This window comes from Dendrobates tinctorius, unplaced genomic scaffold, assembly GCF_039654945.1.
Source record: "Dendrobates tinctorius isolate UK_male_01 unplaced genomic scaffold, ASM3965494v1 ptg000231l, whole genome shotgun sequence".
NCBI classification, from domain to species: domain Eukaryota; kingdom Metazoa; phylum Chordata; class Amphibia; order Anura; family Dendrobatidae; genus Dendrobates; species Dendrobates tinctorius.
The window spans coordinates 18482354-18541302 of record NW_027361898.1 but is presented as its reverse complement, the minus strand read 5'-3'; the positions used below and the strand labels follow the sequence as shown (position 1 = coordinate 18541302).

The 58949-nt window shown below is 44.2% G+C and overlaps 1 protein-coding gene and 1 long non-coding RNA gene across 2 annotated transcripts; one reads left to right on the top strand and one right to left on the bottom strand.

Moving 5' to 3' along the window:
• The first annotated feature begins 14726 nt into the window (after positions 1–14726).
• Positions 14727–22164, top strand: LOC141059914 (uncharacterized). Its single transcript, XR_012222628.1, has 3 exons — positions 14727–17487; positions 18720–18823; positions 20681–22164. It is a non-coding gene; the product is annotated as an uncharacterized lncRNA (long non-coding RNA).
• LOC141059913 (diacylglycerol O-acyltransferase 2-like) lies at positions 18005–45979 on the bottom strand. The gene is made up of 9 exons (XM_073556118.1): positions 45699–45979; positions 29956–30084; positions 28060–28167; positions 24412–24482; positions 23936–24140; positions 22585–22759; positions 22278–22480; positions 20779–20952; positions 18005–20520 (listed from the first exon to the last, which is right to left on the bottom strand). The coding sequence occupies exons 1-8, from the start codon at positions 45736–45738 to the stop codon at positions 20798–20800; spliced, it is 1086 nt and encodes a 361-aa protein (XP_073412219.1). The 5' UTR covers positions 45739–45979; the 3' UTR covers positions 18005–20520; positions 20779–20797.
• Between the last annotated feature and the right edge of the window lie 12970 nt (positions 45980–58949).

Here is a 58949-nt window from a genome sequence, read left to right as displayed (position 1 = left end):
AAATGCCTAATACCACAAATCTCATTTTGAAGGAGCTGGGCAAATCTGATGGGAAAATGTTAAAAGTGGCAACATTTTTGCTCAACCTCAAGATGCACAACATTTTTGAGACTTATCAAAGTGTTTTACACCTGATTTCTGGCAAAAACACTTTAATGAAACAGGGTTTATATACAGTACCTATGGTTCACCACTTTATCTGCAGGTAAATTTTTTGGAGGTGACAAGTTCTCTATAAATATTAGTCCCCTGTTACACATAACAAAGATACTGACCCCAATCCAATAAGAGATTCTTCCAATTATCTTTTATGAACTGCTTATATAGTACCATCTTATTCTGCAACACTTTACAGACATCATCATCACTGTCCCCATTTTGGGCTCACAATCTAAATTCCTTATCCATTCCTGTCTATGAGTGTTTAGTTGCTAGATTTGTACGCTGTTCATAAAGTTAAAAAAAAACTCCCAGAGGCTCACACAGGGAGAGCATGTGACTGTTTTTCCTGTTTTCCTGTGTCTGTGTATGAGAGAAGCAGCCTGCTGTAGATGCTGCATAGATAGAGACACACAAATGATTTATTCCTGATCTATTAAGTTTATCATATATTGTTCCTGTTTGGTCCTGAATAAAGAAGCTCTGTTGTCACATGCTTGGAAAGTATCCTGAATAATCCGCTGCCAACGCTACTATTCTCAGATGGAGTAGAGTGATATTTGCACTAGGGTCTGGGCGATACTGCAACCTCTCCATTAGGTTTGGCAACTTGACTTTTTATTTTTTATTGACAGCTTATCCAAAAATCATGGACAGATAACATTTTTTATACATACACTTTGGCAAGCCATAAGAAGCAATTAAGATTTTAAGTGACATAATTAACATGGAATTCTAAAGCAAAGCCATCAGCTGCATTCACTATGACCTGTAACATGATGATAATTACAGCCAGAATTTTCTGGCCAGTTTATGATTCTGCTCCGCTGCCACCTGTAGTCAGACTGTACTGACCTCCTGTTAGTTTTACAGTGTGTTTAAGTGCTCTGCATTTTTTGTGTTTTTTTTTCTTCTTTTGTCAAACCCAGCTGTTATCACTGTGCTGTAAAGATTCCCATGGTGATGGAGAAGAAATTTGTTATCCCGGACTATGGCAGTAACAAGATAAATTGTCCCTGAGCTCTGGAATGTCCCCGCCTGAGGAATTCTGTACTTTTGTGGGATAACTTTGGGAGATGTAGGGAGGGAATATGCTTTGTTTCCATATTGTTGCTGACTGGAGTGTATTTTCAGAGAAAAACACAAATGGATCTTATTGACAGAAACCACGGAGAAGTTGCCAGAAAAGGAGAAGGAGCCACAAAGCTTTTCAAACAAGATAATTGCACTTTAACTGAGATCCCAAACTCTTGGTGTACAACTATTGTTTATAGTAGGGAAACAAAAATATGTCGAAAAATAGAAGTGACATCACATGCTCTATATCACAGATTAAATTATTTTTGATACAGACCAAAATATACTGTGTTATATGTAATGTGCCATATTAGAGTGAACTGTAATGTTAGCTCACACCTTTTTTGTGTAATTGTTTCTTTATTAGGTTTTCATAATATATATAACAAAGGACTCTGCTAATACAAGAGGTATTTCATTAATTGGAACAAATAAAAAAAAAATCAGCAATGAGAAATAATTGGCGCTGCTAAGCAAAATAATACATTTTTTTTTACTCACTTATGTAGCACCATTAATTCCATTACTTGAGTGATGTCTGTACATGAAAAATGGCGAAAAACATTGAAAAATTTGGTGGAAAACTTAATGTGTGAGAACATGGACCTTTTATAATCTCGGCAATAGGCTATGACTTCACTTTTGTAAAAGCTTGAAACCTTTTACACTTTCAGGCTATGTTCCCATAGGTAATTTCCCCATCGAAATCTGCAATGGTATTTATAGCTGTATAATTGGTTCAGTTAAGCGCGCACTTGACTCCGCATTCTAAAGGATGAAATTCATGGTAACATCCACAAGATAAATTGTCAGGCTGCAGATTTCTGATCAATTTACGCTGAACGTATTCTCCACCCTGGGTGTATTATTTTTATTAAAATCTCATAGTAACTGTAAAACCCAGCCGATTTAAAGGGGTTGTCCAGGCTTTTCACATAATCTCAGTACATATCTGGGCTGCAGAATTATGACAATTAGTAATTTACTTTCTGTCACTAGTTTGCACGGTTTTCTAGATATTCTGAACAAAACGTCCAAGGGGGGGGTGTTATGGCATTGAAATGAGAACTAGTCGTAACCTCCTACTCTACTCCAAACATGCCCTCTATAGCAACAACCCCACCCTCCATAGCTACAGGCCCTCCCCGTCCACATGAAGAAGCCCTTATTACACAGTAACAAATCCTCCCCCTCTAGCAGCATCACTGCAGAGAACAGCTGCTCCTCCCCCAGACACACGCTGAACAGTGATCTATGGAAAGTGAATCTAGTGAGGAAGGAAAATCGTCCTGTATTCTGGGCCACTCCATGATTACAATACATAACTCATTATCAGTAATTCCTTCCCTCACTGTCCCAGGCTGCTGGCAGCAGTGAGAACAGACTGTGTGATGGCCAGTGATGGGGGTCTGAAGCTTCTAATCTGCACAGGGGATGGCAGTCACTGATGTAATCTGTTGTGTGACAAAGCCTCTGCTGTGTGAATGAGACAGCTATGTGTCACTGACGTCTTCACACAGCAGCAGATTTGGTGCAGTGTATGTGTGAGCACTGTGTCTCTAATGACACAAATACTGATGGGAGCAGCCTGTCCAATCAGCAGTTGTAACAGTGTGAAGTGTTGGGGGGTGTATGTATGGAGATATATATGAGACTAAGGATTCTGATACTAAAAATAAAGGGCTTGCTTGTGTTGTTGATAGAAAAGTTATGGAAGAGGGAGAGGGAAAAACGAAAAACAGAAAATTGCCCGGAGGTGATGGGAAAATACATAAATAAATTGCAGCTTGTCTTTCCCAGTACTGGCAGAGGTGAATGGTCCACGTGCACCGGTTATGTATTTCTGCTAGAAACATTATAAAGTGATAGGATATAGGTACACACCTTAAACAGGCTGGAGGTATGCCAGGGTCAGAAAGGAATATTGAAAAGCTAGGAAGGAATGAAGGAAGGGCTCCTCAACAACACAAACAAGCCCTTTATTTATAGTATCAGAATCCTTAGTTTCATATATATCTCCATACATACACCCCCCAACACTTCACACTGTTACAACTGCTGATTGGACAGGCTGCTCCCATCAGTATTTGTGTCATTAGAGACACAGTGCTCACACATACACTGCACCAAATTTGCTGCTGTGTGAAGACATCAGTGACACAGAGCTGTCTCATTCACACAGCAGAGGCTTTGTCACACAACAGATTACATCAGTGACTGCCATCCCCTGTGCAGATTAGAAGCTGCAGACCCCCATCACTGACCATCACACAGTCTGTTCTCACTGCTGCCAGCAGCCTGGGACAGTGAGGGAAGGAATTACTGGTAATGAGTTATGTATTGTAATCATGGAGTGGCCCAGAATACAGGACGATTTTCACTACTCACTAGTTTCACTTTCCATAGATCACTGTTCAGCGTGTGTCTGGGGGAGGAGCAGCTGCTCTCTGCATTGAGGCTGCTATAGGGGGAGGATTTGTTACTGTGTGATAAGGGCTTCTTCATGTGGTCGGGGAGGGCCTGTAGCTATGGAGGGTGGGGTTGTTGCTATAGAGGGCATGTTTGGAGTAGAGTAGGAGGTTACAACTAGTTCTCATTTCAATGCCATAACACCCCCCCTGGACGTTCTGTTCAGAATATCTAGAAAACCGTGCAAACTAGTGACAGAAAGTAAATTACTTATTGTCATAATTCTGCATCCCAGATATGTACTGAGATTATATGAAAAGCCCGGACAACCCCTTTAATGATAAGAAAATTCATATGGAATAGCCCCTTCACTAGCACCTTGTGGGAAGGTATCCTCATAGTTCTATGGACAGCAGCTATGAGGACTGCAAAAAAAAAACCCAGCACACAGCACTTTGTAAGGCTGGGAATATACCCAGTGTTTGATTTTTGCATATATTTTATTTCCATGTATCTTCTATTAGCGAGCTGGGGGAAAACTGTGATCATATGAAGAGATGGACTTATGTCCCCTATGGACTTAACTTTTAAAGCTGAACCGAAAATGGTGTACCTATAGCCCCTACTTGAGCAGCCTGATAATTGTAAACTAGAATGTAATAATTATTTTCAATGCATTTATTGTGTTGGGTAAAATAGAATATAAATATTTGTGTAGATGAGTTGTCAGCATATGAATAACAGTGAAAATAATACACATGATTAATACCAATGGCGCATTCTGTGCAAAGCGTAAAGAAACTCAAAATATATCCAAAGGTCAAGAGGAACAATGAAAGGGACGTGGACAGTTTCTGCTGTAAGCCATATCTTTCAAGAGTCCGAAACTTGTCTTTCTATAGCAAGTTAGTGGTTAAGACCCCTGCTGTAATTAGCAAAGCAGATGAGGGGAAACAAAAGCCTCTACAATAACGTTGTGTCCGGGAATTCACAAACATGAATTCATTCCTTTCACTGTGCTGCGATTGTTCTCAGATCCCCTCTGAATACCGACAATTGGGAAGAATTGTAAAATGAGCTCAGCTGTGGCCTGGATAAAGCTGATGCAGACAAAGCAGAGAGATCACAGAACAGTCAATACATGAAGCACAGGTGGGCAGATGGGGAACAAGTATAAATGTGATCACAAGCAGTTTTCTTAGACAAGTGAACAGACATGACACATATAACCATGGCGCTAGTATTATTGGTATACAGCCACTGAAGTAGGAATGTGAAACAATATATAAGCTGTGAAATAAATGTTCCATGTCTATTAATTGGCCTCCCCGTCACTCGGCTATCCCCTCTCCAGTCCATACTCAATGCAGCAGCCAGGATCGTCCATCTGGGTAATCGGTACTCGGACGCGTCCGCTCTTCGCCAGTCCTTACATTGGCTGCCCATTCATTATAGGATCCAATTCAAAGTACTTGTTCTCACCCACAAAGCTCTCCACAGTGCGGCACCCCCTTACATCTCTTCTCTCATTTCTGTCTATCGGCCTAGCCGATCGCTGCGCTCTGCAAACGACTTTCGACTAACCTCTGCACTAATCCGTACCTCCCACTCCCGACTCCAAGACTTCTCCCGTGCTGCTCCTATCCTCTGGAATGCTCTACCCCAAGAAATCAGGACTATCCACAATTTGCATAGTTTTAGGCGCTCCCTCAAAACACACCTGTTCAGAGCGGCCTATCACATTCACTAATCAAAGTCATTCTCTGTGTAAGTGTGCGTGCGTAGCCCATTCACTATCTCCATCCATCCTTCACTCCTGCAAGATGGCTGGGCCTTCATTGTAAATACACCATTGTAAATACACACCTGTACTCTGTATCTCCCTCACCTCATTGTAGATTGTACGCTCTCACGAGCAGGGTCGTCTTATTTCGTCTTATTTTGCTTTAATTATTGTATTGTTAGCGTTGTTACTTATGACTTGTGTTTTGAAACTGTTAAACTGTAAAGCGCTGCGGAATATGTTGGCGCTATATAAATAAAGATTATTATTATTATTATTATTATTATTATTATTATGTCTTTAACAGAACTCTTCCATTATTGTCACAATGTGGCAGTTTGAAGTAAGGGTGAGGGGCCAAAAACTGTCCATGTAACCCTATCTATACCTGTCCCAGTGGTACTCTTGAAGGTAGAGAGGCCTGGGTCTTTGACTTTACTGTGCTCCTGCTATACCCTAATTTGTCCCGTACCCCAACCCATGAGGCATCAGACAGAAATGTAAGGGAAACAAGACACAAAGACAAGACAGAAACAGTTAACTGAATTCCACTATCATACAAAACACTCACCAAAAATAGGGAGGAAGGTAGGGAAAGGGAGGAATAAACAAACTAAATAGGAATAAGGACAAGTGGATAAACTCTCACAAACCTACTGCACACAGAACTCTACAATAACTACTACCAACTCCAACAACACAGCTCAACACTTTGCAGGAAGAAGATTCTTTCACTGGCAAGTAAGAAATGCCCAGAGCTAGTATATATAGGGAGAGGAGATGATGTCAGCAACTGCAGCTGAGAGCAGCTACTTGTATGTTCCCAGTCAGTATGTCAATAGTCTTTAACCCTTTCTGCACTGAAAGGAAGTCCATTTAAAATAGGACATGAATCACATAGTCTTCTAAAGAGGACCTGCGATTAATTTCTCATTGTGACCTTCTAACTCCAGGTAGCACCTTTGTGACAGTTATTGGTTTGGGAACAAAGACATTTCTTCAGTGGAAAAAAAACATGAAAAAAAAATTGGATACAGCACAGATAACACACACAGGCAATACAGGTGACATTTGAAAAATAATGAACAGTAGGCATCAATGTGGGAAAAACAAGAAGAAAGGCGCATATAAGGAAAGTGCGTGATGATGATGTGACAATAAACATAGCCTTGGAGGTGCTCACCTTTTGGATTTGTGCTGTATTGGCAAAACTCAACTAAAGATTCATATATATATATGAATATTTGGGAAAAAAATTAATCTAAATATATATATATATATATATATAAAAATAGAGCAGCACCTTTAAAATTGAGGGTGCAAAGTTTCCCAGGGACCTACCAAACCATCCAAATAAAAAAGAAAAACTGGAGGCAGCACGCCAGGAGAGGGTACAAAAGTTGATTTTGACAGAGAGTATAGTGCTTTAAGAGTATGTCAGGGACAAGCATGCTCTTTGTCCCTTCCTAATAAAAGAGGTATGCTTTTTGATATAGAATCATAGAATCGTAGAGTTGGAAGGGACCTCCTGGGCCATCTGGTCCAACCCCCTGCTCAAAGCAGGATTCGCTAAATCATCCCAGTCAGATGTCTGTCCAGCCTATGTTTGAAGACTTCCATTGAAGGAGAACTCACCACTTCTCGTGGCAGCCTGTTCCACTCATTGATCACTCTGTCAAAAAGTTTTTTCTAATATCTAATCTGTGTCTCCTCCCATTCAGTTTCATCCCATTGCTTCTAGTCTTTCCTTGTGCAAATGAGAATAAAGTTGATCCTTCTACAATGTGACAGCCCTTTAGATATTTGTAGACAGCTATTAAGTCTCCTCTCAGTCTTCTCTTTTGCAAACTAAACATTCCCAAATCCTGCAACCTTTCCTCATAAGACAGGGTTTGCAGACCGGTCACCATTCTGGTCGCTCTTTTCTGAACTTGCTCCAGTTTGTTGATGTCTTTTTTAAAATGTGGTGCCCAAAACTGGACACAATATTCCAGATGAGGTCTGACCAAAGAGGAGTAGAGGGAAATAATGACTTCACGTGATCTAGACTGTATGCTTCTGTTAATACATCCTAGAATTGCATTTGCCTTTTTTGCTGCTGCATCACACTGTTGACTCATATTCAGTCTGTGATCTATTAGTATACCCAAGTCTTTTTCACATGTGCTGTCACTTAGCCCTATTCCTCCCATTCTATATATGTTTTTTCCATTTTTATTGCCCAGATGTAGTACTTTGCATTTCTCCCTGTTAAAAACCATTCTGTTAGTTGCTGCCCACTTCTCCAGTTTATTTAAATCTTTTTGAATCCTCTCTCTCTCTTCTCTAGTATTAGCTATCCCTCCTAGCTTTGTGTCATCAGCAAATTTAATCAGTTTACCCTCAATTCCTTCATCTAAATCGTTGATAAAGATGTTGAACAATACAGGGCCCAGGACAGAGCCCTGTGGTACCCCACTTGAGACATTCTTCCAACTGGATGTGCAGCCATTTACGACCACTCTTTGGGTCCGATCACTAAGCCAGTTATGAATCCACCTAACAGTTGCCTTGTCCATTCCATACTTAATCATTTTTTCAATAAGAATTGTATGAGAGACTTTGTCAAATGCTTTGCTGAAGTCAAGATATACTATATCTACAGCATTTCCTTGATCCACCCAATCAGTGATACCGTCATAGAAGGAAATTAAGTTAGTCTGACATGACTTATTAGTTACAAACCCATGCTGACTCTGTTTAATCACTTCATTCTTATCCAGGTATTGACATACATGTTGTTTAATAATTTGTTCAAAGATCTTTCCTGGTATAGAAGTCAGACTCACCGGCCTATAGTTACCTGGGTCCACCTTCTTCCCCTTTTTGAAGATAGGAACAACATTTGCTCTTCTCCAGTCTTCTGGCACTTCTCCTGTTCTCCAAGAATTTTCAAAGATTATAGAGAGGGGTTCAAAAATTTCTTCTGCTATCTCCTTCAGTACTCTGGGGTGTAATTCATCTGGACCTGGAGACTTGAATTCATTTAGGCTAGCTAAGTGTTTCCTCACTATCTTTCTGTTTATAGATATCCTGGATTCTTCTATTCCCTTAATAGGACAGTGAATAACAGTTGATGTTACATTTCCTTTCTGAGAGAAAACAGATGCAAAATAGGAATTTAAAAGTTCAGCCTTCTCAACATCCTGTCTTACCATTTCATCATTTTCATCCTGTAAAAATCCTATAGCATCTTTGACTTTTCTTTTACTTTTGACATATCCCCAAAATCCTTTATTATTGCTTTTGACATCTCTTGCAAGCCTCAATTCATTTTCAGCTTTAGCTAATCTGATTTGTGCCCTGCAGGTTCTGCAGACAGCATTATATTCTTCTTTAGATATGCCTCCCTCTTTCCATTTTATAAACATTTTTTTCTTCCTTTTTAGCATGTGCTTAAGTTCTGTGTTCATCCATCCTGGTTTCCTTAACTGCTTCCTATTCTTCCCTCTTTTCGGAATTGTTAACAACTGTGCTTTGAGAATTTCATTTTTCAAGATTTCCCATCCTTCCTGGACATTTTTGTCTTTAAGGATATCCAGCCATTGGATCCCTCCAATTCTCTTTCTGAATCCCTTAAAATCTGCCTTTCTGAAATCTAACCTTGATGTCTGAGTCTTCACAGGTCTTCCGCCTCTAGTTATCCAAAATTCTAAAATAGCATGGTCGCTACCTCCTAGGGTCCCAGCCACTTTTACCTCCTCAACCATTTCCTCCCTGTTTATAAGGATTAGATCCAAGGTAGCAGTTCCCCTTGTTTTCTCCCTTACCTTTTGGAAGATAAAGTTGTCAGCAAGAGAGGATAAGAATTTCCTTGACCTGTTAGTTTTGCCTGAGAGAGATTCCCAACAAATGTCTGGATAGTTGAAATCTCCCATGACAACTATGTCATATTTTTTGGAGAACTTGGCCATTTGATGCATAAAGAGTTCATCCATAGCTTCAGCTTGCACAGGCGGCCTGTAGTAAATGCCTACAATGGTGTCCTTTCCATTGTTCTGTCCTTGTATTCTTACCCAAACAGTTTCCACAGAACTCCCAGTCTCTGAAGCTTCAATCTCTGTGCAGATATACGCGTTTCTAACATACAATGCGACACCCCCTCCTCGTTTATCAAGTCTGTTTCTTGCAAATAAGTTGTATCCTTCTAGTCTTGTATTCCAATCATGTGTATTGTCCCACCAAGTTTCAGTGATTCCAATGACATCATATTTCTTTTCCTGTGTTAGTAGTTCCAATTCTCCTTGTTTGTTGCCCATGCTTTGTGCATTAGTATAGAAACATTTTAGTTTGTGATTGGTTTCTCTTTCTCCAATATTTTTATTAATTAGATTCTTTCGTCTTTGTTCTTCCTTTCCACTTCTAATAGCAGAGTTCTCAATAGCATTTGTCAGGTGTATGGCTTTTTCTGGTCTTTTGCTTCCCTTCCCATGTTGTTCTAGTTTAAAGCTCTCCTTACAAGTGTAGCAAGGCGACTTCCAAATACATGTTTTCCAGTCTTCGTAAGGTGCACCCCATCTCTATCAAGTAGTCCATCGTATAAGTAGTTCACTCCGTGATCCAGAAATCCAAATCGTTGTGATTATGATGTGAATAATGTTGTATAATGTTAATATACTAATATTGTGGACAATTCATGTGTACTTTGTTAACATTGACGAAAATGTACTTATATAACAGTGATAGGTATAGTTAAGATTGGGGCGTGCAGTGGAGGGCACTGTCAAATCAGGAGGGTTATAGATATAGCAAGGTAATCCTTAATATAGATAGGAACAGCCTCAGTTAGGGAGCGGCACCAGTAATATAAGGAGAAGTGTTTCCTGGTTTTAGATAGAATTGGAGATAGCGTTGATGTTATCTGATGAGAGTTATTGAAGCAGTAGTTAAGGGCCAGAGTGCTGAAGGTCACGTTAATACTAAGAAAATGAAGGGAAAATACAGCATGAGAACGGCCGTGAAAAAATTTCGGTGATCCATCCCATAACGTCTGAGGCTAACTGCCTGAAAAAGGTACGGAGATTGACAGACAGCAATCAGGTCAGAATTCTGGGAAGTTGCAGTGCCAGGAGGAATATCCCAGGGGCAAGGAGTGCCAACAAAGAAAGTGATAGAGAGACTGAAGGAACTGTTACCAATCTAACATACTGTGCTGTATCCATGGTTAAGACTGAACTGCTGAGTAAAGTTGAATTGTTGAAAATGGATAAAGAGTCTGTGGTTGACTTTTGCATCCGGAACTGGGAAAGCAGAGAAAACAGAGTCTTTCGGATCGAAAGTGAGTGTTATCCTCTTTACACAAACCACATGACAGATAGGACGTTATTTGCTTGTAGAGAGCCAGGGTATGGGAAAACAGTAACCCCTCGTCTATGACTAGGCACTGTACTCCTCACAGTGCTTCAAGGGTGAATGTCCTGATCCAAGAATGGAAGTAATCTCTGGCATTTGATAAACTGGCCTAAAAACAACATCCCCACTGTTAAACATGGTGGTGACAGTATCATGTTGTGGGGATGCTTTTCTTCAGCAAGGACAGGGAAGCTGATCAGATTTGGTGGGAAAATAGACATCAATGACAATACAAAGGTGACATCAACCCCACAAATATGAGCCCCACTTGCCACAGCTACAGGGCAAGTGAGAAGAGCCAAACAAAGCACCAGAATTAGATGTGACTTTTCTGGGTAGCTGTGGGCTGCTATTTTTAGGCTGGGGGCCAATATCCATGCCCATGCCCTCTTAGCAGCCTGAGAATACCAGCCCCCAGCTGTCTGCTTTAGCTTGGCTGGTTGTCAAAAATGGGGGGCCCCATGCCATTTTTTTAAATTATTTAAATAATTAAAAAATACAGCAAGGGGACCACTCTGTTCTTGATAACCAGCTGTCACGTGGACCCATCTTGTGTGACACGACCCGCAGGTAGGTAAACAAAACAACAAAACTGGCACTTGTAACTGTCCTGTGTGACACGACCCGCAGGCCGGTAACTAAAACAACAAGACACGGGGGAAGGAAAACAGTTACAACGGTGGGCTCTGCGATAGGGAACGGGGACGTGGAGACCTCCTGCACTCCCCTGAGTCAGTGTCCCTCCCACTCCTAACGTTCCCTATACAGGCTCCTCACCTGTCGCTGAGCCGGAACCTGTCACCCTAGCACACCCTACACCTATCCCTTGCTAGGGAGCTGGGTGGTGCAGGCACTGGCCCCACCGCTGTACTAATACACACCAGGGAAAAATACAAACAGGGATAACAGCACTTAGCTCTGCTCTGTTGCTCTTGCTCCCAGCAACAGAGTCCAGTGTTATGAATGAGTCACCGTAGGAGGCAAAAACAGAAATACTAGCTAAGTCCAGAAAACCAGAGAAGTTGGCAGCTATCGGATTGCAGACCCCTGAACCTATCAACAACAACTAGCAGTAGCCGTGGGGGGTTCCTACGGTGCCCTAGACCCCTCAATCACAGCCAGAGAACTAAATAGCCTAAAGACAGAAAGGGAAATCTACACTGCCCCAGAGCAGACCCCAAAGCAATAGGCAGCCCCCAACATAAAATGACGGTGAAGCAAGATGAAAAAACACTCACACAGATAGAAAGAAAGGCTGAGCAAATGATGGGGCCCAAGCTAACTAAATAGGACAGGATAGAAAAGCTGCTGTCTGCAATCCGCCAAAACCCTATCAAAACAAGAGCCAACAGACTGATAGGGAAAAAACCCTGAAGACGCTAGGCTTCAAAAAGACTATATCAGTACTCAGGTATTTTCTGAAGACAGAGCAGAAGGAATTCAGCTCACCCCAGCAGGGAATGGCAGAAATCCAGAAAAACAAGGCAAAACAAAACCAAAACACAAATGCAAAAAGCAGGGCAGAAAACTTAGCTTTTGAGGAGCAGGAATCAGACTGGTCTCCTAGAATCCCTCTGAGAAATCACCAGCAAGGCAGAAGGGCGTCGGCTGCCTTATATCCAGTCAGCAATTCCAGTCACCCAGTCATCATCATCCTGCTCAGGTGCTTGGTAATCAGCCTCACTACCTTCCTTCACCAGAAGAGGGAGTTCATCAGACCTCAATGGTGAAGGGGAAAATGAACTCACAACAGTCCAGCACCAGAATGCAGCTTTCCTCCTGAATAGCTGCTATGTCACCAAGCATTGTCAGAGCTGCAAGGAACTCCTCACTGTGGGTCCTTCCACAACAGGACTCTGATTGTGCTGCAAGGAACTCTCTCTAGCTCCTTCCTCCTCCAAGGATGGTTGGAAATGACCAATATCACCAAACGTGATTGCAACCACCTGACACTCTTATAGGTAAGAGCCAGCAATCACACCTGATTCATAATCACGTGCACTAAACTAAAGTAACCAGTGTGCAATGACCCTAACGGCCACCGGGGGCAAAACTAGAACTGAAACCACCACACTGCAATGACCCTAATGGCCACTGGGGCAAAACTAACCTTAAGCAAACAGCTTAAAGAAAAAAAAAGGTTACTTGTGCATTTATCTGTCATAATCCAACCTGGATCATGAGACCAGCCTTAAAGAAGCTGACAACTGAGGGTTGCAGTCCCCAGCTGTGACTTTTGCCTGGCTGATTATCAAAAATACAGGGGAACCCATTTTTTTAAAAATTATTTATTTACAGCTCAGATGGCGACTGATGAATACTCCCATCAGCTGCTCCTGCTCTACCTGTTATTAGCGGCAGCAGGCGTCGGCTGATGGGAGCAGTAGTCCCATCAGCTGACATCAGTGACCGGAGGTTAAATTTATAGCATTTTTACCACTGATCAGAAGTGGTTTTCCGTGCTGTCATGCACAAGACATCATGGTAAACACTGGATGTTCGGGTCACCCAAGTGAATGGGGTCCTGGTTCGGGTCCGGGCACTGTTCTGGTACCCAAACCCGAACTTTTTGTTACTGTTCGGGTGAACCCGAACATCCAGGTGGCTGCCCATCTCTATTTATAAGTGACAGGCTGACCATAGTGGATAAATAGCAAAATGTGGACTCTATTAAGTTCCTGCTAATTACAAGGGCTGATTGGGAGCAATTAGTAATTACAGGATGTTGTAAATGTATGGGAAACACAGGCCTGGCATTTTATTTCGGTGTAAGCAAGAAGCAACTAGTTTGCACTTTTAATGTTTATATGATACTTCTGCCAACAAAATAATTTTGCTGCCTGAGCAATGTCAATATACTGGTTCAGTGGATATTAATTTAATCACTTATGGACAGGGGTATTTGAGTTTTTGCGTTCCCATTTTTGGCTCCCCTTCTTCCTACAGCCATAACTTTTGTATTTTTTCGTCAATATGGCCATGTAAGGGCTTGTTTTTTGCGGGTCAAGTTGTATATTTGAATGACACCATTGATTTTACCATATCATGTACTGCAAAATGGGGAAACAATTACAAATGCGGTGAAATTGCAAAAAAAAGGGCAATTACACAATTGCGTTTTGGATTTTTTTTATCATGTTCACCATGTTCTCTAAATGCTAAAACTGACCTACCATTATGATTCTCCAGGTCATTACAAGTTCACAGACACCAAACATGTCTAGGTTCTTTTTTATTTAAGTGGTGAAAAAAAAATTGCAAACTTTGTAAAAAAAAAATTTTTTCGAGACCCATAGCGTCTCCATTTTTTGGGATCATGGGGCCGGTGGAGGGCTTATTTTTTGCGCACCGACCTGACATTTTCATTTATACTATTTTGGTGTGTATACGATCTTTTGATCACATGTTATTGCATTTTATTGCAATGTTACAGTGACCAAAAAAACATAATTCTGGTGTTTTGATTTTTTTTTCGCTACGCCGTTTGTCGATTGGATTAATTCTTTTTATATATTGATAGATCGGGTGATTCTGAACACAGCGATACCAAATATGTGTATATTTTATTTTCTTTATTGTTCTATTTTGCATGGGGTTAAAGGGGGGTGATTTGAACTTTTATATTTTTTCAAATATTTTTTAAAACATTTTTTTTTACTTGCATCAATAGTCTCCATGGGAGGATAGAAGCTGCGATTATCCGATCACTTGTGCTACATAGAGCAGGGCTGCAGCCCAGCTCTATATTGCAGATATGCTCACTTGCTATGAGCGCAGACCGCTGGGTGGAGCTCAAAGCTATCGGGCTATAATGACCACAGGATCTCCTGCTGACCCCGGATTATCATGCCAACCCATCGGCGACCCGCGGTCATGTGAAATGGGTGCCGATGGGAGGAGGTAATGACGTGCTTCTGCACATGCATGTTAAATACCGCTGTCAGAGTTTGACAGTGGCATTTAACATGTTAAAGTACACTTGTCACCTATTTTGGCCACTATAAGATGTGGCCATCGCCTTTCAGGGCTTATCTACAGCATTCTATAATGCTGTAGATAAGCCCCCAGTCCGACCTGCAAGATAAGAAAAATAAATATTATTATAATCACCCGGGGGCCGGTCCGATGGGTGTCGCAGGTCCTAGTCCGGCCCCTACTGCCCTAGCCGACCTTTACAATACCAGACTCACACAGAACCTACATGTACACGTGAACACAATGCTCATACACTCATCTGTACCTTCCCTAAACCACACAATTTCATTCTTACATTTTTCCCAATTTTAGATTTGAAGCAAATCAATGGCTGATGTTTTTGGGCATTGTGTACCTTGGCCTCCCTCTACATGAAAAAGGTGCCTCTTATTCTGCATAATTCAGGCAGTACTCACTGTGCTGTCAGTGTCCCCTTTGCTGCTCTGGCATACAGCTGCTTCTGGATCCCAATGAATGGAGACACAGTCCAGGGCAACTCTGAACTCAACAATTTTATTCACTTCAGGACACAGCACATCCAAGTAGTTTCCAGCATTTCCATCACACTACAAACAGCACACTTCATTTTTCCTTTTACTGTTTCCTTCATCACTAAGTGTTTTCGCGGGTCGGAGCGTCCTAGACGGCCCCGCAGCATCCTCTCTGTACAGTGTCACTATGGTGAAGCGCTCTCCTGCCCGTTTCACCCTGGACATAAGCGCTTCAGCCCACGAAGCAATCCACCACATTTGGAGCGACCTGCTTGTTCACTTTTACGGTGACCTTTATGCCTTCCTCTGCTTCCTTCTTCTCTCATTCTGTCTACTGAGGGATTTGCTGCACTTCGCTCTTCCCTGGGTACCCTGGATGGCTGGGCACATGCTTGAACGTTGCAGGGTATTGGGCAGCCCGGGCCTACAGCCCATCCGAGAACCTAAGGAGCTCCCTGGCCCCAACTGGGCTCTTTCAGATCCCTAGCCCAACTGACTAAAAACAGGAAGCTTTCCTACCTTACTCCCAGCTAACTGCTACATATATAACTATGTATTACCGTTCATCGTCTATGGTATTGCCACATGTATGTGTTACCATTTTATAGAAAACTGTAATATATTGCTTTGTGTTCCTGTATTATAGTATTGCATATATTATGTGTCTTTTGTGCATGTATAGTTAGGGAAAGTTAGTGCATCCTTTTGGGGACAATAGAGGAGGGCACTTTAGTATATAGTTTACATATTCATGGGTAAGTGTAGTTCTATTGTGGGCCATTAGATGGGGCACACTAGTGGGCTCTATAGGTATAGCTGATAGGACATTCATAGAAGGTTAAGTGTAGGAGGGGCTGCTGGGTAGTAAGCGGGGACCTCGTAGGAAGTTAGGTCAGACGGGATCAGGGTGCCCTAGTGTCCACATGGGCTATAGGCCCAGGACAGCTTGGCAGCTATGCAACATTCAAGCGCTGCAGCCCACGTTACCCATGGCCACTGTGTGCCATAGCAGTGGGCCAGTACAGAAACAGAAGGATGTGGCGACTTGTCGCCTGGGCTGATGCTTTTAGGGCAGGAGTCGGCTCGACAGCTGAAGTGAAGGAAGCTGGGACTTGGATGAGTTACGTACAGACGGGCCAGATGCTTTACCCAGAGGCAACCAAACCTGATGACTGATGATTTTGAGTCTGGGGCAAAACAGGCAGAAGGAATTGTCATCATGGCAAGGTTAGGCCAGGAAGGAACTGGGGAGCAGTCTAGAACAGTCCGGTCTGGGCGTGTACTGCACAGAAGTAACAGCAAGAAAGGGAAAGATGAGGAAACAAGCAAATGTCACCATGTATCAACTGTGGATGTAACTTGTGAAATTATCAGTAAAGAAAGTGTTAAAGTAGACTCGGACTTTGTCTCCATTCCAGGGGGTCGCCTGGAAGAGGGACCGTTGTCGCCTGGGAAGTGCTCAGAGGAAGCTGAAGCTGGAGATGCAGGTATGCAGAAGAGAAGAGTACAGTTTTTTGTAGGGTAAGGATTGGACATGGATATAGCAATTGTTCAGGTCACGACTACAGTTCTGTCCAAGATGAAAACGCTTCCGGAAATGCCTGCATTTTTCTTCCTGAAGTGTGCATTTTTTAGTGTTTTCTTTGTTGTTTCCTTGGCACTTTCTCCCACTTTTCACCATCACAATTTTTTGGAGCATTTTTCCATGTTTTCGTTTTGTTTTTTTCTTAAGGCATTTTCTGGATGTTTGTTTAAACTCCATTCAACAATTAATAAATCGCTAGCAGATTTTCAATCAAAAAACACTGGCAAAATGCTCAAAAAGATGGCATCTTCCCATTAACCTGTATTATAGAGTATAGAGCACCTTCTGTTAACCACTCCCTGTTGTGCATGGTGCTGTTCTTCCCTGGCACAAAGTGGTCACATACCAATCCTGCCAGTGATTCAGCTGCCTCTGCTGACGTGACGGAGCAGGACTTCCAAAGTCATTCTGATTGGCAGCCGGCTCCCCCAGTTAGGCAGCTGGGATCAATCTGTCAATCAGAATGACCTCAGAAGTCCCACACCATCAACAGCGTGGACCGGAAAGCAAGCTTCCGCTCTGTAGACGTGACATCAGCAGAGGCTTCTGAAGCCCCGGTAGGAGCGGTCTGTGACCCCTCTGTGCCGGGAAAGAACGGTGCCGTGCACAACAGGCAGGTAAGTAGGAATTACCTACTTATTGTATTTAGATACATTTTTTGCTTTTTGTAAATTCCTGGATATCAACTTTAACTCATGTGATTTCATGGGAACGACGCCCTCTGTGTGTCTAAAGACGCTCTTGAAGTGTGCGGTATTGGTGATTTTGTTTTTTCTCTAGAAGCCTCTTTGTGGAGCAATGTGTGCCACATGGTTTGTCCTTTTTTTCTATTCTGCAACAGTTGGGAGGTATGATGCACAAAGGGGACTCATGCCAATTCCCTAACAATTAAAAGAGAGAGGTTTTTTTTTTTTGCACTTAGGGAACATTGTGTGGTGTATAGACCTTCAGCTCCCCCTGCTGGCCCAATATCATAATGACCAACGTGCTGAAGATCAAAGCAGGAGCAGGAGGGGTTCTTCTATCGACAAAACAGGTGCAGTTAGACCTACATTTCTGCTAGACTATCTAGGACACATGTAAAAGAGTAATAACAGTTTTGATTATAGTATCACAGAATAAGATGAAGAGAGATGAGGATGTAAAATCCTTTATTTTCTACATACGTGTTGCTGTAACAAGGATAGAGCAACTAATAATGCCCATGATATATATATATATATATATATATATATATCAGTATAGATCTGCAGATATTTGTCTAGCTTCTAAAAATATTCACCAGCGTAATATTTCTACAGATTGTCCCTGGTTGTCCTGAGGATATTCAGTAGGTTGAAATCATGAAATACATTGCTATCCCCATATAGTCTATTTCATGTTGCCTATATTGCATCTATATATTCCACAGGGATGTACAGTATATTGACTATAAATACATATATTTTTAGGGAACACGGCTACTTTGACTCCTTAAAGAAGTTCTCCAGACTTTTTTAAAATGAATATCTTTTTTCCATGATAGGCCATCAATGTTAGATCATGGGGATATGTCTATCTGCACTATCTCCCTCCTAGATATAAGACATTCATTTGAAAATGTTGGATAACCCCTTTAGTATACAGACACAATGTATTTGTTCAGCTCCATTAACAATATATTTAGAGATGAGCGGACCGATCCAAAAAGGATCAAGATCAGACCATTTTCATGAAATTTGCGGTTTCATGGGAAATTAAACACTGTGACATTCAATTCATAATTTCAGAAAAAAAAATGCCTGCCACTATTTCCCAGACTGGAAAAGCATCAGAAAGCGGGCTAATGTCATTTTATGTTGCTGTGTAGGTCTCCTCATAATGCCCTGCAGCATAGACATCTTATGGATTAAGCCAAATAGGTGAAACGTGCGTCGGGGCACATTCCTGGAACCGGGATCCTCACCCAGATGGGTAAGCACTAAGCGGCACTTTAAGTTGCACAATCACTTTATGCATTAATGGACACCGTTCTTTGACATATAGATCTGTCCTTGGGATGGGATGTCATTTATTTTCTTTCTTGCCGGCCACATTACTTAACATCCTTTTACAATTTCCCTACCTTTTGATGGACTTCCATCTGTGATACATGTGGCATCTTAATAGACAATTATTTGAACATATGTGTAGGTAGTGGTAACTGGCAACTGTTTATCTTAGCACTGAAGTTTTGTGTATTTGTACAGTGCATACCATTGTGTCGATGCTTTGAGTGGTTCCTTGAATTTTTTGTTTGTTTCCTTATACCAACCACTGCATCTATTATTACTACTATTATTGCGTTTTTATGTGATGAACAATAAAGAATGTATTTTTAGCATAATTTTGTGTTTTGGTTTATGTAGGGCTAGATGCTCTGTAAATGTGTAAAATTCTGACTATGCTTGGAGTAGCCCATCCCCCTTGGGGAATATCGAGTTTTTCTATTACCCATTGTGTCAATTATATTAAATCTTATGGATTATCATGCATTGTACAATGGTGGTCAATACTGGGGCCATCACAGATCAGCGGTTCCCGGTGTAGGGCAGTTTGTGCGGTAGAGTAATTATCCATATCCATATCCAGAGTCAATGTCTCGTCAGTAGAGTGTAAGCTCTTATGGTCAGTGGCGTCCTCTGTTTCCTGTAGAGTGTAAACTCTCAAGGTTAGTGGGGTCCTATGTCTACTGTAGAGTGTAAGCTCTTATGGTCAGTGGAGTCCTCTGTCTCCTGTAGAGTGTAAGCTCTTATGGTCAGTGGGGTCATGTCTACTGTAGAGCGCCTTATGGTCATCTGAGTTCTCTCCCTCTCTCGTCTGTAGAGTGTAAGCTCTAATGGTCAGTGGGGTCCTCTGTCTTCTGTAGAGTGTAAGCTATTATGGTCAGTGGGGTCCTCTGTCTTCTGTAGAGTGTAAGCTCTTATGGTCAGCGGAGTTCTCTCTCTTCTGTAGAGTGAAAGGCCTTATGGTCAACGGGGTCCTATGTCTCCAGTAGAGTGTAAGCTCCTATGGTCAGCGGAGCTCTGTCTCTCTCACTCCTGTAGAGTGTAAGGCCTTATGGTCAGCTGTGACCTCTCTCACCTGTAGAGTTTAAGCTCCTATGGTCAGTGGGGTCCTCTCTCTCTCCTGTAGAGTGTAAGCTCTTATGGTCAGAAAGGTCATCTCTCTCTTCTGTAGAGTGTAAGCTCTTATGGTAAGCAGGGTCCTCTCTCTCCTATAGAGTGTGAGCTCTTATGGTCAGTAGGGTCTTCTATCTCCTGTAGAGTGTAAGGTCTTATGGTCAGCTGTAACCTCTCTCTCTCCTGTAGAATATAAGCTCTTATAGTCAGTGAGGTCCTCTCTCACCTGTAGAGTGTAAGATCTTATGTCAGCGGGGTCCTCTCTCTCTCTCTCCTGTAGAGTGTGGGGTCGTCTCTCCCTCTGTCTCTTGTAGAGTTTAAGCTCTTATGGTCAGCAGGGTTCTTTCCCTCTCTCTTTTCCCCAACATGTATTTTACAAGCAATTTGGAAACAATCCAGTATTGAGAGCCGAGCAAACCTATTTTCCGCAAATTGAATTTTTGGTGAAAATTCGGCAAAGCTGGCGAATTCCAATTTCAAAACATCCGCTCATCTCTATTGCATAGGAGTCTGTAAATACAGAATAGCTATCTTTAGTATAAATGTACAATATTTTACATTCAACATGTCTCTTTGCGTTCCTAAATTTGGTACATAGTTATATTTGGGATAATTATGCATAAGTAAGCAGTCACTTATAGTAATGTGTCCATGTTTATTCCTCTCATAGACCTTCATATTAAGAAGCAGATAAGAATGTGGCACACGTGTAAATCATGGAGACTTGTACAGAAGCAGCCAGCACAGCAGACAATAGAAGACTCTCACTTGATCACATGGTTAACGGTCACAAGATGTGCAGCTCGGCATTCTCTCCCAACCCGTATTTGGTTTTGTGCTCATTGAAAAGTTTTAGCAAAGAATGCTTGTACATGTTATGATATCGATCCACAATCTCTGGGCTTGGGTCCTGTATCTGCGGCACAGTGACTGGCTCTCCAACTGTGGACAATGAAGGAACAGCAGTAGAGATTGAAGACATGCCTATAATAAATTACATACTGTATAATAGACTTTGTCACAGATATATAGGGTCCTATTCATGAAGGTGTTTTCTGGCACAAAATACATTCAAACGTTACACAATACAGAGTTCTAAAAAAAAATTATGTCTTCTGGCATTTTCATGCCAGTTTTGGCAGAGCTGGGGTTGAACAAGATATGGAAAGTTGAATTAGACTGCGACACAAGGTGAATAGAGTGATAGCCATTATTTAGAGGCACACTATGGTCAGGACAGCTCATCTTCTTCTACTTTTGTTGTGGAACCACACAATTTATGTGATGTCGTGTTTACTTAATGCAAGGCATTGTAGTTGTACAACTAAAGACAGACCTGATGGTGAGTGTCAGCCCCTCTAAGAACTTACACAGTTTGGCCCTAGCAATGGGGTTCCTCGCTCGGAATAAGCACAGAGGCCCAACAGAAACACAGTAGGTAACAATGACTCAGCTTTTACTTATCACCAAAGTTCTTGTACTTGACATTTCTTAAACAATATAGATGTTATTTTCCTGTCCCGGTTCCAGGACCGGGCTTTGGTCCCATCTCCTGTGGCTAGTTTGCTCTGTGCTAGTCCATGCCAGGTTATTATGGTAACCCAGCAACTACATCTAATGCCATCTTTCAAGGCCTTTAAAGGACAAACTTAGGTATCTATGTGCTTCTGATTATTGAGATAGTAATGCACTCTAGCTACATTTAACTGTCTACCTCTAAAAGACGGATATGGCCAAAAGTGATGCACAATAAAGCACAGGGTGACATCATCTGCATCAATATAGTCAATTGCCCCATCGGCGCATAGGCCCAAATCCTGTTTTATGGGGGGTTCGGATGCACACCCTGACGGAGCTGCTGATTGTGAAGATGAACGAAGTGTGAAAAGGCTCTGGCACGTATTACAATTGTTTTTCTCCATTGTTCACCCCTGCCTCTTTCCCTCACACATAACAACTACACCCTATTCCTATCCTCCATATATTCGATTGGATATTGAGCTCACACCAATGATGGAACATCTCATTTTCATGCACAAAAAAATTCAATGAACAATGGTTATGTGGGGGTTTGAAACCATTGGAAGATTTGCAGATTTATGTATGTCAATTTTCTATATTGTTCTCCCTTAGTAAAGAGTTGGATTATCTAGATTCTTTTGCAGCAATTAATGATGTTCTCTACAGTTACATGGTTTCATCCAGACTGAGAAAATGATTTCCTTCATCAGTGGTACAGTGGTAAAAATGACAAGATAAGAACTTACCCACAGTTGTTATTGGCCTGGAGTAAGGGATGAAGCCCTTTGATTCAGGAGATGTTAAGCCACGACCATAGAAAAAACATGGAGCAAACCCAAAAAGTTTCTGAAACTTGCTTTGAGCTGAACGAAGAAAACTTCCCTCTGAGAAACGGAGTTGTTGGTAGAGGTCAGTCTCCCCAAATGAGAAAGATGGAACCAGGTCTGCCCTATGTTTAGATACCAAGACAAGGACAATCATCAGAGGTCTCTCTATCTCTCTCTCAGAGGTCTAATGATACAAAAAATTACTGTGACATGGTTCAGTACTGACCCATACTCAAGTGCAAGTCGCACAAATCCTCTTCGTCTGCTTAGGATCACCGTTGTGACTCCAGGTTGACAGGACAATGACTCGGCTGCTCCACCTACTACTATCACCACTGCATTGCCACGGCCCTTCTGTGATAGAGCGTATCCAATTGATTTTTGATTCACCGGACACAAGCCTAAAAGGAGACTGTAAGGTCATAAGATATAGCTTATTTTTTAACACATATTCAGGCTGTAATTACATTTGTATGATTGTGCTAATATTTGGGTTTTGTAATTTTAGATTAGTAGATTTGGTACCTAAATATGCAATTAAAAAAACTTTATTCAGTTAAGCCTTTCTGAAATTATTAATTGTTTCAGAGCCAGAAAGCATTTCTCAATGCTTGTGAAAGACTTGCCCCTGACTTTCTGGAGCCAAGAGGTCTGAATTTGAGATGGATCATGTCACGACACAGCTTTCGAGTGACCTGAGACCAGGGGCTCTTTCCTGGCCCTAACACTAGGGGGCGCCCTAGCTTGTCCTGTTCCCCGGGATACTTCAGATGGTAAAGACGCCTGGGCCTCCACCCTTGCCTTATCTCCTAAGTTAGCCCTCGTCTGTCCCTTTCTCCCACCCAGGGAAGCAGGGCTGCTACTGTACACAGCAGTACTACAACTCAACAAACAGGGCATCAAAGACAAGGGCTAACAGAAAACTTCAGACAAGCAAAATATTCACTCACACATACACACATATAAGAGGAGTCAAGAGGGTGTGCAGGAGGGGGAAGAAAGCAAAACAGGGAAGGATAAGGAATTACCAAGCCTACAACCCAAACGACAGTCACTTATAACTCCTCCAGCTCTCCTTCTCATACCAGCTTCTCTCCCTCCTATTGTCAGGAAGGAAGTGCTATCTCTGACAAGGACTAGGTAATAGAGCCCAGAGTATATAGGGAAAAGGAGTGGCTAACCGAGCACAGCTGAACATAGGAATTTCCAACATAGTCGATTAACACCTGTTCTGCTGGAAGAAATAAACACGTTTAATAAACCAGAGAAGTTCTTCTTCTCAGACGTGGAGTAGGAGCAACCAGATGCTGTGGTCTTCTGGCTCCGTGCCATTGCGGTAACCCGTGACAGATCAATAAACTGATCTCCATCTTTGTACACTTTCTTTGAAACGCTGCCTGCCTTTTTTTTATTTTATATCATGTAATAATTATTCCATAAAATCTAACCTTTACTACAAATTTTCTGAATCTATATTTAAATGATATGCACAATAAGTGTATCTATTGGAAAACTTCAGACTTCCAAGTTCTTTTTACCCTGCAAGGAAAAATCATGATCATCATTAGCCAACGTACCTCCGCTCATCAGGTATTCCCGTAATATGGGCAACCGGAAGTTTCCTGCAAGTGTAGCCAAATGAGGTCGAATACCAGGGAATTTGTTAGAGAATCCTGTAGATTCTGTGACAAAATTACAAAACGCTCCAATGCACAGAATGCCATGAGGATGTGAACCAATAATGTAATTACGTCCTGGAGGAAGACTGTGTGTCTTCACAAGCTGTACAGAAAGATCAACAGAACGGAAAAAGAAAGTCACACGCTTAGGAACAAGGAGACTGACCACCTTGAGTTTTAAATGTTTCTCTCTAGATCTTTAGGAATGTGGTTTTACTGTCTGTGCATGACCTCCAAACAGGATTTTTATTACTTCTAATATTTTTCAAGTACCAGGAAATTTTAAAAAAGGCAAAAAATGATATCTTGGTGTTTTGTGTCTTTACAATATTCCTTTACTCTTTAGCCAGCTGATATTTTAGTGATTTTTTTACCTGAATAGGAAAATAGTCCCGAAAATAGTTCCAGATAGACCAATTCCGCACCCATTCACTACGTCGACCCCCTATAGATCAGATCAGCAAAGAATATTCAATGGCATTAAACCAAATTCAATAGATTAGGACATGCAGGACAAAATACAGCAGGTGTCAACAACAATATGTTCTGGTGAGCTGACCATGAAGATAGAAAGAATGGAATACAACATGTATGTCATGTCCACCATGTCTGCCATGTCTGTTTTGTCACAAGAACTCCTGGAGCGATGTGCATGCGCATATCTTGTCTGCTATCCTGCTTGTTCCCTAGAGCAGTGTGCACACTCACCTCATGTCTGCTGAGCTGCAAGATGCCTGCGTTTCTGCTTTGCCTTCTGGGATCTTCTCGTCATGTCTGAAACCTTGATCATGTGACGTTTCCTAGGATCCTGCACTGTCTGGTTCTGCAATCATCTCGTCATATCTGAAGCCTTGATCATGTGACGTTTCCTAAGATCCTGCACTGTCTGGTTCTGCAATCATCTCGTCATGTCTGAAACTCTGATCATGTGACCTTTCCTAGGATCCTGCACTGTCTGGTTCTGCAATCATCTCGTCATGTCTAGAATCCCTGATCATGTGTCGTTCCTAGGATCCTGCACTGTCTGGTTCGGTGATCATCTCGTCATGTCTGAAACCCTGATCATGTGACTGCGCTCTGTGATCCTGGAGCATCTGAACTAGGAAGTTCTCCCCTGGTCCTGACCAGGAAGAGGAGGTGCTGTGCCCTATATCAGACCACCCCTTCCTTTGCTCAGGGCCTGAGTACTGTGTTGCTTCTCTGCATGGCTGTTTGGTCTGTGGGGTTGCTCCCTCTATTCTGTGCCCTTGCACCTTGCTCTGTAGTGCGTCTCTGCACTCGCTCCGTGCTCGTATTCCGTCTCTTGTCTCGTGCCTTGTCTATTGTTTGTCCTTCGTGCCATGTTTTGTCTTTGCCTTGCTTTGCCTTGTAGTCCTTGTTTGCTCTGACTCTGTTCCGTGTTTCTTTCCATGTTTCCTGTCTCGCTTTGCTTTGTGGCTTCAGGTACCCGTCTCTGTACCCTGTCCCTGACGTATCTCCTTACACGTGCAGGCCCCGTTCTGTCCTTGTCCCTGACGTGTCTGTCTACACGTGCAGGTCTCCGCTCTATACCCTGTCTAGTCCCAAGGTCCTTCCTTGGGCCGGCTCTGGGCTTCAGCCTACGCTCCGCTGCTAGACTGTCTCTGTCCCTGGAGTGTCTCTACACGTGCAGGCCTCCGTTCTGTTCCTGTTCCTGGCGTGTCTCCTTACACGTGCAGGTCTCCGCTCTGTACCCTGTCTAGTACCAAGGTCCATCCTTGGCCCGGCTCTGGGCTTCGGCCTACGCTCCGCTGCTAGACTCTGTCTCTGTCCTTGTCCCTGGCGTGTCTCTACACGTGCAGGTCTGTACCCATCCCTGGCGTACCCCTAGGTACGCGCAGGCCTCGCTTCGTACCTGTCCCTGACATGTCCTTTGCATGCGCAGGGTCCTTTCCTCAACTCTATACCTTGGCTCTGATGTTTCGTGCGCTCTTGCACTTTTCGTACTAGGCTTTGCCGTGCGGTATCGCACGCGTCTCTGTCCTGTACCTTTGCCTAGCCCTGCCTTGTGGCTCCGTGCCTCTGTGCACGTGCCTGGTTGCCTGTGCCTGTCTGGTGTGCCTCAGCCGTACCGCCTCTAGCCGTGCTCGCCTGTGTGCCTCAGCCGTGCCCCGTCCAGTGCTATAGTGGTCTGGCTGCGTGGCCTCGCATCGGTGCCGCCTCTAGTCGTGCCTGCCTGCAAATGCCATCGTCGGTACCACCTGCCCGTGCCCCCAGCCATGGTCTCCGTGCTCTCTTGCACTCACGCTGGTTCTCGCACTGTGCCTTTTCGTGCTACTCTTGCACAACTCTTTTGCTTACTTTGCTCTGCTCTGAACCCTGTCCTGCCTGCCGGATTCCGTAACCTGCCGACCGCTGCCAGAGGTCCGGACCTAGATGACTGCCGCCTGATGTCCGGAGCTGATGTCTGCAGCCTGATTCCTGGATCCTGTCGGTCGATGCCTGCACCCGGATTCCGATGCCACCGTACCCTGTCTCTCCCTGGCGTGTCCTCTGCACGCGCAGGCCACCGTCCTTGTACCCGGTCTCTGGCATGCCCCTTGGCATGCACAGGTCTGTCCTGTGAACCCAAACCTGGCGTGTCCATTGACACGCAACATGTCGTTAACCCTGTCTTGTTTCCTTGCATGGAACCCTGACTGACTTTCGGATGTCCGGATCCTGATGATTGCCTACAGAGCTTCAGAACCTGATGTCCCGGTTGATCTTCGCTTGCTGTCCGGAGTCTGATGTCATCGTGCCTCCGCCTACCATCTGCTCGGACCATGCTTGGACCTTGGCGTGCCCTTGCACGCACCTTGCTATGTTGTCCCTGTTCTGGTTATGTTTGTACCTGATGTTATCCCTGAAGCCTTCCTTAAATTAAGTTTCTTTGAATCTACGTTTAGTCTCGCCTTGTCTTGTTTCCTTGAGCCGGCCGTCTGGTCCAGCTGCTGTGGTGGCTCACCCCCTTGGTCCTGCCCCTGACACTCCCTGTATAGGGGGTGGCTTCTCACTAGGTTAGCTCACCCTAGGTGGGTGGGTTCCACGGCCCAGAGGGTCCACTATTTCAAGAAAGAAGAAACGACTCAGCGTAAGCTGACGCTCGTCACAATGTAGTGTTACTACAGTGTCAGCGGATGCAAGAAATTAGTGTCTGGAGACCTCACTCCCTTAGGGAGTAACTAGGTTTTTTTTTTTTTTTCACTTTAAAACTGGAAATGTAATTTACAAAACTATTGTAGAAGTGTGAATTCCGCTATTTGATGGTCTTTCTGTAGAAACAGATGCAGAACTGTGCTGCAATAACTACTTAGCTCCATTCACCATACCTGGTGTACGGCTCTACGTACTTTGAGTATGGGGGGCACAATGTTCACGCTTTGCCTCCTGGCAGCCACAGTGAAAGCGTTGTACAGACTCCAGCTTCTGTTCTGCATACTGTGTCTGCAATAAAGAAGGCAGAGCGGGCACTTTGTGAATTCCACCCAACCCTTAAACAATAAAAGGCCAATATAATGGTGTTATCATGGGATGGAGAAACACATGCCAGGTCAGTAGAGCTGTCAGTGCTGAACGTGGAGCTTGCCCTGGTATTTCCCTTTTGTACCCGTTTGCAATTAATGTTACATTACTTTGTCAAGTTGCACTTGCAATAAATGGTGAAGCAATACCAGTGCTAATTGTGATAAACAATGAAAACCCAACAAGATGTCAGTTTTCCTGGATTCTATATTTTCTGCTGTTATCTTAGTGTAACATTAATGGACTGAGAATTTCCCAATAATGGGTTTTCCCACTGATGACATATCACTAAAACATCACTGTGCAGAGTTCCAGAAGTCAGACCTCACTGATCATAATATTATGGCACACTATCACCATGTCATGCTAAGATTTGGAAGCCCGTCAGGGCCATGAAAACAGCGGTTGGACAGTTTTGTTAACCCAGATAGTGACTTTTTATTACATGTTATCAGAGATGTTTGCTATTAATCCTTTAACACAAGATCATATTTTTTTACCTGTTTCTGGTGTGTCCCAATCAAATAAAATCCAGGTGAAATACATAGCAGATATTGGCCAGAGATGTGTGAAGAACAGGAAAGTAAGCGCTATAAGAGACAAGAATCCTGGGGGGGACATAAAACATGGTTTCATAGTCTACATATCAGTGTTTCTCAGAACCAGTCCTAAAATTTCAATAGGTATTCAACATTTCTTTAAAGTGGAAGTCAAGCTGTAGGCTTAAAATGTAATGTAAATCAGTAAATTTGGGCAAGCACCCAGAACCTGCTATATAGCCCTGAATGTCTAGGTTTTTTGTTTTCCACCATTAACCATGCAGTATAGTTAAAGCATCACTCCCATCAATGTTTTTATCCTCTTAATATATTGCAGTCATCATATTATATAGCACTGTGTACTTACAATTGCTCATTTTGCCTTTCTACCCAGATAATTTGTCTCTTTTCTCTGCTCTAAATAGAAACAGGAAGTCTCTTGCTCCTGCATTTATCATTCCCCTCTTCACCTCCTGATCCTGCTGCTCCCTCTAGGGACTTTTGCAGTGACTTTTGACTCATACAAGGAAAATTGACCTCCTGTTTCTACACAGAGCTTAGAAAGATTCGGCTAGCCAGTATTTAATCACGTGATCTCATAGAACTAATGGAAAACCTTAAAAATTATCTGGGTGGAAAGGCAAAATGAGCATGGCAGCACGGTGGCTCAGTAGATAGCACTGCAGCCTTGTCCTTGGTGGGTTTGAATCCCACCAAGGACAACAGCTGCGTGGGTTTCCTACGGGTACTCCAGTTTCCTCCCACATTCCAAAGATAGGGAATTTAGATTGTGAGCCCCATTGGTGACAGCGATGATAATGTGTGCAAACTGTAAAGCGCTGTGGAATATGTTAGCGCTATATAAAAATAAAGGTTATTAATTGTTAGTACACAGTGATGTATAATATAATGATTGCAATATATTGAGAAGATAAAAACTTTGATGTGAGCACTGCTGTAAAAGGCTGTAATTTTATCGCTGCTCACATTAACATCTTTCTCATTGAGTCATAAATGTAAAGATTAGGAAGGGTTAAAGGATTTTTCTGAGATCTTACACTGACAGTTTATCCTTAATGACTACCAATGTATGATCACTACTTCTTAGATCCACACCCAAACATTTCCATGCATTACCTGGTTTTACACCTTTTCCCATTTCACCTGAATGGGCTTAGTGCAGTACCAGGCACATACTCACGTGTGTGAACTGTAGTGAAGGGTCCGAGGCCATCTTGTCAGCACGTCTGCCCCTTCGATGTGCCGACAGGTGGGAGGACTTTGTGTGGGACCCCCCACAAATCACACGCTTATTTTCTTAGGGTAGGTGCAGACGACCATGTATTCTCTCATTTGAGAGGATTGGGTCGATTGTACAAATCACACAGTGATCAGTGTGGGATCACATAGTGGGATTCAAGTTTCGCGGATGAACAGAAGAAAACATTTTTCCATCCTCTCATTCTGTCAATTCATGGAGATCGGAGTACAGTTAGATGTAATCCGAGTGCAGGCTGATGGTTTCCATGAAATTCCATGGACTTATTGACTTGCTTGGCTGAGTGCGATCTGATGTTTTGTTGCATCACACTGGGACCGAAAATACGGCCCTGAGGATAGGAGATCAATGTAAAAACTTGAACATTTTCTCTAACCATCGTTTTGTGAAATGGTATGGAAGAATATTTTAATAATAGATCTGCTTAAGAATGACATCTACATCGGTAGGGATTTGTGACCTGTAAACACCACCAACTGCCGGAACCAAGACGTCCACGAATATCTAAGCATCTATCAAGAGAAGTTCTGTAGAAACTAATGGAAAGTTTTGACAGCATTGTACTGTATACAACTTACCCAACAGTAAAAAGGAAAATATCCACTGAATGATAGAGAAGAGTTGTAGACATGATCGGCGCTGCTCTTGGGGTGGTGTAGTGGCAGCGGATAGAGAGTGCAGAGCCGAACGCAGCGTGAGACTGCTCCCTAAAATGCAGAAGATCATAATGAACAGAAAGCTCTTGTGTAGATTAATGCCAATATCTTTACTTAATATGAAAATATCAATGTTTGTACTTTTTATATGGAGCTACTCTTCACAGACCAGACCAAAATCCAAAAGTCATCAATAAATATATGGTTAGGATCTGTGAACAAGTACAGAGAGGCTGCTGGCAGTGATGCGGGGGTACAGGATGCTGGAAGGTGGGCAAAGCGCCTCTTTCACCTATATAAGACATAATAAGTTTAATCAATTCCTATGTACTATCAAATTTTTTAAGAAAAATGAGAACAAGTAGCCGCTCTGTTCTAGAAATCCGTGATCTCTGACTTTATTAGTGTGATCTTCCAAGTATCTACGGCATAATACACTGCTTACAAAAATAAAGGGAACACTAAGATACCACATCGTAGATATCACTGAATGAAATATCGCAGCTGCAAATCTTTATTCATGACATAGTGGCATGCGTTGAGAACAAGAAAACATAAAAATGATCAATGTAAATCAAAATTAAAGTCCCATGGATGTCTGGATTTGGAAGAATACTCAAAATCCAAGTGGAAAATCAAATTACAAGCTGATCCAACTTCAGTGGAAATACCTCAAGACAAGGAAATGATGCTCAGTAGTGTGTGGCCTCCACGTGCCTGTATGACCTACCTACAAAGCCTGGGCATGCTCCTGATTAGGCGACGTATGGTCTCCTGAAGGATCTCCTCCCAAACCTGGACTAAAGCATCCGCCAACTCCTGGACAGTCTGTGGTGCAACCAGGTGTTGGTGGATGGAGCAAGACGTGATGTCCTCAATCGGATTCAGGTCTGTGGAACTGGTGGGTCAGTCCATAGCTTCAATGCCTTCATCTTGCAGGAACTGCTGACACACTTCAGCCACATGAGGTCTGGCATTGTCCTGCTTTAGGAGGATCCCAGGGCCAACCACACCAGCATATGGTCTCACAAGGGGTCTGAGGATCTCATCTCGGCACCTAATGGCAGTCAGGCTACCTCTGGCGAGCACATGGAGGACTGTGCGGCCCTCCAAAGAAATGCCACCCCACACCATTACTGACCCACTGTCAAACCACTCATGCTGAAGGATGTTGCAGGCAGCAGATCGCTCTCCACGGCGTCTCCAGACTCTGTCACATCTGTCACAGCGTGAACCTGCTTTCATCTGTGAAGAGCACATGGTGCCAGTGGCGAATTTGCCAATCCTGGTGTTCTGTGGCAAATGTCAAGCAACCTGCACGGTTGTTGGGCTATGAGCACAACCCCCATCTGTGGATGTCGGGCACTCAGACACATGCACATTTGTGGCCTGCTGGAGGTCATTTTGCAGGGCTCTGGCAGTGCTCCTCCTGTTCCTCCTTGCACAAAGGCTGAGGCAGCGGTCCTGCTGCTGGGTTGTTGCCCTCCTACGGCTCGCTCAATGTCTCCTGGTGTACTGGCCTGTCTCCTGGTAGCGCCTCCAGCCTCTGGACACTACGCTGACAGACACAGCAAACCTTCTTGCCCCAGCTCGCATTGATGTGCCATCCTGGATGAGCTGCACTACTTGAGCCACTTGTGTGGGTTTTAGAGTCTATCTCATGTTACCACGAGTGTGAAAGCACAACCAACATTCAAAAGTGACAAAAACATCAGCCAGAAAGCATTGGTACTGAGATGTGGTCTGTCGTTCCCACCTGCAGAACCACTCCTTTATTAAGAGTGTCTTGATAATTGCCAATAATTTCCATCTGTTGTCTATTCCATTTGCACAACAGTATGTGAAATTGATCGTCAATCAGTGTTGTTTCCTAAGTGTACAGTTTGATTTCACAGAAGTTTGATTTATTGGAGTTATAGTCTGTTGTTTAAGTGTTCCCTTTATTTTTTTGAGCAGTGTATATTTTCATTGTATTTCTCCTCAAAATATTCTGTGATTAATATTTTTGTTAACATTTTCTTAGTTCAACTAGTACATCATTGATATGTCTATTCTCCGGGGCTCAATTTTTTCTTTTATATTAGTTCGTAAGCATAAAGGCCCCGTCACACACAGCGATCTCGTCAGCGACCGCCTCCCCCCGCCGGGTATCGCTGATCATGCAGCATTGTCCTGGGCCATTTTTTCATCGTTGCTCTCCCACTGGCCAGTGCGCATCGCTGCATGTGGTAGCGGGAGCCAACGATCAGCGAGGCTCCCAGGGCTCTAAGCAGGTGTTGGGAGCTGGTATCTAAGGTAAATATTGGGTTACCAAGCGGCGCGCATCACTTAGTTACCCGATGTGTACCTTAGAAACCCGCGTGCTGGCAGCTCCCGGCGTGAGCACGTAGGTTTCTAAGGTACACATCGGGTAACTAAGTGATGCGTGCCGCTTAGTAACCCGATATTTACCTTAGATACCAGCGTCCTTGCTGGTGCTGATCGCTGGTGAAGCTGCCTGTTGTAGCGATGCACCAGCATTCCTGACAAGGTCGTATCATTGTCGGGATCGCTGGTGCATCTTTAAGTGTAACGGTACCCTTAGTGGACACTAGCCTTAGTCAAAGATTTTCCGAGAACAAAGAAGCAGGCAGACTTGAAGTGATAAAGTCCTATTATTGGGTATTGCAGTTTAACCTGTGATGCTAATTAGTGGACACAATTTGATTTAACACGTCCCTTTTGTCACATTATTTTCAGGGGTACCATCATTTCCATCCAGGCCTATTTCATGAGTTTTATTTCTCTAAAAATTCTGTAGAAGCATGGTTGAAAAGCAATGTCTGACTTTAATTTGTTCATTTTCATAGATTTTTGATTTATCATTACTTTTGTCAGATTCAAGTTATTTCTTTGACCATTGTGGGTTCTTCTGTCATTAAACGAGGGGTACCAACAATTTTGACCACTTGTGAATTCCAGGAAAATTTGTGCTGTGTGTGACCAAACAGTAGTTTTCAATCATATATGGCATATAGCTGCATTTAAGAGAGATTGCATAACAAATTCTGCAGTCCATTTTTAACCCTTTTTCCCTTGTGAAAATGAAACATTTGCAGTTAATATAACATTTTAGTGGTAAAAATATTTGTTATTTTGAGGACCCAATATTCTAAAATTCTGTGAGGTATATGTAGATTTGAAATAATCATTACATACACCCTTAGATGAGCACCTCGATTGGTAGTTCCCAAAATTGGGTCACTTATGGGGTATTTTTTTGCTGCTCTGTCACCTCATGGGTGTCACACTGTATTGTTCTTCAGTAAGGAAGAGGGGCCTCAAATTGTCCCTGGAGGTGGGACGCTAACTATCCCTGTCCCGGGGGTACTCTGAAAGGTAGAGAGGCCAGAGTCTCTGACCTTAGTATTCTCCTGTAAAAACCCTAATCTGTCCTCTCCTCCACCCATGAGGCATGGGACAGAAATGGTAAACCAGAGACAAAGACAAAACAGGGATAACAGAAAACCTCTATCATACAAAAGCACTAACCAACAATAGGGAGGAGGATAGGGATCGGTAGGAATAAACTAAATGGGAAAAGGGAACAGGAGATAAACATACATGCACAACAGCCTACGGAACATCACAACTCCAACTCCAAACATCAACTACTTAACTTTAGCACACAGCACAAGAAGACAAATCTCCAGTAGCAACAACAAACTCCTATTCAGCGCAGCGTCTCCTAAGAGCAAGGAAGCAGAGGTTCCACTGGCAAGGCGGAGGGGGCTTGGCCAGGCTTTATAGAAAGAGTTAATGACCAAATCAGAAGCTGCATGTTTCTGACCAGCATAGAAAGGGTCGTTAACCTCTTATACACCAAAGGAAACAAAATTCTGCAATTCACAATATGCCGTCATCTTCTACCCCCAGGTTGGTGTTAGACATTTGTGACAATGGGCTCTGCTAAAGAAATTCCAATCATAATTTCACTCCTAAAGTCACATAGCGCTTCTTCCTATCCAAGTCACACTCTGCGACCAAAAAGTAGATTCCAGCCACTTATGGGGTAAGAAGAAATTTCATAACAAATTGTGGGGCCCTTATTCTCAAATAAGTCTGTTGAATTCTTCTATAATTGCACTAGTAAGCATTGTAAACGCTGTAAGAATATTTTTCATAAGACAAGTGAGGTAATAATGGGTTAGCTTTGGTCCTCACTCTCTCTGGCATCCTACAGGCAAGGGGTGTCTCAGTCCCAGAGTGCTGCTAAGTATGTGGTGCTTTCCACTTACTTCTGGCCTGCAGTCCTCTTCTGACTCCAGGAATCTTTTGTCTGGAACCAGGGCAGCAAATAATCCAGGAGACACGTGTGGTTCATGAAAACCAAACTTTTACTGTTTGAATGGTTTTTTTTATTTACCAGTAGATATAAGGGATAAGGCCCAATGGGTTGTCATCTTTCTCACAGGTAGTGGATACAACTTGGTTCTCGGGACAGTTGGCATATCCCCTCTCTGGCTTTCCTAGCCCTTGGGGATCTTCCTCACCTCTAGCAGTATATCTGCATTGCAATACCTTCCGCACCATGTGGTTTGAGTCCATCCTTTCCTGTAGCTTCACAAGCTGAGTGTACCCCTGGCCCCTGACGTCCATCTTGAGGTTTCCCTTGGCTGTTAGATGGAATCACATGGAAGGGTATTTGCAGGAATCCACTGCTTCGAATATTAGGCTCACGTTGTCCCTAGCAGCCCCAGTCCTGCTGCTTACACACTGTTGCCCTGCCTGTCACTTCCTACCTCTGTCACTAGCACTCAGTTCCCCCTCCCCAACTGGGCTGGCCACTTCAGTTAACCCTGTCCCAGCTAACTACAGCCCCAGGGGTATTATACAGTACCTGTACCAAATACAAGTTCACAAAAATACATTTAACCCTTGCATATCAGGGAGCAATCCATCAGCTCCCACCACTGTTACATCCACACAGTTACACATAAGCATTCTCCATCAAATCATTAAAATAGTTGTCAGGTACTTTAACATTGCTGGCCTATCCTTAGCATAGGACATCAATATCTGATTGGTCAGGGTGCGACAACCGACACCCCGCTGATCAGCTGTTGCTGGTTATGAGTGGCCAGAGCGGCTCAGTTGCAGTTTTGCACAGCACAGCTCCGCTAATGGAATATTGACCACTGCCAGGTACTGCACATCCACCCCATATTTATCCGAATAGGGGCGAATGTGCAGTACCTAGATGAGGCTAGCATACAGATGACAGAGCTGTGCTGTGCAGGTCCGCAATTGAGCAGCTCTGGACACTTGTAACCGGGAACAGCTGATATGGGAGTGTGTCGGGTGTCAAACATCCAACAATCAGACATTCATGACTTATCCTAAGGATAGACCATCAATGTTAAAGCCCCGGACATACCCTATAATGAATTGTAGCTCCCACTATGTTATTTATCTGTTGAAATGTCCGTGTTTACTGCAATACAGTCAAACAACTGCAACAAAGGTTGAAGAAACATTGTTATATTATTACCAATACGTTTTTAGAGTACAATGGCAGAGATTCATTAAGGTACTAAAAAATACCTTACTTTTAGTACTAACAATCTGGTTTAATTCATAATAGTTTTGTGCGACTCAGCAGCTGCGCCTTTAACATTTACACGCGAGTCCTGGCCAGTTACACCAATACGTGTGCATCATGGGCAGGGTGTAGTCACGCCCGCATGTCCAATTCATCAGGAAGTTATGCCACTAAAGTGACGCAACTTACTCCACTGATGTATGCTAGCCCCTGGTGGGACGCATCACAATTAATTAGGTCAGTATACTCCAGCAGTGTGAGACAAATTGGATTTACATACAATGCTAATTATTGAACTCATCACATTGTACTCATGCATGTATGTACTGTATGTATCAGTGTATGTAAACATGTGTGAGTGTGTTTATATGAGTAGGTACAACTGCATAAGTGTTTATATATATATTTATGTTTTTTAATGGTTTTAGTACTTCATGTTATAACTTTCATCAGCAATTCATCCCCCTGTATGTATTTTAAGAAATGAAGCACAATTGCAATATCTGGCTTCGTTGCTCTGGAGCATAATATCATTTCCTTCTTAAAGGAGTTTTCCCACTCACAAAGTTCATTTTAAACAATAGATCTTGGAATAATAATAATTTCCACAATTGGATGTGTTTACATAAAATGTCCCTGTGCTGAGATAATCTTATAAATGTGTCCCTGCTGTGTACTGTGTAATGGCCATGTCTGACCGTACAGGGACTTGGTCTAATCATACCACAGCTACTGGGCAGGGGAGCAAGCAAAAAAGAATACAGACATTACAGTAGGGAATCGCAGCTGATTCTTTCTGTGAGGTAAAACATTTCCTTACCTATTTATAAACAGGCAGGGAAATGTTCTACCTCACAGAAAGAATCAGCTGTCTCTCAGTGTCACTGCACTGAGTGCAGCGCTGACAGCTTCTATAGCATGCAGATGCTGCTTCATCTGCATGCTATAGAAGTGATCAGGATGCAAAAAATGATTGTCCCAAGTGTAAAAGTTAGAATAAAGTAAAAAAAAATTCAAATAATTGTAAAAATATATAAAAAAATAATAAAAAAATCAATATTTGTTCAATCACTAAATTAATATTTGAATGACAAAAAATCTAAACAATAAAAGTACTCATATTTGGTATTGACGCGTTCGTAATGACCCAACCTATAAAACCGTCCCAATAGTTAACCCCTTTAGTGGCCAACATAAAAAAAAGGCAAAAAACAATGCTTTATCATTATACCGCCGAACAAAAAGTGGAATAGCATGCGATAAAAAAAGTGGATATAAATAAACGTGGTACCGCTGAAAATCTCATCTTGTCCAGCAAAAAACAAGCCCCAGTACAGCTCCATTACTGGAAAAATAAAAAAGTTATAGCTCTCAGAATAAAGCGATCCAAAAATAATTATTTTTTATATAAAATAGTTTTTATTGTATAAAAGCGCCAAAACATAAAAAAAAGATATAAATGAGGTATCACTGTAATCGTACTCAGGGTACATACCCATATGCGAGAAAATAAAACGGTCCGATTTCCGGACCGATAAAAATGGATGAGTGCCATGCGAGTGTCATGCGATTTATGTGAGATTTTTAAATGGAACATCCGTATGACATACGTATGCAATCCGTATGCAATGCGATTTTTACATGAGCTTTTACATACAACAGTTCCCTGTCCTTTACACATTGTATTAAAATGAAATATTCTTCAAAACACACACACACATATATATATATATATATATATATACACACAGCTCTGGCAAAAATTAAGAGATCGCTGCAAAATTTTCAGATTGTCTGATTTTTCTCTTTATAGGTATATTTTGGAGTAAAATGTAATTGCCCTTTTATTCTATAAACTACTGACAACATGTCTCCGAATTTCCAAGCACTAAATTTTGTATTTATTTTTAGAAAATGAGAAATGGTAAAAATAATAAAAAAATGCAGTGCTTGCAGACCTCAAATAATGCTAAGAAAACAAGTTCATAATCACTTAGAGACAACAATACTAATGTTTTAACTCAGGAATTGTTCAGAAATCAATATTTTGTGGAATAACCGTGATTTTTACTCACAGCTTTCATGCGTCTTGGCATGCTTTCCACCAGTCTTTCACACTGCTTTTGGGTGACCTTAGGCCACTCCAGGCACAAAAATGTAAGCAGTTCTTCTTTGTTTGATGTCTTGTGACTATCCATCTTCCTCTTGATTACATTCCAGAGGTTTTCAAAGGGGTTCAGGTCTTTAGATTGGGCTGGCCATAACAGGGATTTGATGTGGTGGTCCTTCATCCACACATTGATTGACCTAGCTGTGTGGCAAGTCACATTGTCCTGCTGGAAAAACCAGTCCTCAGAGTTGAGGAACATTGCCTGAGCAGAAGGAATCAACTGTTTTTCCAGGATAACCTTGTATGCGACTTGATTCATACGTCCTTCACAAAGATTAACCTGCCCAATTCCAGCCTTGCTGAAGCTTCCCCAGATCATCTCCACCAAATGTCACAGTGGATGTAAGACACTGTGGCTTGTTCGCCTCTCCAGGTCTCCATCTAACCATTAGTTGACCAGGTGTTGGGCAAAGCTGAAAATTAGACTCATCAGAGAAGATTACCTTACTCCAGTCCTCTATGGTTCAATCCTTATGGTCTTTGGCAAACTTCAGCCTGGCTCTCCTTTGCTTCTCATTGATAAAAGGCTTTTTTCTAGCTTTAGATGACTTGAGCCCTACCTCTAGGAGCCTGTTACGAACTGTTCTTGCCGTGCACTTCACCCCAGCTGCCATTTGCCATTCCTTTTATAGGTCACTTTATGTCATCCTGCGGTTGCTGAGTGACATTCGAATAAGATGACGGTCATCCCGGTCAGTGGAGTGTCATTTCTGCCCTCTATTGGTCTGTAGCTTTGTTGTCCCCAATGTCTGCTGTTTGACCTTGTTGTAATAGACGTCTTAGAAATTTTAAGGATGGAGGCAACATGACGCTCACTGTATCCCTCTGCTAGGAAAGTCAGAATTGAGCCCTTCTTTTTCTCAGTCAAGACTTTTCTTTTCAACTCCTTTGGCATGGATAAAAGTTACTTTCTCATTCCTATTACTTTTGGGATATTACTAGAACTTGTTTTGCCATCAGCTTGTCCTATTGTAAGAGGATTGTGAACACCACAGCAGGGTTTTTAATAATTTCCTTCGTTAAATAAGATTTGGTTCAGGTGATCACCTAATCAGAAGCTCATTAAGTAGAATGAGGTGTACTCTGGTTGGAATTCAACTGACACTGGAATGGAATGGCTGTCAGACATGCAGGTAGAGAAGCTGATTTATATAAAACTTTGCAGTGGTCTCTTAATTTTTTGCCAGAGCTGTATATATATATATATATATATATATATATATATATATATATATATGGGTCGCCCTCCCAGGGCTGTGGGGTGCTCGGTATCGGGCCGGTATCAGCGGGATGTGTCACAGCAGCGGGGGCCCGGTCCGTGGCCCTGGGCGCCCAAGTAATGGGGTCAATGTAATGGTTTGAATGAATAGTTCGTGACGCCACCTGTGGTGTTCGGCAAGTGAGATGTTGAGCCGACGCTGCATGCAGATCCTCTGGGGCTGGTGGTGTGTTGCAGCCAAGATGGTGAAGCTCCCCACAGGTGGAGCTGGAGCCCCAGGGCAGTGTAGATGTAGGGGGAAGAGGAGAGGCACGAGCGGTGTGGGAGCTGGTACCCAGATGTAGCGGTGCTGGGTGCGTTGGCGCAAGAATGAATGGAGGACACCAGGGCTTGTAGTTCCAAAGCTTTACTCACAGTCTGTAGTACACACAGGTGCCTGCCTCCATGCTGTGTCCTCCGGGTCAGGGACTCAATCAACCTCCAGGCCAGATGGAATGCTCCCTTCCAACACTCCGCCAACATGTGCCTTTCTGAACGTCTCCTCTTATAGCGCCTTTAAGGGTGAAGTACTCCTAGTACTGAGTTACACTGGAGTGCCTCCTGACAGATGTTCCCAAGAACTCTACTTGTACGGCAGACAGCTGTAGCCTGCTTCGGGGACTCCTTACTCCTGAGTCCCGGCTCACTATCAATGTTGCTGTTGTACCCCCAAGTCTTAGATGGGAGTAGTGCATTTACAGCTCATTACTCCACCGGTGTCTGCTGTAGAACCATTAGTGTCCATACAACCTCGGGGACCGGGCACCGGCCTTGCGCTTAGAACTTCTAGGCAGGGTTCTTCCTCCAACCCACGTCTTCTGTTCCCTTTTACTGCTACGATCCGTACAAGTCTTTCCTTCTTATGGAAGATCAGGTTTCGGTTCAATGCCTTTCTCCCTCTTTCCTTTCCTGTGCCAGCAGACCCAGGTCACTGAGATCTGCTGCAGGACCTCCTTCCTCCATCCCTCTTCCAGGGATCTTCTTTCCTCACTCCTCTCTGAGTGACTGACTCGAACTGACTGACCCAAATTCTAAACCTTCCCCCTCTTTTATGTATTCTAACTCCACCCGCCTCCCAACACGTTTAGTGTTCCAAGCAAGGAGCCACTAAAGGTGCTCTGCTACAGTCCAAGCAGGGAGCCGCAATGTGGCTTTGCTGAACTACTGTGTTGTGTGGGATGCAGGTGTTGGAGTGTGGTCAGGAGCCTCCAACTTACCTGGATGGTGGGGTACCACACCTCAGGAGGAGGTGCAGTACCTCTGTGGCGACTGAGCCTCAGGTGCGCCACATATACAGATAGATTAAAAGCCGACAAATGATCTGCCACGTACAGTATAATCACAGAGTGACAGACTAGATTAGAATAGATATATACACATAGAATAGATGTGTGTAAATATATATATATATGTCAGTGACATATATACTGTATACATATACGAGGGGCGCCTGAAAACTTCGAGGCCCACCCATGTAATCTTTTTGCATGGTCTTGTTTTGCAATACAATATGTTATTTAGTTAGTTGAATGGACTCATGAGCAATATGGATTTATTTTGATTTTTTTTGTTTCCGTTACAGCATTTTAAAGTTGGGTCGCAAGGCTGAAATATGGAAATGGAGAAGTTGGCAAAGTTCACACATCGGCTGTTGCAATGGCTGCAATGGCGGCAATTCCACCTTCCACCAAGGTGCTTTTTCATCTGTGGGAATAGGTGATAGTCCGAGGGAGCCAAATCAGGGGAATAGGGTGGGTGCTGAAGCAGTTGGAAACCACAGGAGTGAATTGCAGCAGTGGATGTGTGAACTTTGCCAACTTCTCCATTTCCATATTTCAGCCTTGCGACCCAACTTTAAAATGCTGCAACGGAAACAAAAAAAATCAAAATAAATCCAGATTGCCCATGAGACCATTCAACTAACTAAATAACATATTGCATTGCAAAACAAGACCATGCAAAAAAGATTTCATGGGTGAGCCTCAAAGTTTTAAGGCGCCCCTCGTATATATATACATTTATTCTATGTGTATATATCGATTCAGTGACATATATATATATATATCTAATATATAAAGCTGAATGTGTGTGTGTATATTTGTATGTGTGTGTGTATGTCCGGGATTGGCATCCGCACCGTCGCAGCTACAGCCACAAAATTTTGCACAGTCACACGTCTGGACCCCGAGAGCGTCATATGCTATGTTGTGAGGCGAAATATTAACCCCACGTGTTCCAATTCACCAAACAATTTTGCCCCTATCTACATAATGGGGAAAAAGTGTATGTATGTATTGGCATCTGCACCGTCGTAGCTACAGCCACAAAATTTTGCATAGTCACACGTCTGGACCCCGAGAGCGTCATAGGCTATGTTGAGAGGCGAAATTTTAACCCCACGTGTTCCAATTTAACCAAACAATTTTGCCCCTAGTTACATAATGGGGAAAAAGTGTATGTATTGGTATCTGCACCGTCGTAGCTACAGCCACAAAATTTTGCACAGTCACACGTCTGGACCCCGAGAGCGTCATAGGCTATGTTGTGAGGCGAAATTTTAATCCCGCGCGTTCCAATTCGCCAAACAATTTTGCCCCTATCTACATAATGGGGAAAAAGTGTATGTACGTATTGGCATCTGCACCGTTGTAGCTACAGCAGCAAAATTTAGCAAAGTCACTCGTCTGGACCCCGAGAGCGTCATAGGCTATGTTGTGAGGCGAAATTTTAACCCCACGTGTTCCAATTCACCAAACAATTTTGCCCCTAGGTACATAATGGGGAAAAAGTGTATGTATGTATTGGCATCTGCACAGTCACAGCTACAGCCACAAAATTTTGCACAGTCACATGTCTGGACCCCGAGAGCATCATAGGCTATGTTGTGAGGTGAAATTTTAACCCCGCACGTTCCAATTCACCAAACAATTTTGCCCCCACAATTTCTCCTGTTACCCTTGGGAAAAAACAAAATTGGGGGCGAAAAGATAATTTTTGTTGAAAAAATATGATTTTTTATTTTTACGGCTCTACGTTAGAAACTTCTGTGGAGCACTTGGGGGTTCAAAGTGGTCACCACACATCTAGATAAGTTCATTGGGGGGTCTAGTTTCCAAAGTGGTGTCACTTGTGGGGTGCTTCCACTGTTTAAGCACATCAGGGGCTCTCCAAACGCGACATGGCGTCCAATCTCAATTCCAGCCAATTTTGTATTGAAAAGTCAAATGGCGCTCCTTCTCTTCCAAACTCTGCCATGCGCCCAAACAGTGGTTTACCTGCATATATGGGGTATCAGCGTACTCAGAAGAAATTGCACAACAACATTTGGGATCCAATTTCTCCTGTTGCCCTTGGTAAAATAAAAAAAATTGGATCTGTAGTAAGTTTTTTGTGAAAAAAAGTTAAATGTTAATTTTTTTAAACATTCCAAAAATTCCTGTGAAGCACCTGAAGGGTTAATAAACTTCTTGAATGTGTCTTTGAGCACGTTCGGGGGTACAGTTTTTAGAACTGTGTAACTTTTGGGTATTATCATATAGACCCCTCAAAGTGACTTCAAATGTGATGTGGTCCCTAAAAAAAAATGGTGTTGTAAAAATGAGAAATCGCTGTTTAACTTTTAACCTTTATAACTTACTAACAAAAATAAATTTTGGTTCCAAAATTGTGCTGATGTAAAGTAAACATATGGGAAATGTTACTTATTAAGTATTTTATGTGACATATCAAGTTGGAAAATTGCAAAATTTTCAAAATTTTTGCCAAATTTCCGATTTTTTTCACAAATAAATGCAAGTAACATCAAAGAAATTTTATCACTATCATGAAGTACAATATGTCACGAGAACACAATGTCAGAATCACCGGGATCCATGGAAGCGTTCCAGAGTTATTACCTCATAAAGGGACAGTGGTCAGATTTCTAAAAATTGTCCTGGTCATTAATATGCAAACCACCCTTGGGGGTAAAGGGCTTAAATTAAAGTATTTTTGCATGTTTTTTTCTTTTTATTTACTGGGTTAGTAATGGGGGTTTCTGATGGACACCTCTCCATTTATAACACCAGGGGTTGATTGCAGCTGTGTTTTTGGACAAGTCGCAGGTGAAATCAACCCCAACTACTATTACCCAGATTGCCAACGCACCAGGGCCATCAGGAAGAGCAAAGGTGAAGGGCAGGAATTGGCGCATCTAATGTGATGTTCCATCTCTGGGGGGCTGTGGGTTGGTATTTTTAGGCAGGGAAAGGACCAATAACCATGGACCTTCCCAGCCTGATAATATCAACCCACAGCTGTCTGCTTTACCTTGGCTGGTTATCAAAAAATAGGGGGGAGCACATTATTTTTTCATATTTTTATTTATTACACAAGCCTAAACAGCTGTAAACTTCACGTGAAAGTTTGGACAGAGACAACATTTTTCTAATTTTGGTTCTAGACATTACCACAATGAATTTTAAACAAAACAATTCAGATGCAGTTGAAGTTCAGACTTTCAGCTTTCATTTTTTTCTTTTTATTTATTGAGAGTGGCGATCCGGGGGGACCAGGGCAGATGGCAGAATGCTGGACACAATGGGGCAGAATGCTGGACACGATGGGGCAGAGTGCTGGACAAGATGGGGGAAGAATGCTGGACAAGATGGGGAAGAATGCTGGATACGATGGGGGAAGAATGCTGGACACGATGGGGGAAGAATGCTGGATACGATGGGGGAAGAATGCTGGATACGATGGGGGGAAGAATGCTGGACACGATGGGGGAAGAATGCTGGACACGATGGGGGAAGAATGCTGGACACGATGGGGGAAGAATGCTGGACACGATGGGGGAAGAATGCTGGACACAATGGGGGCAGAATGCTGGACACGATGGGGCCGAATGCTGGACACGATGGGGCAGAATGCTGGACACGATGGGGCAGAATGCTGGACACGATGGGGGTAGAATGCTGGACACGATGGGGGCAGAATGCTGGACACGATGGGGGCAGAATGCTGGACATGATGGGGCAGAATGTGACAGTGAGACACAGGAGGGGGCAGAATGGAAACGGGGCAGAATGTGACAGTGAGACACAGGAATGGGCAGAATGAGATATGAGGCATGATTGGAGACACGGGGCAGAATGGAGATACGGGGCATGATGGGAAACACAGGGGGCAGGATCAAAGACATGGGGGCATGACTGGAGATACTGGGGGCAGGATTGGAGACAGATTGTGCAGGATCATGGGGAAGGATGGATACAATGGAAACAGATGGGGAGATCATATGGGGCAGAATGGATACTCATGAGGGTGGGATGGGAGAACGTATGACTGAAGCCAGGAATGAGACACACGGGGGCTAGGATGGGGGATATTATTACCACAGGTTCTAATTAAGGGATATTATTACTGCAGTGATGTATTTATTTTATTTTTTGAGTATACTGTTTTAATTGGGGGGGGCGGTCCTGTTACTGTGTAAAGCGACACTGTCGCCTTTTTTTCTTCATGTGAAGTAATGTAGAAGTTGGCAAAAATAAGTAATGTGTTCTGCAAGTGGAGCTCTAGGTAACTGTGTTATTTCCTGCAGAGACTAGCCCTGGCTGGAAGAAGTGATGGCGGTCTGTGCTGGATGAAAGATGAAAAGCAAAGATGAAAGAATTCACCTAGAGACGTCACTAGTGAGTTAGTGTGTTACCTGAACACTGACACTATACGCTGTATAGAGGCCCTGTGTATAATGTCATTGATCACTGTATTACCTGTATACAGACAGTGCACAGATCTCCTGTGTATAATGGCACTTATGGTGATAGCATCGTGGTTTTTTTTATTACTGATTAGTATTGTAGTATTCAGTCACCATGTGGTGGTAATGTGTGGTCTGGTCATGGTGTGGCGGTATTTGTTCCTTATATGTGGCATTATTGGTCATTTTAAAAATTGAAAAATAAAAATATACCTAAATTGTATCACATTTTAACAAATATTTAATAGGTTACAGTAGATTAGGGCACGACCAAAAGAGTCTACTGTGTTACGGTATCGGCTTAAAAAATCTTTTGGCCAAAACAAAAGCTGCCGGCTATATGTGTGATCTGGTGATAGGAACGGTTAATGTGTGAGTGGTGAGAAGTGGAGTTTTTACAAGAGAGAGCGGTGGGACTTTGGACAGTTCTAGGGGGGGAGGCAGGGCTGGGGTGAAGCCAGGGTGGAGTCTCAAGGGGGCCCCGAAAATTTTACCAGTATGGGGCCCCAAAATTCCTAGCGGCAGCCCTATACTCATGGTCCGTGGGCAGTCCATGTTTTTTTTCTTGCACCCATTGACTTGCATTGGCGAGTCTTCGATGTTCTACGCAGCCATATGCAGCATGCTGACATAAGTTCTGAACTGATTCTTCTTGGTATGATTTATTTATATGACAAAATCAGGAACTTTAACAGGGGTGTGTAGACTTTATTTATCAAATGTATTTCTATTTTACATTCCTACTTTTATATTTTAGATTAAAACATGAGAGGAATCCCCCATCAGAGAAAGATGAAAAAGTTTTTCTTCTTAGGTGGGATACAATCATACATTGTGTACCAGATTTCTATCAGTGATTTACTATTAAAAATATCTGCCACATACTATGATATGAATTCTTGCAGAGACTCACCCTGCAGATCCTTGGAATACGCAGCTATGATTGTTTTCATGGCTTCGAGCGATAAGATGTCCTTTTTGCTGTCACTTTTGGCGATTTCTTAGTCTACTGGTGGGAGATGTCATCCATGTGCCTCAGGGGTAACAAGGCTGCACTTGGCTAAAGCATCCCAAAAAAGATGGACTCCAGACTGTCCTGAGGCTGCTGCAGTGACTTAGAACCACATCATGTCAAAATGAAGTTCATGGATTGAGCTGGTCGCTATTGTAAGTACCTGTGATGTCTCACCCTGTGCTTTGTACAGTGAAACTGTCTATATAATGAACTTATGATGAAACTTCACTGTCCTTGGTCCAGGGTTAATGGGACTCAGTCCAAAACAAATTGAAGCCCTTATCAGTGCATGTCCCAGGGAATGGTGAGTGGGAGGGGGCAAGTAACTTCCTCCTAATCTTCACATCTGGTGATGTCTGAGATTTGGAAAAATTTAAATTGCAATATAGTGTAATTATTTTACAGTGGAGCGCTCCATACCAAGTGTTTAATAAAATAAATACAATCTGATCGCCATTAAAATGTAAAATAATGGTAAAGTGAAAATTTCCTTCTTTCTGGTTAGTGATGAGGAACCTGCTTGGATAAGGTGTCATCCAAGCATGCTCGTGTGCTAATCAAGTGTCTTTGGAGTGCTCGAAAAATATGTTACAGACCCCGCGACTGCATGTCTCGCAACTGATCAACAGCCACAACACATGCATAAATTGTGTGTTAGGAAATCCCTGCATGTGTTGAAGCTGTGGAACAGTCACTAGACATGCAGCCACGGGGCCTCGAACATATTTTTCGAGCATGCCGAAGTCACTTGGGTAGCACCCGAGCATGCTCCGATGACACCTTATCCCAGCACAATATATACAAAAGCAGCAGCCGACAGCACTTCAAATATAGGGATGCACGTTCCAAATCCAATTAACCGAATTGGAAAAAGGACATATCAAAAATAGAAGGGAGCAGTATCCAATCCAGGTGAAAAACAGAACTTTATCTTTATTTTGCCGTAATGCAACCTTTCGACTACTATAGGTCTTTTTCAAGCATACACAACAGAAAAAATGGCAGCCTTATATAGTGTGGAGACACATTGTTAGGAGTGGCGGAAGGCACTAAATAAAAATATAAATAAAGTACCTTCGCCACTCGGGGTCCACCGTGCAGAAGATGAAATAACTGCTGCTAGGTGACGGCAGAGCAATCTGGCGGTAATGTGCACAGGGGTTAATGACACCCAATGTGCACTGCTCAGACTCTGTTGTACTCACAGAGTCAAAGGAAACAAAACACAAAAACGCTGAGTCTGTTTAGGTCACAGAACTACAGCGCTGCACCCGCGGTATCTGGTCACAGGAGTAGCACTAGATGGCAGTACTTACTCCGTCTAGACCTGCCGACAACGATCGGGTGTAGAGCGTCGCAACCGCGGACGCACCAAGAGCTGCAACTGCAGCGCGGCAAAGACAGAGCCGCTGTAAAGACACCGCTAACTAGCAGGCGCAATGCTGACGCTAGGCTGCTGAGGCAATGGAGCAATAGCACGCTGGCGCTGACGCTGATACTGACAATAACTCAGGCACTCTCACAAACATAGTATCAGAGGGTAGGGGTTTCCAATGAGTCATTCACCAGTCCATGCATCCATCAAACAAACTTTTTACAGCGAACGGGACCTTCCGGAAATCTCCAGGTCTCCAAGAGGAGCCAAAAGGATCAGACACAGGACCTGAACACCTGACTCCCGAACTCCAATGGGAGTTCGTCCCATGAGCATGCTCAGATGCAGGGGTAGAGGACTTAGCCTCTGGAGAGAGTTGCCGCAAGGCAATCTCCTTTGCAGTCTCCTCTACAGCAGATGAAGAGCAGGAGACTGCAGAATGTGAGGATCTAGATTTCAGCAAAGGAGAGGCAGAAATCTGACTCCTAACATTACCCCCCCTCCTAGAGCCCCCCTCCCTGAGCCTTTCGGACCATCAGCCTGTGCCCTACAGTGGCATAGGGCTCAAACTCTCCCAAAGGCGAGCTTGGTGTCCTGGTGGGTGATACAGTGAACCGGGACACATGGAAGGCGTCAGTGGAGGCAAGGTCACCAGGTTTCAGAAGGGACATCTGGGAGATAGCGGGAGTGGGCGATGCAACAGAGCGCCGCCGTGCGTCGGCGGCCGTCACCACTCTACGCCTAGGAAGGCTATCCTGAGCACATGAGGCGCAGGCCTGAATAAATTTTTTGATGTCCCGAGCCCTGTGGGGCCACCAATACGCGCCGGCCAATAGCTTCGTGGTTTGCATATAGCCCCGATGGTTGTGCGCACTGGACGCGTGTGCCCAGGCGAGGACCTGAGCCTTAAGATGAGGAGGAACAAAGGACTCGTCGACCGGCTCAGAGTTCGACCATTGCGGGGAGCTGACCTCCTGAGAAGCAGCACACACAAGATGACAACCGCAAATGGACACTTGAGCCGGAGCTGTATCAAAACTGGTACAAGACACCTCCATGGGCTCTGGGGGTAGAACCTCTGGCTCACAGCTCCAGAGGCTCAAAAAATTTGAGAGCCGGACTAGCTCTCCGCTTGGAGTGAGCACGCTCCATATCGCGCTCCGAAAAACGGAGGTCAATGCGTGAGGAGACAGAAATTATCTCCTCCAAGGCAGTGGGGATCTCTCTAGTAGAGAGAGCATCCTTGATATGCTCCGCAAGCTCTCGCCAAAAAAACGGGAATAAGGGCCTTATCGGACCATTCCAACTCGGACGCCAGTGTCCGAAACCGGACGGCATACCTGCTAACCGAGAGGGATCCCTGAGTAAGAGCGAGTAACAGCAGAGAAGTGTCGTGCGTGACCCGTGGGCCGAGGAAAACCTGCTTGATAGCCATTAACAGGTGACCGGCGGTCCGAATATCTGGATCACCACGCTCCCACAAAGGCGTAGCCCATTCCAAGGCCTTGCCCGACAGTAGGTAAATAACAAATGCCACCTTGGCCCGTTCTGTAGGGAATTGCGCGGCCAGTAGCTCCAGGTGGATTGAGCACTGGCTGATGAAGCCCCTACAGGAGGCGCCATCCCCGGAAAACTTATAGGGTAACAGGAGGCGGGTGACTGTCGGTGCGAGGGTGGACACGGACATACGGCCTACCGCATCAGTTAGAGCCTGTACAGCAGCATCAGTAGCTTGTGCAGCGGCGAGAGCCTTCTCAAGAGTAACTAAGCGGTTCTCAAGCTGCCGTATGCACTGCATGAGTTGCTGCTGATCTGCCATCACTAGCCATACCCTGGCGCTAGTATAATGTTAGGAGTGGCGGAAGGCACTAAATAAAAATATAAATAAAGTACCTTCGCCACTCGGGGTCCACCATGCAGAAGATAAAATAACTGCTGCTAGGTGACGGCAGAGCAATCTGGCGGTAATGTGCACAGGGGCTAATGGCACCCAATGTGCACTGCTCAGACTCTGTTGTACTCACAGAGTCAAAGAAAACAAAACACAAAAACGCTGAGTCTGTTTAGGTCACAGAACTACAGCGCTACCCACGGTATCTGGTCACAGGAGTAGCACTAGATGGTGGTACTTACTCCGTCTAGCCCTACCGACAAGGATCGGGTGTAGAGCGTCGCAACTGCGGACGCACCAAGAGCTGCAACTGCAGAGCGGCAAAGACAGAGCTGCTGTAAAGACACCGCTAACTAGCAGGCGCAATGCTGACGCTAGGCTGCTGAGGCAATGGAGCAATAGCGCGCTGGCACTGGCGCTGATACTTGCAATAACTCAGGCACTCTCACAAACGTAGTATCAGAGGGTAGGGGTTTCCAATGAGTCAATCACCAGTCCATGCATCCATCAAACAAACATACAGCAGCAGTATGGCTATACTAGCGCATGGCGGAACACCCATGCGCGCTTTTTATAGCGAACGGGACCTTCCGGAAATCTCCAGGTCTACAAGAGGAGCCAATAGGATCCAACACAGGACCTGAACACTTGACTCCCGAACTCCAATGGGAGATCGTCCCATGAGCATGCTCAGATGCAGCGATAGAGGATTTAGCCTCTGGAGAGAGTTGCCGCAAGGCAATCTCCTCTGCAGTCTCCTCTACAGCAGATGAGGAGCAGGAGACTGCAGAATGTGAGGATCTACATTTCAGCAAAGGAGAGGCAGAAATCTGACTCCTAACACACATGTCCTCCAATCACTGACAAGGTACTGCCCATTTACATATTACATACAGCATCATTAAAAAAAAAATCTCTTACAATACGTCTAATCAATATACAGTATATCCACAATAACAGCACCATGTGACAAACATGATATAGAATCCACTAGTATCAATGATAAAGATAAATATAAACAAATAGGCCACCCATAACCCTGTGACGTCAGATCAATCTATGATTGGCATCATAATCGTCATGGAGATCATAGACCAATCCAATCTCAAGTAGATCATGTTCAACAATGCTTATTAACCAATAAATGTAGGCGCCCCATACTGGCGCCAAAAGACCAGTATTGATAGACCAATCACTTACACTGCCGGGGACAGACCTGGTTACCGCATCCACACTGTCTCATCGCCGGCAAGCAATTGCCCTCGCGTGCATGCGCCACCGCCCCACGTCACAAGAGCGAGGCCACATGACAAAATCACGTCACCGCTCACTCCGTACGTCGAGACCAGTGCCCACGCGCACCCAGCGCACAGCCTGGGGACCTTATCCATAGCAACACAAGCGCACTGCAGTGGAGAAATAACCTGGAGATGGAGAGACACTAAGGCTACGTGCACACGCTGCAGATTGGGGTGCGGATTTGGCTGCGCGGATTTTGTAAAATCCGCAGGTAAATCTGCAGGTCAAAAGACCTGCGGTTTTACCTGCGGATTGCTCTGCGGTTTTGCCCTGTGGTTTTTCATCTCCTCCATGGAGGAGATGGCAAACCGCAGCAGAATCCGCAGAAAGAATTGACATGTCAATTCTTTCTGCGGTTTCAAAACCGCAGAAAAACCGCGTGGAAAAATCCGCACCGTCTGCACTGTGGTTTTGTATTCCCATAGGGAATAATGGTACTGTACACCGCAGCAAAAACTGCCGCGGACCCGCAGCGGCCAAATCCGCTGCGGAACAGCAGCAGAGTCCGCAGCGTGTGCACACAGCCTAATGGTCAACCATATCCATGGCAACAGGAGTGCACCACAGTGGAGAGACAGTAACCATTAAACTACCCAATCGAATTGAGGAACTATCTATGTCCCGGCTTTTGATATGTCTCTGATACCTCAATTTCCCACTTAAAAGGGGGCTAATTGTAATGCAGCGAATGATCTAACAATACAACACCTATTCTCTAGAACAAATGTATTGATACACAGTAATCCTAATTGAATGAAATACTAACGCCTACACATAGAAATATTACCATACAAAACATAATAATATATGATACTCAAGGGACGAACAGAGGGTAAGGGGAATAGTGGGTAAATCCAACACAAACATGTAAAATATACTGATGGAACAAATATTCAGGACACATAGTCCTCATATCCTCGGGTCGTCTGCAGATGTCACCCCCTATAAAAGAAAGAAAAAGACAAAGTATTAAAAACCTTATATCAATGAGATACCATCAAATAGTAAAGGAATAGGGAATCAAGTAACGCATATCGGTAAATTATAATCAATGTTGAGACCCCTGGGTTGTAAAGTAGCCAGCGTTGAAATCCATCTCATCTCTTTCTTCTTTAAAAGTTTCACTCTATCCTCGCCTCTCCTTTGTACTGGGACATTACCGATAACTCTGAATCTAGTTGGTTTACGAAATGTCGGCATTCGCAAAAATGTTTTGGGACTGGTAAATCGAGTAGTTTGGCCCGAATAGTGCTTTTATGTTTGCTGATGCGTGCTTTGACCTCCATAGAGGTTTTGCCTACATACAGCAGCCCACAAGGGCACACAGTCACGTTCACTCTTTACTATCAATACTAATCCGTGGCTTCTTAACATAGCACATGGTTTCTAAACTAAACTAGAGAAAAGTGGTAATCAGCATGACAACATGGCGCCAATCCAAACCTGAAATAAGGTAGTTGAATGGGTCAATCAATATGGTCATTAAATCCCTTTTCAAAAAATTAAAATCAGACGATTAAAAAGTCACATAGCTAATTCAAGGTTGTCAAGTTATATAGTCATAGGTGAAAAATGAGGATGAATGAACTCATGGAGATCAACATCCAACACTGCGGAGACACCATCACATGTTTCTCAACGCAGTGATTCTAGAGCAATGCCCCCATCCCTTATGGGAAATATGCAAAAACATGCAAAACACAAGCCGCGGAGACACCATCAACGCAAGCAATGACTAGCCAGGTCTTTCCCCGGGAAGGAACAACGGGAAGGGCAGTCTCCAATGAAGGAAACCACCTATGCCAAAAACAGGGTATCCATCCACAGACAGCTGTTTCGGGGCTTGCGTTGAGAAACATGTGATGGTGTCTCCGCGGCTTTTTATATATACAGTTGTGTGCAGAAAATTTTAGGCAGGTGTGAAAAAAATTCTACAAAGTAAGAATGCTCTCAAAAATAGAAGTGTTAAAAGTTTATTTTTTGTCACTTATCAAAACGCAAAATGAGTGAACAATAGAAAAAGCTAAATCAATTTAATATTTGGTGTGATTACTCTCTGCCTTCAAAATAGCATCAATTTTTCTAGGTGCACTTGTGGCGCCCCTGAGGCTCAGTCGCCACAGAGGTACTGCACCTTCTCCTAAGGTGTGGTGCCCCACCATCCAGGTGAGTTGGAGGCTCCTGACCACGCTCCAACACTTGCACCCCACACAATAGAGTAGTTCGGCAAAACCACATTGCGGTTCCTTGCTTAGAGAGAAGCAGAGCACCTTTGGTGGTTCCCTGCTTGGAACACTAGGCGTGCTGGGAGGTGGGTGGAGTTGAGAATACATATAAATGAGCGGGAAGTTTTAGGATTAGAGGTCAGTCGGTCAGTCAGTCAGAGGGAGAGTCTGAGAGAGGAAGCCACTCGGAGAGGAGTGGGGATCCCTGGAAGAGGGATGGAGGAAGGAGTGCTGCAGCTGCCTCAGTGATCTGAGCCAGCTGGTACGGGAAAGGAAAGAAGGAGAAAGACATTGAACTGAAGCCTGAGCTTCCATAGGAGAGAACGATAAGTACGGAACGTAGGAGTGAAAGGGAACACAGAGGACGTGGGTTAGAGGAAGAACCCTGCCTAGAAGTTCTAAGTGCAAGGCCGGGGCCTGGTCCCCGAGGTTGTATGGACACTAATGGTTCTGCAGCAGACACCGGTGGAGTAGTGGGCTGTAAATGCACTACTCCCATCTAAGGCTTGAGGGCACAACAGCAACATGGATAGAGAGCTGGGACTTAGGAGTAGAGAGTCCCCGAAGCAGGCTACAGCTGTCTGCCGTACAAGTAGAGTTCTTGGGAACATCTGTCAGGAGGAACTTCAGTGTAACTCAGTACTAGAAGATCTTCACACTTAAAGGCGCTATAGAGGAGACGTTCAGAAAAGGCATATAAGTTGTCCCTGACCCGGAGGACACGACACAGAAGCAGGCACTACAGACTGTGAGCAAAGCTTTGGAACTACATGCCCTGGTGTCCTCCATTCCTTCTTGCGTCCGTCCGCCTGGCACTGCTACATCCCCTGCGCCAAACACTACACCATCTAAGTGTCTCCACATCTACACTGCCCTGGGACAACAGCCCTGCCTGTGGAGGGCTATAACATCATTGCTGCACTACACCATCTGTCCCGGAGGATCTGTCTGCAGCGTCGGCTTAACACCTCCTTTGCTGAACACCACAGGTGGCATCACGAACTATTCATCTAACTACATTCTACCATTCACATCTTCCTATTACTTGGGCGCCCAGGGCCACGGTCCAGGTCACCGCTGCTGTGACACATCCCGCTGATACCGGCCCGGTACCGAGTACCCCACAGCCCTGAGTGGGCGACCCAACTTGGTGTCACGAACAGGATGACGTGACCCGATGCCATCGGGTTCTGTGTGCCTAAGATTTGTTGGACTTAAAACTTTTGAGAATGTGTAGAAGACCCAATTTAATAGACTGTAAAATGAACATTAAAAATGGCCGTTGGCGTGGAGAAGAAGGGCGTGACGAGATGGGAGGTCCTAGGAAGACTGCGAACAGTCTTGGGCCTCCCCTGCCTGAATTACTATGTGACAGCAACATGGCCCACCCCCCGAGGGTTTCGTATACTGGCTTAGTATGGAGGCGCTGGAAGAAGACGCCGCCCCAAGAAGGAGGGGCAGAAGCCAGTGGCGGGAAAGGGGCCGAGAGAGGAGGGAGAAGAATGCCAGAACACCATCTTGAAGAGAGACGGGAGGAGGCCTGTGGAGCGCGGGGAAGTGGATCTCCCTGGCGCCATGGCTGAAGGCTCCAATCCAGTGTCTCAGATGAACCACCAGCAGCTGGAGGACGAAATTGCCCAGCTGATGCGCCGCCTGCAACTGAGGCAGGAAGCGCTAAGGACCTTGAACCTGCAGCGCGCCCAGGAGGGGCCTACACCTGCGGTACCCGCGACATCGGTACCCACCGGTGCTGCACCGGACCTCTTCCAGGCAGACCCTGTGGAGTCTGCAACTGCTGCTATGCCACCGGCAGCGTACCTTGTTCCCTCCCTGCCGCTACTACCAGAGGAGTTGTACACAGCACAGGGAGCTGAAGCGGAGGAAGAGAAGCCACCGTCCGGACCTGATGTGGCTGCGCAGGTCCCTACAGAGACCCTCGCGGACCCGGAGCTGCCGTTAGCTCCACCGCCGTCCCCGGTGTCTCACCGGGCAGCACCCACTGCCACTACGCCTGCACCAGAGCAGAGACCGCACCGCCAGGAGGCACCAGGTATATACCCCGACCCTCCTAATGGGTTGCCCCCCGAATTTACGTTGTCAGAGGCTGGCTTGCGGGAACTCGAAATGGGGCAATTGGAAGAGTCAGCAGGGGGCACTAGACTGTCGGAAATGGGGAGGTGGAAGAGGTCCTTACTGAGAAGGGTATGGCTGGAACAGGCGCGCACGATTCGGCATCTTCGGGGATTGGAGGAATCTAGGTCGCTGTGGGATAGTGACCTCGGGATCCCTTGGCTGCCGATTCCCCATGTAGTCGCCTATCAGCGCCAACAAGCTGCAGCATCCCTCGGTGCTAGGCCAGGCACCAGAGCACCGGAACTAGCAAGCAACCAGCAACAGGATGAAGACACCCAAAGTATCACATCTGGTAGCAGTTCCCAGTCATCAGCTTCCAGAACCCCAGGAGGGGAACAGCACTAGTAACCTACAACATAACTCTCGTTACCCAGGAGGGTATTTGCACAGTTGTGCTTTGTTTTTGCATTATGTTTTAGTTTTGTTTTTCCAGTGTTGCACTGTTTTATTGGCAGCCTTCCCATTAAACTAAGGAGATCATGAACGCTGAATGGTCCAGAACTATGTTTGTAAATAGTTTGCACCTCTTTAGGTGCTCTCTCTTGGTTTTACAAAGACACTTTGCGAAGATAATGTCTACCTCATTTGGAGCATGACTCCAATCAAAGGACACTGCAAGAGATCCCGGCTGGGAGCGGTGTCCAGCACTTACAAGAATTATTGAAAAGTTTTAATGTGAAGTAATTGATAATGATGTGTCTTATGAGAGTAAATGGCTTTTATATATAGAATGTTTAAATAAAGAGATGAGAGATTTGGATAGAGAATAATAAAGAATTGAAAATGTAGATGATGAACCAGGCACCACGGTTGTCATTCAGAGTTAAGAAAAAAAGAAATGTGTTGATGAAGAATACTGAAGTGGTAGTGAGTAACAGACAATAGCACTTTGAATTATGCATTGTATAGGAAAATTGCACTTTTGACTTAGGATTTTAGATAGTTAATTAAGAATTGTTTGCAACGTTCAAGAATGAGTGCCTCTCACATTGGGAAGTTTAGTATAAGAAGTGTTTATTCAGCATTGCAAAAATTTGTATGTTCCTGTATTGTCAACTTTGTTTACCTTGCAGCCCGCGGACGGGCTGTGCTTAACGGGGAGGGGTATGTGGCACCCCTGAGGCTCAGTCGCCACAGAGGTACTGCACCTTCTCCTAAGTTGTGGTGCCCCACCATCCAGGTGAGTTGGAGGCTCCTGACCACGCTCCAATACTCGCACCTCACACAATAGAGTAGTTCAGCAAAACCACATTGCGGCTCCTTGCTTAGAGAGAAGCAGAGCACCTTTGGTGGTTCCCTGCTTGGAACACTAGGCGTGCTGGGAGGTGAGTGGAGTTGAGAATACATATAAAGGAGCGGGAAGGTTTAGGATTAGAGGTCAGTCAGTCAGTCAGAGGGAGAGTCTGAGAGAGGAAGCCATTCGGAGAGGAGTGGGGATCTCTGGAAGAGGGATGAAGGAAGGAGTGCTGCAGCTGCCTCAGTGATCTGAGCCAGCTGGCACGGGAAAGGAAAGAAGGAGAAAGACATTGAACTGAAGCCTGAGCTTCCATAGGAGAGAAAGACAAGTACGGAACGTAGGAGTGAAAGGGAACACAGAGGACATGGGTTAGAGGAAGAACCCTGCCTAGAAGTTCTAAGCGCAAGGCCGGGGCCTGGTCCCCGAGGTTGTATGGACACTAATGGTTCTGCAGCAGACATCGGTGGAGTAGTGGGCTGTAAATGCACTACTCCCATCTAAGGCTTGAGGGCACAACAGCAACATGGATAGAGAGCCGGGACTTAGGAGTAGAGAGTCCCCGAAGCAGGCTTCAGCTGTCTGCCGTACAAGTAGAGTTCTTGGGAACATCTGTCAGGAGGAACTCCAGTGTAACTCAGTCATGGAGATCTTCACCCTTAAAGGTGCTATATAGGAGACGTTCAGAAAAGGCAGATAAGTTGGCGGAGTGTGGAAGGGAACATTCCATCTTGCCTGGAGGTTGACTGAGTCCCTGACCCGGAGGACACGGCACAGAAGCGGGCACTACAGACTGTGAGCAAAGCTTTGGAACTACATGCCCTGGTGTCCTCCATTCCTTCCTGCGTCCGTCCGCCTGGCACTGCTACATCCCCTGCGCCAAACACTACACCATCTAAGTGTCTCCACATCTACACTGCCCTGGGACAACAGCCCTGCCTGTGGAGGGCTATAACATCATTGCTACACCACACCATCTGTCCCGGAGAATCTGTCTGCAGCATCGGCTTAACACCTCCCTTGCCGAACACCACAGGTGGCGTCACAAACTATTCATCTAACTACATTCTACCATTCACATCTTCCTATTACTTGGGTGCCCAGGGCCACGGTCCGGGTCACCGCTGCTGTGACACATCCCGCTGATACCGGCCCGGTACCGAGTACCCCACAGCCCTGGGTGGGCGACCCACACTCACACAAGGATCTCAGCAGGGAGGTTGTTCCAAATATCTTGGACCGCTAACCACAGATCCGTGGATATAGGCTTGAGCAAATCCTTTCTGATGGTGCACTCTCAGCAGGGTGGGTTGGTGCCGGCTGAACAGGACTTAATACAGCGTAACAATAGGAAAAACAGGCCACACTCATGGGTGAATGCAAAAAGTCACCACACTTAAGGCCCCGTTACATGTATAAATGTCCCAGCGATCCCACCAACGATCCGACATGGATGGGATCGCTGGGACATAGTTAGCTGATCGCTGGTGAGCTGTCACATAGACAGCCCCTCCGGTGATCAGGACCAGCGAGCAAGCTGGTTTCCAATGTAAACAGCGGGTATCTAAGAGCCGCACGGCTCTTAGATACCCGCTGTTTACATTGGAAACCAGCGTCCAGCGTCGCTGATCGCTGGTGTCTTGCTGCCGCACACAGCGATGCGTGCTGGCCAGCGGGAGACCAATGATCAAAAAACGGCCCAGGACGATCCGGCAGGGGGGCCGGTCGCTGATCCATGTCATACACAGCAATATCGCTGGCGAGATCGCTGTGGCGTCACAAAATCAGCGATCTCGCTGGCGATATCGCTGTGTGTGACGGGGCCTTAAGAAATATAACAGTGATTGATGATTCAGAACATAGCAGTATCCAACTTTTTGACCCAATCCTGAGTCTTTTTCAAGCAATGCTATGTGGTAGACAACCTGGGGGGCAAGGTTGGGGAGTATCTTTCAGGGGGTATATAGACCGTACGGCTCGTTGCCAAGGAGCTAAGTTGAAATTCCCCGTAGTGTGGTGATACTAGGCAAACTCAGTAGCAAAACATTTTATACTTGAGATAATGTTTCATTATTAATTTTTTATTTTTGTAATTTACTCAAGGGGTTTTGTGTTTGTTTTTTCCTCATCATTCTGTATATCTGGTATGAATTGCTTTTTTTTTAAATTTTGATACAATAGTAGTTTTTTTGTATTGTTACAATGTAGCTTTTCACCTTTTACACATCATATGATTTTGACATCTCTATGTGACTGGTCCCCTGTGGTTTAAAGCTTTGTGGGAGATGGTGCTTTATGAGCTTTGACAAAGACCACTGAGGTGATCGAAACGCGTCGTTTGTTAACTCCTGTCCTATCCTTCCCTGAACATGTACAGTACATGTTTTCTAAACAAGTTTCCAATAAAGGATTTTGAATTTTACCAAAAGGAGCTGGAACATTGCCTATTTTCCTCAGCATTTATCTACATTGAGGACTCCAAGAAATAGGCAATTAATGCGGACCGTAGGCGCAGTGGTCAACAAAGGAAACTTACTGCAGCAAATGAAAGACACATCAGACTTACTTTCCTTCAAAATTCAAAGATGTCCAGCAGTGCCATCAGCTCAGAACTGACAGCAACCAGTGGGACCCAGTTATAACCATCTACTGTTCAGGGAAGTCTTGTCAGAAGTGGTCTTCTTGTAAAAATTGTGGCCAAAAAGCCATACATTTGCCATGTAGACAAGACCAAGTGATTCAACTATGCACAAAAACAGTTTGACAATCTGACCAGAAGTGGTCTTTATAGAAGAATGTTCAACTATGTGTGAAAAGATAGCAACTGGGATGCAGAAATCCGACAGCAAGTGCTCAGTACTGATATATCAAATGTGAAATTTTTGGTTGTAACAGAAGGCACTTTGTTTACCGAAGGGCTGGAGAGCAGTAAAACAATGAGTGTCTGCAGGCAACAGTGAAGCATGGTGGAGGTTTCTTGCAAGTTTGGGGC

What these genes read in the sequence shown, in the direction of transcription:
- LOC141059913 (XM_073556118.1), bottom strand. Translation starts at nt 45,738, where the DNA reads ATGAAAACAATCATAGCTGCGTATTCCAAGGATCTGCAGG. An exon ending in ATTTTCCTTTTTACTGTTGG is followed by an intron (nt 28,168 to 29,955) that starts GTAAGTTGTATA and finishes TGTCCCCCCCAG; the next exon opens with GATTCTTGTCTCTTATAGCG. An exon ending in CAGGCCAATAACAACTGTGG is followed by an intron (nt 20,953 to 22,277) that starts GTAAGTTCTTAT and finishes CATTGTCCACAG; the next exon opens with TTGGAGAGCCAGTCACTGTG.